Source organism: Esox lucius, chromosome 19, assembly GCF_011004845.1.
Source record: "Esox lucius isolate fEsoLuc1 chromosome 19, fEsoLuc1.pri, whole genome shotgun sequence".
NCBI classification, from domain to species: domain Eukaryota; kingdom Metazoa; phylum Chordata; class Actinopteri; order Esociformes; family Esocidae; genus Esox; species Esox lucius.
Genome location: NC_047587.1, coordinates 24756262 through 24817209, shown reverse-complemented (window position 1 = coordinate 24817209; position 60948 = coordinate 24756262). Strand labels below are relative to the sequence as shown.

The 60948-nt window shown below is 39.7% G+C and overlaps 2 protein-coding genes across 9 annotated transcripts; one reads left to right on the top strand and one right to left on the bottom strand.

Moving 5' to 3' along the window:
* The first annotated feature begins 2188 nt into the window (after positions 1 to 2188).
* synm (synemin, intermediate filament protein) lies at positions 2189 to 14643 on the top strand. Its single transcript, XM_010892699.4, has 4 exons — positions 2189 to 3099; positions 6289 to 6413; positions 9557 to 9612; positions 9779 to 14643. The coding sequence occupies exons 1-4, from the start codon at positions 2308 to 2310 to the stop codon at positions 11875 to 11877; spliced, it is 3072 nt and encodes a 1023-aa protein (XP_010891001.2). The 5' UTR covers positions 2189 to 2307; the 3' UTR covers positions 11878 to 14643.
* Positions 14644 to 14716: 73 nt separating this feature from the next.
* Positions 14717 to 43415, bottom strand: ttc23 (tetratricopeptide repeat domain 23). 8 transcript variants are annotated; one of them, XM_020040379.3, is made up of 12 exons: positions 35393 to 35641; positions 32396 to 32468; positions 32103 to 32262; positions 31678 to 31801; positions 30974 to 31130; positions 30635 to 30760; positions 19411 to 19582; positions 18728 to 18833; positions 18032 to 18159; positions 17538 to 17687; positions 15243 to 15325; positions 14717 to 14980 (listed from the first exon to the last, which is right to left on the bottom strand). In XM_020040379.3, exons 3-12 carry the CDS (start codon positions 32187 to 32189, stop codon positions 14833 to 14835), a joined length of 1281 nt encoding a protein of 426 aa, XP_019895938.3. In that variant the 5' UTR covers positions 32190 to 32262; positions 32396 to 32468; positions 35393 to 35641; the 3' UTR covers positions 14717 to 14832. The 8 variants fall into 8 exon arrangements, with proteins under 8 accessions (XP_019895938.3, XP_010891002.4, XP_019895937.3 ...); XM_010892700.5 differs by lacking the exons at positions 32396 to 32468; positions 35393 to 35641 and adding an exon at positions 43138 to 43415; XM_020040378.3 differs by lacking the exons at positions 32396 to 32468; positions 35393 to 35641 and adding an exon at positions 43138 to 43408 and having other exon boundaries at positions 32103 to 32202.
* Positions 43416 to 60948: the final 17533 nt, after the last annotated feature.

Sequence of the window (60948 nt, the reverse complement as noted above, 5' to 3'; positions counted from 1 at the left end):
TAAAAACTAAAACCCTTGTTTTACCAGCGTAAAATACAGGATATTTATTTCCATTGGCTGAGATAATGAAGGGGCTGGACATGCTGACATATTGAGTTCTGATTGGTCTATCAAGTAACCGGCTTTTGTCAACAACACGACTGCTTGGTCAGTAAATCATTGTGATCCCCAGATTTTCAAAAATGGACAACTACGATCGCATTGCTACAGCTGTGAATCACATCTATGGAGTTAGATATCTGCCAAAATGTTAAGAGTACGTATTGTTAGGATAGTAAGAAAATAAATTTGTAAATTGGTATAATCGTAAGAAAAGTCAGATGTAAAACATGAAAACATGTAAGCGTGAAATTTAATCTGTAAACATACAAACACCCTTTAACGACTTTTCACACGTTAAATTCTTGCTGTACATTGCCATTTATATGTTTACAAAACATATAAATGTTTTTCTACTTACAAACTTTTGTCAGTAATCTGAATTTTTCTGGTGTTATCAACAAATCTGAAGTCACATACTGCTTTCTGGAGTACAATGATGCCATGACTTGGAAGATTAATCGGACTACATGAGGAAATACCAGACTTTGATACTGTTCAAAACGTTCAGGCAAAATATTGGCATTTCATTGCAGTGCCAATGGTGGAAAGAAAACGCTAGCTCCTCTTGTACAAAACAACTGTCCACGGATTATATTTACAAGAAAATGAAAGATGCATAGATTCTTGGAATATTGAATGCGTTGAGTGTGATCAGTAGCGAAAAGACGCATTGTAAACGAGGTCAACAGGCTAAATGCAAACAACCAAGGATTTGTATGTAATCAGAGGATAAATATTTTTTTCAGTCTGCCATTCCTACATGTATACGGGTAAGTGTAATGTTTGCTAACTAGTTACAGATAATTTCTTTTTAAACAGTTGTCGAAGTTGTTTGTATTGCTAGTTATCTAGCTATAGCTACTGACTTCACTGTTAACGTTAGCTAGCTAGGTAATCCTCAGTGGTTGTCCACCTGCACTCAAACTGTGTGCACTTACACTGCTGCTACTATTTATTATGAAACCTGCTGCTAAGCTACTTTAACTTTAACGTTTATACCTGATATATCAGTCCATGTGAATTTTTTTAATTTTTATTTTATTTAGTTTGATATAGTATGTGTTTATTAGAGACCAACCAGACCAGTCTGGCCAGAGTGTTCCCATTGGAATACTTAAAGAGCTGGGTGGGGTTAAGGCCTTAAGAGGGTGTGAACTAAGCTGAATGGGCGTAAACAAAGACCAGCTCTCTGGAATGTGTGAATCTTTCAAGGCTTTTTTCTCAGAACTAAGTAGAGCAGATTATCAACTTTTAAAGCAGCATATCTTTCTCATAACTTCATCAAACGTTATTGTTTTATATACCAGAACGAAGCTCTGAATCTGGACCTTTATAAAATGTAATAAAAGCAAAACTCTAATTTTGCAATAAGCCCCCGTTCAGTATTTCTGTAATCCCACTAAAACGAGTTCGAAAAAATCTATTTAATTCCTTTACCATGGAGTCCCCTCTGAGTCCGTTCTATAGGAACCTATCATTTCAGTTGCGCCAAGTTGAGAAAAACATATTTTAAACATAGGCTACCTTTCTGATTATTATTCAAAAATACTTCACATAACAGCCATGGAGGAACTCTCCTCCCCTGGGCCGTCTGACCTGCTGGTTTAAAAAAATCTAAACATTTGATTGTTTTTAAGACGTTATTTCTAACGTTAGGAACACATGCCCTTTTTATTAAGTTATTTTAACATTATTACTCTAATGACATTAGTAACATTATTACTCTGTTTACTACCTATAACCTTATCCGTCAAATTACGTGCAGGTCCCATTAGGTACCGGATAAGATTCGCCAAATCCCGGATCTGGATCCGGAGGTCCCGAATATGTCTGGATCCGGCACAAATTACGCACTGATTACAGTAAAATGGTGGAATCCTCCCTTGACAACATCCATGCAATAACAGGTTATTTCCAAAGAACTCTCCGTTTCTATGGGTGCGCCGTTGCGTCTTACATTTCTCTCCATTCAGTGGCGCTATAGCCCACCATAGCAAAAGACAAGGACTACAAGCCAGGATAACGGACGCTTGAACCCATAATTAAGCCCCCGCCCACCTTCTGCACTTCAGGCTACTTGACAAGTCAAGCCTTCATTATTACACAGTTGCATCACTGCTCTGTTCACCCACGTATGAACAAATAGGGCTTGAACATTATTTACTAAAATAAAAAGAAGCAAAGGAGTAACTTATCGATAACACAATGTTACAATTCAGGAGAAGCTTTGAAGCCGAAAAATATCAATTACAAGAGCTCAACAACCGCCTGGGCCAATACCTATCCAGAACAAAGCAGTTGGAGCATGAAAATTCGATCCTCATATCTGAAATAAATAAGATAAGACAAGAAAAAGCAGTAGAATGGAACAGCAAATATATGAACGACATGCGGGATTTGAGAAGGATGGTTGGACAACTATCCTTTGAAAAGTCCCGAGCTGAGATGGAACGAGAAAAGCTTTGGCAAGAGTTTCAGATGTTGCAGTCGATGTGTTGTGAGGAGCAGGTAATATGCAAAGACATAGGTGGAGAACTAAAAGGCAGTGAAAAGGAGCTTCATAAAGCGCAACAGACCAATAGGGCGCTTGAAGAACGTCTGTTCCAGCTTGAGAATGAGTACAAACGTATTGAGGATTCGCACAGACAAGAAATTACCAATCTCCGAAACCAGGCTTATTCTCGACCTATTTTTACCCAAAGGTACCATGGCCCTCCGGCGGTTTCGATGGAAGACATACAAGAGTGCGCCCTTAGCCTGTCGGAAGGATGGATGGACACGTTCGAGATGTATCGGAGGAAGGTCGAAGATATGGAGGAATCCATCAAAGCGGACCAAATGAGGTTGGATGATATCCAACGGGAAAAGATGCATTATGTCTCTGAGCTTGACCAATTACGGCAAGAGGCTGAAAAACAAGCTCAGATTCAAATAAACCTAGAGGAACAGCTCATACACATGCAGGATAACTTCCATTGCGACATTACACAGTATCAGGTGAGAAAATCGAGTTCGCAATGCATCAAATATTAGTTTATCCAGCTCTGTGATTACGCTGTAATTTTAAAATGATAGAAATATATTCGCAAATGTTAGTGTTATGTTTGTATCTGCCATGGATTATAGGAGGCTTTTCTTCAACGTGATGGATGTCGCGTACAAAAATAGTTCAGCCTCTTCGTATTCCAAGTGCCACACCCTCTGAGGAGAACGAGTTTTTTATTTGGCCTACGTCAACATTAACAATAGTTATGTTTTACATGAATATTAATATATCGTGAATGAATATGCCTGAAAGTTGATGAGATATTTAATAGCATACATTATAATGTTTAAAATATAATTCTAAAGTTTTAAAATACAGCAAACATACTTTAGTTAAATAGCACAAAAGCGGATGCGCATGCACTTCAATCACAAATTATATTGTCCCACATACATTTAAAGAGCAGCAAAGGTTTTGCCAGAACTATGGAATTTACATGTGAATCTTGAATGACATCCTATTTTATGGGGCCTTGTAGTTCCTTTTTGAAGAGAATGACAGGATGGGGATTATCCATGTAGATTCGCAAGGAACTTCTGGAGGTCCTCAAGGAACCATTTGTAGTCAGTGTTTTATATTTGCACCTTTTGTTAATTGAGGGGATCTTGGAGAAACCTTTTATGTTGCAGTGTAGCAAAGGACTGTACTGGAGGCATGGCTTAGTACGGGCATGTTTTTTTTATAGATCTTTTTAGCCCACTATTAGGACTAAATGTAATTCCTTTTATTCTGGGCTGTAATGTTGTCATCAAACAAACATGTTAAAGATGCACTAGATTGTTTTTGTATTGAAACAGTGCAAAACAGTATTGAAAGTCAGGCTCATGAGCATAAATATCTCTCTGTTTTTTGTATAATACATTTTTCAACAGTTTACTACACAATCTGTATGTTATTACCTGTAATGAAGTTAAACGAATATCACATTATTATCATATTATACGAATTATACAGAGCTTAAGAACCTGGAATGCAACTTTAAGATTGAACCCTGACTTTCAGAGGTCTATGATTTCCTTACCAAATCCCAAAATTGCAATATTGAACATTATTGTAATAAGCATTAGGAATAGGATTACAGTTATATTAAAATATGTAATATGCATGAATAATCAAGGACTGTTTACATTTACATATTTTAGATATAAGCAAGTCTTAATGTGCACAATTACTTCAAACCGTCATCAAGCACCTGTTCCTTGACCAGCCTGTTGGGAACACAGTGAGGAGTGACATTCTGTTATAGCACACAATAAAAAAAACATGATTCCAAAAGAGTTCTTCAGCTGTCCCTGTAGGATGTCTCTTTTTTGTTACAGGGCCTTTGGTTCCAGGTAGAACCGTTTTGTGTTTCATATGGTATCTACACCATCTACCTGGAACTGAATGATTTATGCTTGTAACCAAGTGTTCAGCTACAAGCACAGCCATACAATCTTTTTGGGTTATGTTGTTTATGAGGGTGCATCCTCTGGGATCAGACTCGTATAAATGATGTCACCGCACATTTTTGTAAGGCAATTTCTTGAAATAATGGAACAGTTTTTATTTATAGGCCCATTAAAATGGCCCAATCAGGAAGGTGGCAGCTTAACACTCATTACTACAGCAGAAAGTGCATGCTGCACTTGTTAATTGTTACCGTGCAGACTGAAAGGACTGAATATCCAAACATAGCACAGCTGTTAGCTGCACCAGCCACTTAAACCAATTAGCTGTTGCATAGACTATTCTTTAGTGCCCCACTAACTATGGTGCTACACTATACCGGTCTATCATTTCACCTGTGTACATACAACTAACTGAATTGATTATAATTTACAAATTTGATTTGAATGTACATCATGGATATAACTGTCTTAAACTATCAAGTGATGTCTTATTTTTCAAATTCCTGGACATTTATTTGGAATTGAGCCTGACACTCATCCACTGGGGCACCGTATGTCACTCTACTGTTACATTCATAGCCAAGTGGGAGGCGAAAGAATACCAGTCATACATCCCATTTAGATACATTTGCATGCTTTGAACTCTAGGAAAGCTACTTGGCTAATTTTCTACCATAAGTTAAAAATACATCTATCGTGCTTTAAAAAAAATGCTATAATGGAGAAAATGTCATTAGTAGATCACACGTGAGGTCACATTGAGGAACAATTGTGGGTTCTTCTTTACAAACACATAATCAGAATGTGACCCAACAGACTAGACTTACAGGGAGGGTTGTTAACCTGATTAGTCTGATCTGTTAGTGGGATCACGCGCGATTCTGCCAATCCATTTGCCTTCTTCAAATGAGATGTGACAGTGAACCAGGGAATGTCTCAGTGGCCTTGACACAGGTGTACAACACAAACAGTCCTGCCAGGAACTCAAACAGATCGGTTGAGATGAGAAAAACTTTATTTTCTAGCATTGCCTTTGCTGATAGTTACTTCATTAAAACAACTGTTCTTCAAATACGGTGTTGTTTGGTTGTCCCATCTTGCTATCTTAAGATGAATGCACTGATTGTGCAAAATGTAAGTGTGAACAGTAACAGTGTGGCCATAAACATCTGTTAATATTGTAGTTAGGATGTACCATTTGCATCCTTAAATGACACTAACATTTGTGCCTGGAATTTTGGAGTGAAAAACGTATTTTTTATTGTTTATATTTTGAAATGTGTGTGCATACATTACATTTTCCCATAGTCAATGAAATAGTTGGTAGCTTAATGTCTTAAATAATTATGTCTTTAAGTAATTGTTACTATGTGACCTCAATAGGAGTAGACCAATAAGACATCTGAAAAGGATTTCTCACTGTCTACCCATGCCATACTAAAATCTATAGTTGTCAATCCAGATAATTTTTTTGACCAAAGTGAAATGATTAATGATTAAGGTTAATTCTCTTGATTTAAATTGATTTAAACCATGTGACACTTTCAAGTTAGACACACCAAACCTTCAATGGAATCCATACATTCATGACATACTAAAAGGAAGTGATTAGGTAATAAGTGTATTGGTTATAAACCATCTATTAATGTAATGTAATGTCATGTAATCTATACACACACATGTAAATATGTAGGACAGGCTAGAAAAGAGTGTATGAAATCACAGTTACATTCCATTCCGTGTTTTCAGGTGATAATTGAGGAGTTGGAGCGAGAGCGAGAAATGTTGGCCAACAATATGGCAGAGAAGGTCAGAGACCACCAGGAGCTACTGCAGGTCAAGATGGACCTGGGCATGGAAGTTGCTTACTACAGGTAGGTGTTTTTGCTATGGCTAGTCCTTGCATACATTTTTAATCTCCACTTTTAGAGGAGAGAACTTTTTGCTACTGTACCAACAGTAAATAAAACCTTACCTCCCACAGGATCTAAGAAAGGTTAAATATTTTCTGTGACATTAGCTCTGCCTCATGAGTTACAATGTATGAAGAGCTCCCTTTTAATATCTTTGGTAATGAGAGGAGCTGAGAGGATTCTGATAAAAACTAAATATCATATTTAATATTGCTGTTTATATTATCAGGAATTGACACTGCTGGCATTTTTTGTAATATAATGTCAACTTCTTGTTGAGGTTGGTTCTGCCTCTGCGATCAGAGACCCTTTAGTTGTACAGTGTTGTTGGTCTTGGAATGTATTTATAGGGATTTCACTAAGCAACTGCTCTGCTGTCCTGCATTTGGCAAGGGCACTTAGCATTCCTACACCCAGTCTTCACTAATATTGACATCTAATGGATACTAATCAACATGAGATTGATGTTCTCCTGAGGAAGATGAAGCCCTCCACCTGTGAACTGGACCGTTTTCCCTCAATTTTAATTAAAAGTCACTCTTCTGTGTTAAGTCCCATGATCACCAAGATCATTAATCAGTCTCTTCGGTCTGGCCAAGTCCCTGCATCTTTGAAAACTGCGGTCATCAAACCTCTGCTCAAAAAGCCCAGCCTTGACCCCGAAGTATTTGACAACTACCGACCCATCTCCAACCTCCCTTTTTTGTCAAAGGTGTTGGAAAAGGTAGTTTCTGCGCAACTTCACAATCACCTCAGTACAAACAGTCTTTATGAGAAGTTCCAGTCTGGCTTTCGCTCTGGCCACAGTACAGAAACTGCCTTGGTCAGGGTCACCAACGACCTGTTGATGGCGGCTGATGCTGGATCTCCATCACTTCTCATCCTTCTAGATCTCACTGCAGCATTTGACACTGTGGACCACCATATCCTTTTAAACCGCCTTCACTCTTCCATTGGACTTTCTGACACTACTCTGGCTTGGTTTACTTCATATCTCACGGACAGAACAGAATATGTATCTTTGGGTGGTGCTAAATCGGACACACACTCTGTCACTTGTGGTGTCCCTCAAGGATCAGTCCTTGGCCCCACCCTTTTTACACTGTATATGCTCCCCCTGGGTCATGTCATTAGCCGGCATGGAATATCTTTCCATTGCTACGCTGATGACACGCAACTGTACATCAAAACAAACCCAACCCCGGCTACAGCTCTCTCCACACTTTCCATCTGCTTGGAGGAGATAGAGACATGGATGGCGGATAATTTTCTGCAACTAAACAGTTCAAAAACGGAAGCCATTCTTGTTGGCACTCCACACCAAACCCGGTCATCTACCATCACCAGCATCACCTTCTCTGGTCACGATATCCACCTCTCATCCTCAGTCACAAACCTCGGTGTTAGAATGGATCCCCATTTGACTTATGACGCCCATATTAAACATCTGTGCAAAACCTCCTTCTTTCACCTCAGGAACATTGCAAAACTCCGCCCTACACTTACTCTCCCAGATGCTGAGAAACTTGTGCATGCCTTTATCTCCTCCAGGTTGGACTACTGCAATTCAATCCTCATCGGGATCCCAAGCAAGAATATCCAGCCGTTGCAGTACGTTCAGAACTGTGCTGCTAGGACCCTGATGGGGGTGCGGAAGCACCACCACATCACTCCCATCCTTAAATCGCTTCACTGGCTTCCTGTCCAATACAGGATTGAATTCAAAGTTTCCCTTCTGTCCCATCAGTGTCTCTATGGCACTGCACCATTATACCTCAAACAAATCATCACTCCCCTTTCTGCCTCACGCCATCTCCGCTCTGGACAGGCTAACCTCCTACAGCCTATGAGGACAAGGCTGCGAACAATGGGTGACCGTGCCTTCTGCTCAGTTGCACCAGCTCTGTGGAATGCTCTTCCTGTTCATCTAAGGGCCCCACAGACTGTGGACTCTTTTAAAAAGGGCCTGAAAACCCATCTTTTTAGAAAAGCCTTTTTTGTTTAATTGTGTTATTTTAATGTCGCTGTTCTATGCTTTTAGGCTAGTGCATTGTAGCACTTTGAGGTCATTTAATTGATATAAAGTGCATTATAAATAACATTTATTATTATTATTATTAATGTTATCCACAGTGTGATATATCTAGGGATATATTTTTTTAATTTCTTTAATTTGGTCGTAGACCAGAAAGTGACCCCAAATAGATCAAATAGTCAGTATCAGGATATTTTAGTCAAAAACCTAGTTGCTTCTGCCGGGAGACTGAAATATTGCCCCAGGTGTATCAAGACAATAACCCCATGCACTTCAAAAATCACAAAGAAATATTTATGCGCACAAAGTCTACATTTCAATGACCATCAGTCTCCAGACTTAAACCCCATTCAAAACATGTCATTGAAGTTGAAGATGGCAGTCCATCTTAGCCAAATGGGCACTGCCATCTTGCCAAAGGTTTGTAATTATTCATGTAATATTTGCTTATATTTCTCAAATGGTATCTTTAATTTCAAATTGTGTGTAAAATATTTATTGAACAATAAATTGAACATTTTACAAACATTTTCCAGATCAGATAGCAGGATTGTGTTGGTTAGTGTGTATGCCAGGTTACACATTAAGCTTCATGGTGAAGAGCGGTCAGCAGTGCATTGTAGCTATTATTGTTTGGTTAGTGTAGTACACAGAGGACTTCAACAGGGGTTATAACTTCAGAAAAGGGACCTACCGTAACGTTGGTTTTCTAATTCTTCCAGATTTTTTGCTTTGCCGAAGTAGGTGAGCTGGTTAACCTTCATGTACAGTATGTTGTTTGTTAAAAGTCTTTGAATCTGTTTTGCTAACGTGTTGTTGTTGGACTCAGTATATGACCTGGTCTATGAGTTGTGTTCATCATCTGGTAGACTACGTCTGTGTTTATTAATGGGAGGTGTGAGATGGCAGGAAAGGATGATCAGCATTCTCCTCCAAGTTGATTGTAACTGAAAACAAACCAGTGCTTCATTGAAAAATAAGCGATATTGACCTAAGAATGCACATGCAATTGTAGCATTACCATGTATTTACTCTTAGTTATAATGTCTGTTTGTTTTTTTGTTTTTAGGGCGCTTATTGAAGGAGAGCACCAACATCATCGTCAGTCAAGAGAAAGAGTCATAGGTATTATACATGTTTTCAAAATAATGCTTACGCTTCCATCGTATTGGCAACACTGAACATTCATTTGTATTATTAAATGATACACTTTGTAGTGATTGACATTTCCCAGTTTTGTGATGTAAAGGATTTTTAATAACAGAATGTGGCGCTTCACACTCTACTTCAGATATTACAATTCCTCCACAATGCTACAATCCAAGAGTTTCCATGTCAACCAGACAGGATAAAAGAAAACATCTGGATGTGAAATACATGGAGCCTACCTCAAACTTGAGAAGACCACCTGTACCACCTCAATATGGTCCCACCAGTCCTTCCAGAGTCATCCCTATCTCAGTTACAGGCAGCAGCTACAACAGGAATCAGAGTCCAGCCGCCAGGAGGGACATGGTTTCATTCACAAAATCCCAGTCTGTATCTTCCAGCTCCTCATCCATTAACATTAAACCTGTGTCTGGAAGTTCAGACCAAACAAATCTAGATTCTGAAAGAAAAGTTGTGGAGGAGAGGAGTGTGAGAATCAAAGAGCTGTCACAGCACTCAACTAAAGATTCTCTTGACCGTCCTCGAGGCGCAGCCAAAATATCAAGCCACATTTCCTCACCCACTGCTGACATTAAAACAGTGAAAATAGTGTCACCACCAATGATGAGTCTCAGCAAAAACACAGAAGAGGCAGAAGAGAGCACACAGAAAACAGAGAAGCAGGTTGAAGTAGAAGGGAAAGGAGATGTATTTCATATTCAGAATGTCAAGATGCACGGCAAAGAGGGCAGCCCTATAGGCACCACGGCAAGTGATAAGATGGTCTTAGACTCCTTATCTATGGAGGAACTAATGGAGGTCATGAAACCTGTTGGTTTGGACCGGAAGGTCTACAGCTCATCTCCAGATGCCAAGGTCACTTACCACGTTGAGAAAACGGAACAGGAGGATGGGTCAACAAAGACACAAATAATTCTGGAGTCCAAGGTGGAGGAAGAGCTGGATATGTCAGAAGACTCTGCATTGGAGGAACTAATGAGTAAGGGAGTGAAACACATGACACTGGAGGATATAAAGGGCACTGCAACAGGAAACATGATTGAGAACCTACTCAGTCTTGGATTGCATGGAGATGAGGACATACAAAACAAATCTGTCAATGTGGAGATCATTGAGGAGCCTGTGGAGGGATACAGCGATGAGGAGATTGAGTTTGTGAAGTCAGAGGCCAAGTTTTCCCAGCCTTCTTCAATGTACTTCCAGATTGAGGAACTGGAGAATGACCCACCTGACAGCAAATACCATGAGGGCAGTGCTGAAGTAATGAAAACCTCTGTAACAACGGCATACTATGGCAGGAATGATGGGTCTGTGAAGGTCCAGGAAGATTCAAGAGATAATGAATCTCCATACTACAGGCACCACCAAGAGTTGCAAGAGTATTTTGTCTCCACACCTGATGAAAATCTGTCAGAGCCAGAGGAGAGTGGTGGTATTGCGTCATATGGACATTATGGAGTGGTGGATGACCTTTCCGATGAAAGGTACTATCAAGATGGCGGTCTATCAAAGGACAAAATGTTTGGGGAGGCAGGTGACAGACCTGCATCAGAAAGCCAGTACCTGAAGGGTGACCATTCCTTGGCCCAAGAGAGTTTCCCAGAAAGCATAATTGAAGAGGAAAACATCCATATAGTGACCGTCTCCCCAACAGTGCAGGAGTCAGTGCTTGGATACCTGAGCAAGGCAGCTGCTGACACCAAAGAGCAGCAGGGGCCAACCCTAGAGCAGCTTCAAAGCACAGTGTCAGAGAACCTGAAAGAAGAAGAGTCGGCCCTCTTCACAAGAGGCAGCAGTGACCATCCTCAGAACTTGTCTGTGGACATCAAGAAAGTACATCTGTCCTCAGACAATGGAACAACGACTGTCATGGCACAGCTCAAGAGCACAACTACTCTGGAGGACTCTGGGCTGCTGTGGGCGCAGGGGGAGGATGTATCCAAGGAGCAGTCCATGACGGCTTTACACTTTTGCAACCCTGAGGTTGGAGCAGAGGGAGGATACAACTTGGGGACAAATGAGATGCGCTGGGTGACTGACAGAAAGGACCTAGGAGAAGAGTCAGTGACAGAAGTCACTGAGACGCACATCAAATTAGGGCCATCAGAGAAGATCACCTTCCAGATGGATGTGAATAATGGCCAAGAACAGGACCCCCCACTCATTCATGAGAAAAGAATTGCCACTGTCTATCTTGACTCTGACCAAAATATGTTCTGATTTCAAATGAAATCTTTAACTGCCCAATGTTCCAAATTTAAAAAACAAGTAATTACTAATTGTTAGGTTTTTTTTGACATATCAACACATTTTTCTTAGTGTTGGTATGGGTGGCCAGGCCATTGTTTTCCTAGATCACTGTTTTAGTTTAAGGTGAGACTTTTGAAGTGTCCTTTCTCCAATTCATGCTTTAGCCACAAATATGAATGGAGTCACCAACATTATTTGGGTATGATTTAAACAGAATATAACTGTTTATAGTTAGCTTTTGTATGGGCAGTTACAATACTCCCCTACTAATCAGTGGCAAAAACCTAAGGTGACGCAATTTGTTGGGATTCATGAATTGCTATATCAACAATCATGAGAGAACACGTTATAACCACCAGTATAAAAAAAAATATATAGACGTTTGTAAATTCACAACTCTTCCTGCTTGTCTTTGAGACTGTTATAATTTCCTATTATATTTTCTTTTGGTACTAACAAGTTGTAATACCATGACTTGTACACAGCTTTCTCCATTGTTATGGTAATGTTACGGTCTTAAACATTTTCATTATGTACGTAGAAATAAAGTAGCATTACATCTATTATTTTCTTTGATACTATTTGTTACCACATTGAAGAACTGGTGATTTGTAGCTGAGGGACAACCTATGGTTAATAAATGGAACCCTCCAATACAGTAGTAGTGATGGATGAATTAGAATGTGTTTAGGACAGCACGTACAAGTAAGTGATCCATGTCTTGTCAAATTAAACATACTCTATTAATAATTTCAACAGGAAATATTAAAAAATATATATCAACTGCAACTTGTAAAATCTGATGAGTTGTCTAGTTTTGAAAATGGTCAAATGTGGAATTCTGTATTTCTCTACATTTGATGTTACTCATAGGTTACAGTATGGTACCCTTAGAAGTGCTTTATGATGCGTCCTTCCATGTCTCTCAAAACCATTCTTTAATCAAACAATTTAAGAGGGGTGAGAAGTAACCTGGACAAATTTTATTTGACTGAAGAGTTTTTCACTACTTGTAGATTCAGTAGCTATGGGACGCTCTTAGGTCCTCCTAGCCCCCAGGTGCTAATTGAAGTGCAAAAAACAATCAAAATATGCAAATAGACAGACAGACAGACTGTAAACAAGGTGGAGTGAACTTGAGAGATTAAGACAGAACTCGAAAAGAATGAGGAAAATAAGCAGACGGTTTGTGTCTGAGATTAAATCTGTACATCCATTTTCAGTGAAGCATAGGGAAAATCTAACACAGTTGTCCATTGGTTTGGTGATTTATTGATTTTGTGTCTTTACATCCTGGAGTTAATATTTGGTGGCGGTATCTTTGGTACTTGTGAATCTTAATGTGAAATGAATACAATGCTGTTGATCTCTTTCTCATTATATTAATCTGTTGACATGTTATTGGTATGCCTGTCATCAACAGGCACTAAGGCACTAACTTATTTTTATTAAAACTAAATAGAGGGAAGGAAAAGGAAATGAGCAAAGCCCTTGTAAAAAGATTTAGGACAACCTACCTAACCCTGGGATGGAATTAAATGTATTTTCCAACTTATCAGAAAACACCAGAATGACTTTCCAGGACATCTTTTGCTGCCATTAACTCCCAAACAAATTGACTGAGCGTTTTTAACAAAGGTCAGTGGTGCAAGAATATTATTTCCCATTGATTCACAGGTATAATGGTTGTGTGTACATGAAGTGCACCTTCACCAAGGAATTCTGGAGCGTAAAGACATACAATAAATATATAATAATTTTGTATTTCCTAGTCATTTTTAAAATGTTTAGTAACATTTTATTCACTTGTGGTGAGGGTTGCTGATATCCGGAGTGGAAAAAATATAATCCCTTTTTGGATTTACTTTTTAGGTAGCAAAATGATAATACTGCACGTGATGTGTAGACTTTTAGTAGTGGCTGTATGAATTCCTTGGCTTGAGGCCATGTGTTCACACAACTGGGTTGAGCCAGTGTCAGAATTCACTTTGGCTCATAGGTAAGTTATGTGTATACCACCGTGGCTATTTTAGGACCAGATCACCAGTTTAGTACTTAGCACTGCTTGCTAAGTGTGGTGTGTTGCTGTGGAAGTGGAAGTTGCTGTGTTACAGTGTGCGTTTGTGTGAAAGTACCTTCAATATCTCTTCACTCACGAGCCCCTTTCGGTCTTCCTTAATAAGCTGCTTTAGAGTTCTCCTATGCAACAGTGTAGAAACACCTTCACATTGTGCTTAAGTAGCACAGAGTTGTTATCACAGAGCATAAGTGTGAAAATTCAATGTATTAGTTTGACTAATATTACTGTGACAAACCTGAATGCAAATTACCAAATAGTACACTTAAGTTCAAAGATGTTGACATTATTTTCTTTGCACTCAAGTGCCCAGATATATTTGAAAACAGATTTTGCCTTTAAATTTCCTTAGTTTGATCATGAAACTTTAGGTTAAATAACTTGTCAACGAGGCAATTTATTTGAAACATTACATTGTATGTAATATTACATCTCTTATCTATCCAATACGCTGTTGTTAAAGGCATTGCCCATTGTTATTATACCTCACCTTTGAATGTTTCAAAAGGTGTGTGCTACCCTCATGACTCTTGGTGTAATTCACATTTAAGTATAAAGATAACATTAATTATGCTAATTTCACCAACTGAATGTATGCTTTCAACCATCATTTGGACACCAGTTCATAGTGCAAAAAACTATTAAATTACTAGAGTGTATTTTTTGAGTTTGTGTCTTTATTAAAAAGCCTGATGTCATTTATTTTACTATGGGACAGATAAGTACAACATCAACATTGCATGAAATCCCTTTATTGTTTGAGAGACCACATCTGAGGAGTTCATTTCTCAGGGAATGTCCAATGAAAACAGGAGGCTCTATTTTCTTATTAAGACAATTCAACTAGCTTAGCCCTGATGAAATGTTAGGATATGTTGCCATTTCCTCCTGCCCTGCGATAGGAAGGTAGAACTGCACAGAAAGGAGGTCTTGTTTTCAGGTTGCGATCCCTCTGTTTCCCAGCAACTTCTGGTGCCCTGGAAAAAACATACAGAACTGTGACAATAATGATTTATGACATCAAACTGCACCATTACACCCACTTATATTTGCCAAAACCTTGGATTTTGTGGAAATTGTTATTTTTCAAATATGTGTAAAGTATTATACTTGTTATACACCCGGAATAGATTAAATAGCACATTTCTGTTGATCTCTAAGTAATTATGCATCAGATATATGCATTAGATTTAAACTAGTATTCTACTGTAGGTCAATGTTGTATGCCATTATGGGTTTGTTCAGGCTACAGACTTACTGGGCCAGCATGTCCACTGTGTTCTGAGTGGCTCTGGTCTTCTTATGCTGGGGGCCGTACAGAATGCACTGAATATCCAGACACTGAAACAGAAACAACGATGGGCTAGGTTCACTGTGGAGTACGACTATGTTATAAATAGTAAAGGATAAGGACATACTTCTGGGTCATTTACCAGTCAGATTAAAGGCTAAGAGATTTCAAAGCACTCTGAACACAGTGTTCTTATGAATGTATTACAAAAGGTAGGGAGGCCAATGTCTCGTTGTCTACAAACAATGTGAGAAGTTAGAACTACACAGGCAGCTGAGCAGTATGAAAACACTTGAAGATAAAAAGAGTAGATAGCACCTCCCCTCCAGAAATAACCTGTAGCAACCAGGGAGTAGAAAGACACAGACCAGCACAGACCAGCTAGGATACTTCGGTTTGTGGTTAAAAGGCTTGATGAATTTTTTTCATTCCTAAATATATTGCTTTAATCATTGGAAATTAGTCACTTGATGTCAACAAAAATATGATGAAAATACTGTCCAGTATAACCATAAAACACAGTCACGTTTATATCAAACACTGGTATGCACACACGCAGTACGTACGAAGAAACAATGACAAGGATTGTCCATTTCCACAATCAAAGCATCACAGGATGTCAACACAACTACAGAAACCAAGGAAAGAGAGTGCTCAGTGTTTCCTGCCTGGCAATGGAAGAGGGAGACTGAAGAGCTCAGGGAAACTCAGATTAGCCTTGATGGATGTTTTCATCAGCTCTCCCTTCTGCATTATGTAATGGAAGGACTTCTACTTAAACAGAAAGAGACAAATCTACAGTGTGTAAGCCATACTTTTTCCACTTTCATCATCTTTGAATGTCAGGTTTCCTCTACAGTCTCATGGAGGAAAAACTTCAGGATAAGTACAACTCTCTCATTGTAAGCTTACAAGCATTTTTCTTCTGAGATATCCTCTTGGATTCTCTCCACATTTCTAAATTAAACACTGTGGCTCCGTAGAGCAGCTGTTGTCATGATTAAGGGAGAAAGAACATGATATTACAGCAGCATTATCTGTCAGGGGTTATTTGGAAAGGTTAACCGTCCTATCCGGGTAGAGAAGCAGAGTATCGGAGCACTGATTCACTCTGGGACCCCCTTTGCTGCCAGATACAATAACAAGACAACATAGCAACAAGGGTTCCTCATTTACAGGCTTACATGTTATTAGTAGTATGCAGAGATTCATCTGAGTTGGGCTATTTCAGTGTATTTCTGGGGGTGCCAGGGCAGAGAACCTGTGTCAATGTGTATGTGTGGCACACTTAGTATACACTGTAGATATTTGTAATGGGTTTGAAGCATTTACTGTGTCTTTTAGAAACCAAACAGCATTGTTGAAAACTTCTTGGCAACTTGTTGTCATCCGTTTTCTGAGTGAATATAAGAAAACTATGTTGTACAGAGCAGTGGGCCAATGGTTACATTCTTGGCTCCATACATGGGTCACCTTTGTACACCAGGATTCAATACCATCTACACCCTGTTTTACCATCTCCAAATCTGTCTCCCTATGTTTCCTACATTCAATAAACATTTTCTTTGCAAAATAAGCAAGGAGAGTGTCCTGTCTGCTTCATGAAATAAAATACAGTATTTTGTCTATATAATTTTCATGGACAAATGTTTAATTTGGGCCTATGGCCCTTTAATTAACAGTGGTCAGGAAAGTTCCCCTCTCTGTCCAACCTCCCCACACCCATCTTACCTATGTCCAACATGAGAAAGCAGCACAATAGAACCGAATATAATTATTTATACTGGACAGTGGCATGCTGTTCAGTGTACACAGCCAACAGTACATTCTCATTATATTCTGACCCTTGAAAGACCATGGTGGAAACAGCCGCTTGCTCTGAGAGGGACTGAACATACTCTGAGAATGAGCTTCATACCCTAACTTCTCAGTGATTTATTAATGTTGGGAAGCCATTCCTGTGACTCCTGGCCTTTAGCAGTGCCCTCTTAAAATAGTTTGGCAATTGGAAAGGTCAATATTCTTACAGAGGTATATGTGGATGAGAGAGGTCACAATAACCCCACGTAAACACATTACTCCTTCTCATCAAGCTCAACATATATTTCCTACAGTATCTCCTGTTTTATCCAATTAAGTAGCACAGAAGATGGCAATATAAAATGATAATTACTTATTTGTCTAATTAACAGAATATTGTATCCTGCCTTAAATCACTGTTAGGAAACCAAAGACAATTTTAGGTATAATGTTAGTGTTTACCTTTGTCATGGTGACGTGGGCCTGTTTTACCTGGCCCTGGGTCATCTCAACTCCTCCAATTAGCTGCAGGGTGTCAGCTACCTCAGGACTGAGGTCACCAAATGTCTCTCTCTTCAGGTGCAGGGACTCCCTCTGGATCTCTACAAACCTCTGATGAAGTACATACACAACGACAATGGTTACTGACTGCTTGTAGCATTTAGCTTCCAATTGTGCCTTCACCTTTACATTCCTACTGATCAGATGACCAGTGAATTTGAAGATTACTGTGGAAGACTCCTCTGTCTCATAAATACCGGTCACCCTAGGCTAACCAAATAGAGGATTAACAATCCCTGACAGGACATCACAATCAGCAAGGCAGCCTCCCACAGTGCCATTAGAGATGTTTTTGTTATTTTTTTCTATATCTATAAGGACAGAACAGATGTGCTGCTGTAAAAACCTGGAAGACATTATATTAGTGTGGTTAGGTCTACGGGTGTACGTCTGACCTCTTGCTGCCCAGTGAGGAGGAGGAAGTGACAGTAGTCATCCTGAACGTTGAGTGTGACAGCGTCCTGTGGGCCCAGAGAACTCCTGTATGCACGCAGGCTCTCCTCAAAGTATTGTGCTGCTGTTTCTACTCACAGATAGAAGATCACAATCACTTACGCTCCTCATACTGTACCTACTATTTGTTTGCTAATTACTTCTGCTTGAATTTCTTTTGTCCAACAGTCCACGGTATGCACATTTCTGAAGTTGATTCTTGAGTTTAGCACTCATTGAGCAGCACTAACTCAACAAGATAGGGCATAGACTGTAGTGGATAACAGCTCAGTGAAGGGCCTGGGGACTAAGCAGGTAGCAACCCCCCTAGAAATAGTGGAGTCTATCTAGCAAAAGGTTGTGGTCAACTGAGTCAATGGCCTTCGATAAATCAACAAGCAATGAAGCACAATGTTAATCTATCAAGTGCATTTATGAAGTCATTTGACACTAGGATTGCTGCAGTTATGTTCCTCAACCTGAAACCAGGATATAAGAATGTATTTACATAAGCTTCAGAGGAGGGTAAACCTGCCCTTCCGACACAACTGCAGTATGGCTGTCTTTAAACATACGAACTTCACAAGCTTGACATAAACAGATTTTTTTAAAAAGAAGAATTCCCCCATAGTGCATCAGGGCAGTATGAATAGACTCACCATTGTGGAGGGGCTCTGCTACAGTTGAGTAAGCCAGGGCCAGGCAGTGAGCAATGTGAGCCCCATCCAAACCCCTGGGGCTCTGACTCAGAGCTATTGCATGAGCCTGTCCCAGAAATCACATGAAATAACAGATCACATATCCCACTCAAAGGGCCAAGGAGAACTTTACCTAGCAACAAGTCAAACATCCCTGATCTCATATCTGCAACGCTTTTCTCAATGCATTAGTAGTAAGGCTAATCTTCCTTCTCACTGAATTCAATGTTATTTACTGAGTGTAATATCTTATCTGCAAGCTGACAAGAGCTTGTGAAGTTCCATGGGCGATGTGTAAAAATTACAAAATATATTTTGGAAGCTGTTGGAAGCAGTTGAATTGAGACAAAGCCACAGATATAAAAGAATGGGAAAGGGTTAAGAAGGGTATTAAAAAAGTTGCAGCTATCATTCCAAAAGCTCAGGGGCATCACTTCAGGTCCCATGTGTAGTGGCTTAATGAGAGTCAATGTATGTCCCTAGACTTTTTTAACATGTTATTTTTTTAAATATTTCCTATCAACAAAATGCATGTTCATAGTGCAATGTCTGAATGCTTGAATTATTTCAGTAGACAAATGTTCCCAGTCAGTTAGCCAAGAAGAGCACCCTGACCTGACAATCAGAAACATCATGTCCTATACCTTAGACAGAGGTTCTATGGCTTTGTCTGCTCTGCCTTGGGCCTGTTCAATGGAAGCCATGTCCTGATATATGGAGCAGGCCTGGCCTGGCCTCTCCAAAACCTCCAGTAGTTCTAGACACCTGTTACACTGTCTCAGGGCTTCCTCTGATTGACCTTGCTGCTGATACACCCTGCAAAAGAGGAGGGAAGGAGGAGGGATGGAGGTAGAGAGAAGGAGGAGGGATGGAGGTAGAGAGGAGGAGGAGGGGTGGAGGTAGGGAGAAGGAGGAGGGATGGAGGTAGAGAGGAGGAGGAGGGGTGGAGGTAGAGAGGAGGAGGAGGGGTGGAGGTAGGGATAAGGAGGAGGGGTGGAGGTAGGGAGAAGGAGGAGGGGTGGAGGTAGAGAGAAGGAGGAGGGGTGGAGGTAGAGAGGAGGAGGAGGGGTGGAGGTAGGGAGAAGGAGGAGGGGTGGAGGTAGGGAGAAGGAGGAGGGGTGGAGGTAGGGAAGAAGAGACAGAAATTAAAGAACATTAGCAGCCTTGTGATTTTTTCTGAACCTAATGCACTGTTGAGAGCTAAGTACAGTTTAGTTGGGCAGTGTGCTGCCTTAAGATGAACATCAGCCTAGCACTGGCTGGGTCTGGCAGACTAGTGGCTCTTCCTGGTGGAGACTATAATAGGGAATTCACATACAAAGCACTGTTTACTCAGTCTGTGGCTGTGTTCTTTTAGAAGGTCTTTAATGGTCTCTCTTTTTGGCACACCAAGGGGTGTGTTGCTATTACAGCCACATTATAAATAAAGACTTACTGACACTGCCAAAGAAGTCCAGCAACTCACTGAGACACTATACAAAATTCTATGAGTTCTCCCTACCAGGACGTCTAAATTTGGTTTGTCCTTGTAGTCACAGAACTATTTTAGAACTGTATTGGCATTTAGCTAAGGCATTTACTTAATTTAAATAACTAGTCACACTTTGGATTCATAAATCATATTAACAATGTTGCAATACTGACCCTCCCCGATTCCAGTTTGCCACTGGAGGAGATGCTCATGGGCCTTTTTATAATGAATGATTTTTAAGGCAGGGTAACACTTTATTTGGATAGTCAATCAGCACATGCTATACTAATGATCTACAGACTATCCATAACATTTCAGTTAAGTTTCTACTAACACTAACCCCAACCTTAAACCTCATCCTATCTCTAACCATAACCCTATCCCTAACACTTATACGAAACGTAACCCTAAATTTTACCTTAGCTAGCAGGTGTAACCAAAATATAGAGATATGCAATTAAACTAATTGCATTCAAAACTGAAGATCATGTATTCTGGGGCAAACATATAACATCAATTAAGCCTGAGAGAATTGGAGTTGCCCATAATATTTTATTAATCACTAAAATGCTGTTTAGTATGGGAAAAATACTAAATTTCCCAGAGATAGTATGGAAATAGTACTTAGGTTAAAGAGTATGCTGTGGGAAAAATTTCACAAAATAATATGTTCTTTAGTAACTACAAGTATAGTAACTCATGTTTTATGATGAGTAGAATTTTTTAAATTGCAACTATTTAATATTCTACTTCATGTTACAAGAATTAAGTATCCTTTCTGGTGATTAATTACATTTGAAGTTGAATTTGTGAATTGAATGGAACTCAATACCAGAACTCTGAATTAAGCACAAATCTCAGCTATAAAAAATGCAACCCAAAAAATATGCAAAAAGCAGAAAGACCCGTCAAAACAGCTGAGTTCCAGCTACACCAGTAAAGGTAATTAGAGTAATTCCGTAAAAGTTAATCTGAAATCCGCTCTGCTCCTTGACCCAGAACGGTTAAGGAGGATGTCAATTAATTTGTAGGCTAGGGAAACATACTCTTCTTCCTTGGTGACCAACTTGGTTCAAATCATGAACCAACAAAACATTGTGTTATTAAACTTAACTTAAAATTAACAAAATCTAATTAAACTTCATTATCTTAATATTTCTTATATTAACCTAACATTTATTTATCAACCGATAGTAATACTATCAACACATTTTTAATAAACTATCTATAGAACACCTAGAGATGGAAATGCAACTCTCAAAATAAAGTCTAACTGTGAAATTTGTGCCAATCAATTGAAAATAAAACATTTTATATTTCATGAAATACATATGTGTTCAGTACTGTTTAGAAGCTCCTTTTTCAACAATCCCGGCTTTGAGTAGTCTTCTTGGGTATATATAGTTTTGAACACATGGATTTGGGCAGTTTCTCTCATTCTTCATTGTAGATCCTATCAAGCTCTGTTAGATTGGATGGGAAGTGTTGGTGAACTGCGATATTCAGGTCTCCCCACAGATGTTGTATGGGCTTTGGCTGGATTTAAGGCAATTTACAGACTTGTCCCGAATCCACTCTAGTATTGACTTGGCTGTGTGATCTGGATGATCTGTATTTTGCTTGATTCATCCCATACTCAATCCTGACCAGTCTGCCAGTCCCTGACAGTGAGAAAAATGCCCAACGCCACGCTTTACCGTAGGAAAAGTATTAGCCAGTTGATTAGTGGTACCTTGTTTTTGGCCAGATGTAGCACTTGGCATTCAGGCCAAATTGTTCAGGCCTACAAACTTGGCCAACATGGCAGGTCAGGAAGGAAGATGCCTCTGTTCTCAAGAATATCCTGACAAGACAGAAATTTGCCAGGTGACACCTGAGTAAAGACACAAATAACTAGAAAAATTTACTCTGCTAGGCTCTATGTTTGGCGAAAAAGAAAAACTGCATTTGAAAAGAAAAAACCTCATACCAACTGTAAAGTATGGAGGTGGTGGCATTATGATTTGGGGCCGCATTGCTGCCTCACAGCCTGGCCAACTTGCTATCGTAGAGTCAACCATGAAATCTATATTTTACCAAATAATAATTTGGAAGAAGAATGTGAGGCCATCTGTCCAGTATCTGAAGATGAACCGAACAATAATCTTGCAACAGTACAATAATCCAACACACATGAGAAAACACTACAGCAGAATGGATCAAATTAAGAAATTGTCCAGGGTCTCCCACAGATAGGGCCATAGCATCACTGGAACCCCGTCTCAGCTCCAAGGTTTTACGCTGCTATATTATTGTACCGGGGGGAGTACAGTCAGTTCTCCTTCTCCATTGTAAATCCTTGTTAATCTAAGGAATGTGCTCTCAAAATGTTCCTGGTTTCCTGCTCCGTTTAAACTAAGGTGGACATGAGGTCTTGGACCACACCTCAAGAGTACCAGGCTCAAAAGGCTCGTAGCTGTCCCTGTCCAAAGTCCTCCTGGTTGTGTTGCAGATCAAGATGATACCTGATGATTCCACCTACTACTCTGCTGACCATTCCTCGCCCCAGATTGTCCCTGTCCTTGTCAATCTAGGGGTGTACATATTATTTCTGCACTATGAAATTGCATTTTAGTTGGATTTTGATTAATAAATGACTGTATAATCTTCAGTGTCATTTGTTAAATTAGGTTACCTTTATATCTGTTAATGGTAACTTTCCAGGGAGTCTACTTTTCACATGACTGAATTTTGCCATGGAAAAATATACACAATATCAGATCAGCTCTTGATCTCTGTACAATAGGCTTTCCGTCTCCGGCCTCACACCCTCCCTCACCATTCTGGGGCTGTAGCTAGTCAGGCTCCATCAATCAAGCCTACGAACAGCCTCAACCAAATTCAGATCCTCTAATAGATTCAAAATTAAATTCAAGTCCATGGCCTACTACATGGCCTTCCTCAAAAAGTATCCTGCTAGCATCAATAAAATGGTAAAGGACTTGTAATGCAGCAAGAAAAACTCCCATCTTTAACCAAACCCTTACAGACATTGCACAATAAAGCAGGTACTTTGATCTTATAGTAATCTCCAATTATTTACCTCATAAATACTGAAGAAATCAAAACATCCATGTGCACCATTAAGGCAGTGAAATGGATGTGGTTGAGGTTAGTAATAAAGGAATTGCTCTGAGCTTTCCCATGGATCCCAGATTATCAAAACAAGCCTTGACGGGAGCTGGCCTCCATAGGCCAGGGGGGTGGTCCACCCCTCTTCTGGGAATCAGAAATACCAGAGCCCAGCAAAGCCTTTTAGGGCAGCTTGGATGGCTGGCTGCAAATGCAACAGAAGCAGCTCTGTTCACCCATTGCCCAGGCCAGCGTTCTGCCTTCCTGGCCATATTGACAAATGTGAACAATGCCAGTGTTTTCAATTGATACACAGATGCCACCCTCCAAGCTTCCTGTTTCTGGAAAAAAAGGAAGTAGGTCTTCTGCAGCACAAATCAAATTCACTGTACATAGAGCGGAGTGATAATGTAATTAGGACATTAACTATTAAGCAGCCCACACAGCTCTTTTCAATCATGCATACCAGACCAATACTGACTAATGATGTGCCTTGAAAGCTCTTTATACTGGGAAAATGATGCAGTGTACACAATGCCACTCAATGATCTATTAAAGTAGATATATAGAGCAAAATGAATAAAGTGGGTTGGGTCTGTTGAACTGTTGTGCCTTTTTGGCTAGTGAGACCTTTTTCTGGTGTCTTGTGCAGGCTGACATTGCTTTTTCTAGTTTAAGGCATAGCAGGATACTTCAACTAATTTGGTTTTGACTATACTCTGTATCTACTCTCAAACAATGACGGATTTGAAATAGACAACGAGTACATTGTTATTGGGTAACTTGAAGACAAATGCAAAGAGCATTTTCCAAATTCAAACAAACATTATTTTACACTCTTTAAAGAGAAAACATTTATTTAAAAAAGTGATATTTTTTCTCATAATATTTAATAGATGTCCAAATTATTGGCATCCCTAAGGATTCTTATGAAATACATTTTGAATTAATATTCTGTACTGTGCCTAATTGAATGACAAATCATTAGCTGAAACATGTAGTATATGAGACTGTGTACCAGGGGTATGACATCCCTTTTTACAGTTATAATTGTGTTGGTAACCTTCTGAGAACAGAGCTTAGCCTTGGTACATTAGCCATATACAGTGGGGCAAAAAAGTATTTAGTCAGCCACCAATTGTGCAAGTTCTCCCACTTAAAAAGATGAGCGAGGCCTGTAATTTTCACCACAGGTACACTTCAAATATGAGAGACAAAATGAAAAAAAATAATCCAGAAAATTACATTGTAGGATTTTTATGAATTAATTGGTAAATTCCTCTGTAGAATACGTATTTGGTCACCTACAAACAAGCAAGATTTCACCCCGTGGGGTCAAAATGAACACAAGAACGGCAAGCAAAAATCCCATAACCACACGGGGGGACCTAGTGAATGACCTGCAGAGAGCTGGGACCAAAGTAACAAAGGTTACCATAAGTAACACACTACGCCGCCAGGGACTCAAATCCTGCAGTGCCAGAAGAGTCGCCCTGCTTAAGCCAGTACATGTCCAGGTCCGTCTGAGGTTTGCTAGAGAGCATTTGGATGGTCCAGAAGAGGATTGGGAGAATGTCATATGGTCAAATGAAACCAAAATAGAACCTTTTGGTAAAAACTCAACTCGTCGTGTTTGGAGGAGAAAGAATGCTGATTTGCATCCAAAGAACACCATACCTACTGTGAAGCATGGGGGTGGAAACATCATGCTTTGGGTCTGTTTTTCTGCAAAGGGACCAGGACGACTGATCCGTATAAAGGAAAGAATGAATGGGGCCATGTATCGTGAGATTTTGTGTGAAAATCTCCTTCCATTAGCAAGGGCATTGAAGATGAAACGTGGCTGGGTCTTTCAGCATGACAATGATCCCAAACACACCGCCCGGGCAACGAAAGAGTGGCTTCGTTAGAAGCATTTCAAGGTCCTGGAGTGGCCTAGCCAGTCACCAGATCTCAACCCCATAGAAAATCTTTGGAGGGAGTTGAAAGTCTGTGTTGCCCAGCGACAGCCCCAAAACATCACTGCTCTAGAGGAGATCTGCATGGAAGAATGGGCCAAAATACCAGCAACAGTGTGTGAAAACGTTGTGAAGACTTACAGAAAACATTTGACCTCTGTCATTGCCAACAAAGGGTATATAACAAAGTATTGAGATTAACTTTTGTTATTGACCAAATACTTATTTTCCACCATAATTTACCAATAAATTCATAAAATATCCTACAATGTGATTTTCTGGATTTTCTTTCTCATTTTGTCTTTCATAGTTGAAGTGTACCTATGATGAAAATTACAGGCCTCTCTCATCTTTTTAAGTGGGAGAACTTGCACAATTGATGGCTGACTAAATACTTTTTTGCGCCACTGTAACACACCCCTCGTGACTCATTGCTTTAAAAATCACTATTAGGTCAATAACTAAAAAGTTCAAAACCAGAAGTAAATCAGCCTGGCAATTAAATATTTTCTCCACACATAGTAAGAATGATTGTTTGGGAGGAAAAGAAGAATCCAGGGGATTTATATTTACACAAGGGTAACACTTGGTTAAATAACTTGGTTGCATCTTGTCAGCAACTTGAGAAATACCAACAAAAGTTTGGTAAACTGCATTCTGACTTGGACTAGAACCAGGTGCTATGACTAGAAACAGGTACTAACCAGGTACTATGACTATAAACAGGTACTAACCAGGTACATATATTAAACTAAAGTAGAGCTCGGTGGTGGGTTTAGCTAAAGAAGAATAAAAAAGACAAATAATAAAAGGGAAAATGTGTATCATTTCAGAAATGTGAAATTTGGGTTGATTCCTCTGGATCATAAATTAAATACAATATATCTGTTCGAAATTTATAATGTTGGCCCATTAACATCTCAGTAACGGTTTCATTTGAAATCCAAACTGCTGGAGTACAGAAGCAAAAAAATGTACTTGTGTCACTGTCCAAACACATGTGGACTGCACTGTACCTCTACAATTAAACTGAATGTTTCTACCTCTAAATGTTTTGGTAGGGACATGAAACTGATCACAACACTAATGTCCTGTTGACTAGGATGTTATAGAAGCCGGCCAAGTTCAGTTAACCTCGAACAAAAGAGCTTAAAACATCAGCAAACGTCTGCACATTTTTTCATTTTCACAAATTGTGTAAACAAACGGTCTGTTATAAACTGAACCTAAAAGGATGACCTCACACCAAAATACTTTCTACCTTAGCTCACTGGAAGTTTAAAAAACTATAATGCAACCAGTATTTTAATCTGAGTATATTCAGAATGACTAGGAGCATATGTTTTATTTGTAAATTAGTAGAAAATGTTTTCCATAGCCATATCATGTCATCAATATCAACTTATAAAGGAAACATTATGAAAAACAAATATATAATTATTGTTGTTTGTAGAAACCCATAACATTGAAGTGAATACACCTCTGAAAAAGGATTTTTTAGATGTGCACGCAGTGGTAACATGTGCTGAATGTATCCACACTAATCCCTCAACGCCTTTATCCTTCCCTGAGCCAATTACTTCTAAACTCTATCAGTACCATGCTGGCGGGAAGACCCCAACATGCTGTAGCTACTGTACTAATGTGTTAACCTACAAGTGAATACAAGAATCAACTGCAGTTTTGGGCAAAAAGCCTCCTCACAATTACAGTAGTTCATCGAGCCAGCAGTGAGAAGAATAATGCATTTTTGATTAAAGGGCAAGGACTATGTTGTCCTCCCTGCCCACATATCAGCGCCCCAGTGGAATCAGTGTGGGATGTGCACTGACCTCTACCACAGCTGGTCTGCTGCTATGTACTCCAGCTCACACCTAATGGAGCTTAAGAACAGGCCTGGTAAACACCTATACAATACATTTTGAAGGTAATTAACTCTTGCTTGCTTTTTGTGGCTTCAGGTTGGGCATCTGTAAAGGCACATTGTGACAAATGCTGATGTAAAGGGCATTAGAAAATAGTCTTGATAGATAATGTAGGCACCTCTAATATGAGGAACGTGTTAAGACTATTCTGAGACTTTACACTACAGGCCTAAAACAGCAGCAGAAAATGCCACAATGTTTGAACAATGTAAATATCATATTGCTCAGTGTAAATGTTAGACATTGTCTCCATCTTCTGGCCTAAAGAACAACTGTTTTCTTTGTCAGTGGACAACAGTACTGATGATAAGCTGTTATAGTGTGTCCAAGGTAAGAAGTTGAATGTGGACATCAGAATGTTAACATCTTAACATATAGTTAGATGTACACTCACCTAAAGGATTATTAGGAACACCTGTTCAATTTCTCATTAATGCAATTATCTAATCAACCAATCACATGGCAGTTGCTTCAATGCATTTAGGGGTGTGGTCCATCTCCTGAACTCCAAACTGAATGTCAGAATGGGAAAGAAAGGTGATTTAAGCAATTTTGAGCGTGGCATGGTTGTTGGTGCCAGAAGGGCCGGTCTGAGTATTTCACAATCTGCTCAGTTACTGGGATTTTCACGCACAACCATTTCTAGGGTTTACAAAGAATGGTGTGAAAAGGGAAAAACATCCAGTATGCGGCAGTCCTGTGGGCGAAAATGCCTTGTTGATGCTAGAGGTCAGAGGAGAATGGGCAGACTGATTCAAGCTGATAGAAGAGCAACTTTGACTGAAATAACCACTCGTTACAACCGAGGTATGCAGCAAAGCATTTGTGAAGCCACAACACGCACAACCTTGAGGCGGATGGGCTACAACAGCAGAAGACCCCACCGGGTACAACTCATCTCCACTACAAATAGGAAAAAGAGGCTATAATTTGCACGAGCTCACCAAAATTGGACAGTTGAAGACTGGAAGAATGTTGCCTGGTTTGGTGAGTCTCGATTTCTGTTGAGACATTCAGATGGTAGAGTCAGATTTGGGCGTAAACAGAATGAGAACATGGATCCATCATGCCTTGTTACCACTGTGCAGGCTGGTGGTGGTGGTGTAATGGTGTGGGGGATGTTTTCTTGGCACACTTTAGGCCCCTTAGTGCCAATTGGGCATCGTTTAAATGCCACGGCCTACCTGAGCATTGTTTCTGACCATGTCCATCCCTTTATGACCACCATGTACCCATCCTCTGATGGCTACTTCCAGCAGGATAATGCACCATGTCACAAAGCTCGAATAATTTCAAATTGGTTTCCTGAACATGACAATGAGTTCACTGTACTGAAATGGCCCCCACAGTCACCAGATCTCAACCCAATAGAGCATCTTTGGGATGTGGTGGAACGGGAGCTTCGTGCCCTGGATGTGCATCCCACAAATCTCCATCAACTGCAAGATGCTATCCTTTCAATATGGGCCAACATTTCTAAAGAATGCTTTCAGCACCTTGTTGAATCAATGCCACGTAGAATTAAGGCAGTTCTGAAGGCGAAAGGGGGTCAAACACAGTATTAGTACGGTGTTCCTAATAATCCAGGCCAAAAGTTTGGACACACCTTCTCATTCAATGCGTTTTCTTTATTTTCATGACTATTTACATTGTAGATTCTCACTGAAGGCATCAAAACTATGAATGAACACATATGGAATTATGTACTTAACAATTGATAGCGCTGCAAACCCATGCTGTTCTCTCAATGAGCTTCATGAGTTAGTCACCTGAAATGGTTTTCACTTCACAGGTGTGCCTTGTCAGGGTTAATTAGTGGATTTTTTCCCCTTATTAATGGGGTTGGGACCATCAGTTGTGCAGAAGTCAGGTTGATACACAGCCGACAGTCCTATTGGACAACTGTTAGAATTCATATTATGGCAAGAACCAATCAGCTAAGTACAGAGAAACAAGTGGCCATCATTACTTTAACAAATGGAGGTCAGTCAGTCCGGAAAATTGCGAAAACTTTGAATGTGTCCCAAAGTGCAGTCGCAAAAACCATCAAGCGCTACAACAAAACTGGCTCACATGAGGACCGCCCCAGGAAAGGAAGACCAAGAGTCACCTCTGCTGCTGAGGATAAGTTCATCCGAGTCACCAGCCTCAGAAATCGGAGGTAAACAGCAGCTCAGATTAGAGACCAGTTGAATGCCACACAGAGTTCTAGCAGCAGACACATCTCTAGAATGCGGAGGTGTCACCAGCAAAGCACCCCCACACCATCACACCTCCTCCTCCATGCTTCACGGTGGGAACCAGGCATGTCGAATCTATCCGTTCACCTTTTCTGCGTTGAACAAAGACACGGCGGTTGGAACCAAAGATCTCAAATTTTGACTCATCAGACCAAACCACAGATTTCCACTGGTCTAATGTCCATTCCTTGTGTTTCTTGGCCCAAACAAATTTCAATCTTGATGATTATGGCCTACAGCTCGTGGAAATCAAAAATCCACTATCTCAGAATATTAGAATAAAAATATTATAATACAGAAATGTTAACCTGAGTGCTCAGATCTTAGAGTTTATGTATTAGACTAGCATGTACCTTGTGGACCAATTGATTCTAAGGACTCCTGTCTTGTATAATTATAAGCTCCCAGTGATTATTTCAGTCATACCAACTGTTTGGATGGATCACACATTTCTTGCAGTAGAAACATTTGTTTCAGGTTTATCCATCTGATGATATTATTGTATTTCTTATCTTCAATGTATTTTTTATGGGATCCTTAAGTAAAAAAACAATTGTGTCCATTGCACACATTTATGAATGGTACATAAAAAAGAGCTTTGATAGGAAAGAGAAAAGTGCTGTCCCCCTTGCTGTTCCTTAAACAAGCACCATAGTTTGTAGTCAATCAATCAAATTTATTTATAAAGCCCTTTTTACAACAGCAGTTGTCACAAAGTGCTTTACAGAGACACCCGGCCTTAAACCCCAAGGAGCAAACAACAGTAGTGTTGGATTTCAGTGGCTAAGAAAAACTCCCTAAGAAGGCCAAATTTTAAGAAGAAACCTAGAGAGGACCCAGGCTCAGAGGGGTGACCAGTCCTCTTCTGGCTGTGCCGGGTGAGTGGATACAAGCTTTACCTGGAAGACAGCAGACCATGCAGAAGGTTGAATGTTTGAAAGTTGAAGGTTTTATGGCACAAGCAGGAAGCCCTAACCACAGTGAGTTGTAGTATTCCATGAGACGCCTGGATTAGGACTCTCGAGTTGTCAACCATGATTTGATGATTTACTGATTATTTCATGATTTACTTCACATGGGGTGCAGTACAAAAAAGAAAAATGGCCCATTACTATGTATTTGCAAAAGTGTGTCCATTTCAGTTTCAGTTTACTCTATCATACCTGGACAGAGAAGTGGATATCTCAACTTCAGTCTTCATTTTCTGCTCTTCGCTGATGCCTCCTAGCTGATGAAGTTCTCCCACAATTTTCTCTGCTTTTAAATGATTTGATGCTGATTCCTCAAGAGTTGAAATGGATAAGGAGTACTGCAAAGTCAACATTAAAACAGTACTACACCAACTTAGCCCGGGAAATGTAACCAGTCAGTTCTTTGAATTCAGATTGAATGTTTTTGTGAAATTTGTGAAATTTTTATTTCCTAAAAATACAATCATTCTCCACATGATTGTCACGTTCCAGCGTATTTCCTTAAGGCAGAGAAACATGGGAAAAGGATATTTGGCCAACAACAAAGAGGAACCTCCCTGTGTTAGGTATATGTCGAGAACACAGGTGAGGACATGCACCCTGTCCTCCTGGCTGGTGGAGCTGGGTGGGCCAAGCGACAGCAGGTCACTGGCTCTGGCTGAGTGTTCCAGGGCCTGCATCGGCCAACCTGTGGAGTGAGGGACACATGGGTTTTTCAAAGATTTTATGTACAGTTCCAATTGCAACTTCAGCGAAAACTCTCTCCTCTATCTTTCCCTTCTTACCTGTCAAAATGCTAGAAAAATATCTTAAAACAAAATAACTAATTTACAGTAATGGTACTCAGTTTACCTTTAGATCAATCGAAAAGCTTGTGGGTGTTCTACAGTAAAATCACAAAGATTGTTGTGTTCCAGAGCTTCTGAAGAGTGTATATTTGAGTCGGTAGGTCATACCGTTTGGTCCAAATGATGTAATAGAACTAACCTAACCAGAAAGAACTGTCAAACCCACTGTCCCAATACATTTGATGTCACAAAGTAGGATGATTTTATATGAAAGAATGTTTTTATAATGTCCCAATAATTGAGGAGGGCACTGCAAATAGGTAATCTTTGGAGAAATGTATCTAAATGTTTTCGCGTTTAGATCCCAAACAATCTCTCTGGGCACTTAAAAATCTAAAGAAGTGCCATCAACAGGTTATTAAATGGTTCATCAATTATATAATTCACCTTTAAACTGTAGGTATGCTTTAGCCAGTCTGACATGAGCTTGGGCTAGTTTCAGATGACCATCTCCATATACCAGTCTTGAAAGAGCCACACAGCGGACTAGGTCCTCGATGCAAGCATCAAACTGTGGAGAAAAATCTTTCATTACTGTTAAAGTGTAGTTTCCTACTAACAGCCTCCCATGCTGTGCAATAGGCAATATGCATTCAACATTATACATGTGATATGTTTTTATCCTTATCTTAACATATTTTAGTAACTATTGCAGCTGCAACACATCAAAGTCACACTGCTGTCATTGTCCTGGTTAGTATCAAACTCCCCCTTGTATGCAGATGTAATCACAGAAGTAATTTCCCCAGACACTTCCACCCAAATGCACGATAGTCTGTGGACAAGTTTTAAAAAAGCAACCGCAAATGTACCTGTTGAGTATCCACAAAGGTTTGGGCTCTGCTGTCATACTGGGTAAGTTTTTCCTCAGGTGTCATCATTGACGTCGGCTTTTGCATGTCATCCGTTCCTCTTTGAAAGACACTTGTCAGTCCTTTATGAGCATATCCACTGAAGTACTTACTGATGCTCCTGGTAATTTTAACAACAACCATTAAAAATAATCAACATTTAATCATAGACATTGGTAATTCACACTGATTATTTTGCTACATTCATAACCCAGGGGAAGATATAAAATGATCAGTTGTAAAGTGGTAAATACCAGGTGGATTCACATGCTTTGAGCTTGAGAAATGCTGATTGGCAAATGACCAACAGACAGCGTCAACCATAATCTGAAAATACAGTTATCATCCTAGTAAACAAATGATTGTGTTCAAGCCCCATATTAAAGGATGCCTTTCAATGATGAACATTTCACCGCAGAAAATGTGGTTATCAAGGTAATTTCCATAATAGATGGCATCAGTGGTCACCATGTGGGGAAGGTTGAATATCAGGGATGATAGACAGATAACAGTTACCTGTAATTATGATAAAAATAACACACAAATAGGGGATTACACTCCCTTTTTGTTAGAAATGCACTATAATGTGTAAATTAATAAATTTGAAAGGAATGCATTATATTCTCCAAGAGTGTATGGACTAGGACATTTTCTCAGACCTCTTAAAGCTAGACTTACTAAAATAATATTTACAAATATTCCACCAGCCATTACGACCATTGGAACTTGTGAATCATTGATAGCAAAGTTCAATAAACCTTCCAAAACGCAAGAAGTGGTTTTAGATTTCCATCACCATGAAGCTAGTGATGGGCAAACAGGATTAAATAGAACCCTTTTGGCTTGTGTCAAAACACTTTAATTCCTCTAAGCTTTAACAGTGTACAGTGTGCATCTGTTAGTAAGAAATAAATATTGGATCCATTATATTATTTGGGGATTCCTTTTTTTAGAGTGGTTTCAAAAACAACAGCAAAACATATTTTCCTAAAATTTGACAGGATTTAATCGTTCAGTTGCATGGTACCTAGTCCCCAAAACAAACACCTGTTGCACCTCTGCTAGTCATATTGCCAAAAGTGATTGTACCTAAACTGGTAAATAAGTCCTGTAGAGGTATGTGTTTGTATGCAACTCTTCATCAATGGCAGAATTGAAAGCGTGCATTTTGTAACAGGGTTTGATCAAGGGTGTGAAAAAAGCTTTGGACATTATCATAATAAATATTGTTTTTTAATTAAGCAGGCAAAGTGAAGGTTCAATCAGTACTAAGTGAATGACACACACCTGGCATTGTCAGATTGCCTATTTAAATTAAGTTAAGTATATAGGCTTTTGAATAGCAGGTCCTGCATAATGGATAACACTGTGGCTCACAATGCTTAAGGTTGTGTGTTCTTGTCCCAGAGCGGATGTTTTTAAACACTGTTTTTCCATGTTTAGTTTGGACATCGGACAATGGCCATTAAAATATGTCAGGTACAGTGGGGAGAACAAGTATTTGATACACTGCCGATTTTGGCTAGGCCACACCAGGACCTTGAGATGCTTCTTACGGAGCCACTCCTTAGTTGCCCTGGCTGTGTGTTTCGGGCCGTTGTCATGCTGGAAGACCCAGCCACGACCCATCTTCAATGCTCTTACTGAGGGAAGGAGGTTGTTGGCCAAGATCTCGCGATACACGGCCCCATCCATCCTCCCCTCAATACGGTGCAGTCGTCTTGTCCCCTTTGCAGAAAAGCATCCCAAAAGAATGATGTTTCTACCTCCATGCTTCACGGTTGGGATGGTGTTCTTGGGGTTGTACTCATCCTTCTTCTTCCTCCAGACACGACGAGTGGAGTTAGACCAAAAAGCTCTATTTTTGTCTCATCAGACCACATGACCTTCTCTCATTCCTCCTCTGGATCATCCAGATGGTCATTGGCAAACTTCAGACGGGCAGAGACAACAGGTCTGTGAAAGCCGGAATTCTTACTGGTTGGTAGGTGATCAAATACTTATGTCATGCAATAAAAGGCAAATTAATTATTTAAAAAAATCATACAATGTGATTTTCTGGATTTTTGTTTTAGATTCCGTCTCTCACAGTTGAAGTGTACCTATGATAAAAATGACAGACCTCTACATGCTTTGTAAGTAGGAAAACCTGCAAAATCGGCAGTGTATCAAATACTTGTTCTCCCCACTGTAGTTCCACTTTACTACATATTTGTTTAAATAGATTTCTGTTCCTTTAATTCAATACAGAAAAAACAGCTGTTAATATGGGAATATTAATTACTAAGTAATTTTGTCAGTCTACTTGGAATTAACTTTATTGGTTCGATTATAATGTGTATATAACAAAATTTTATAATACCCTTCCAGTTTGAAAAAAACTAACAATAAAAGCTATTTTAGATCTTATGTAGGGATTGGTCTGTAGTTGAAAATTTAAGAAAATTCACTTGAGCACCACAATTCCACACTTCACCCATGATTTACCAAGTTATTTCAGCAAACACCTTTTACTTACACAGTTGGTCAGTTTAGTGGTGGGGGGGATATCGATACAGTTCTGTATGCTGATTTTGTCTTTAAGGATAATTGCATAATGGATAATACAACAATTTATATTTGCTCTGTTTAGCAGTCTCTGAACCAAAACCGGTTCTTCATCTTTTTTTAAATAACAGATATATATATTTGTCCCATTACTGATTCCCAAATCCAAGACATATGCCTATCGTTATTGTCCCAAATTTTGTTTTCATGTTTTTAATAGAAATGTACGTTACAAGACAAAAAAACACAATCAAGTATGATGGTCTTCAAATCTTGTTTTCAATTAGTTTGAAGTAGAAAAAAACATATTACTACGTAACTCAAAGCTTTGTTGGAAAACTATGGTAAAGAGTGAAATATAATTATGTAACTATGCTCGTGATTTTCCGTTTAAAACTATTGACCAATTCATATAGCCTTACATTATTTTAAAAAAAGAATACATAGTTGAACGCATACCAGCTTATTTGAATTATATTGCACTTTCCTATGGACAGTTTTTTCCCTACCGTCAAATTGGACCAACATAATTAACAACCGGTAGTTAAAATGCAATTTGTTTCAACATTCTGCCTTGTGCTGTAGCCTAATCGTAACTTTATCGATGATAGTAAATTTGCGTTTCGTTTAATTCAACATCGGGTTTACAAACTACCGTACAGCAATGCAGTCACAAACAACACAACTTACGATTCTCCACTTACAGTTTAACCAAGTTGTTGTTTGGACCGTGTGTTTTTCATGTCGTAGATAACTGAATATTAATTGACAGAAACCTTTTGCTGAATCATTTCATGCCATGTTTAATTTCTCCTCCCGCCGGTTGTCGTGGACACGCTTGTGAGTGCTTTGCCTGACGACCAAAAGTGAAATCTGTCGCTGTGAAGAAACTACGTCTGTGGACATGCGGTAGCGTTTGGGCGGAGCAAGGAGGTAGACAGGCTAGTGAGTAAACGTCTGACATCGTTCAGTTTACGTATAACATGTTAGAACAGCTTGCGATTCTATTAATTGACAGAAAAAAATGAACTCTGATACGCAAAACAAAAAAGTATATTTTGAAGAGGGACAAGTTGTAGCCTAAACACTATTCACTTAAAAGAGTAATCCAGACAAAATCACACGTTTCAAGTTTCAAGGTTTATTTGTCAAATACACCGAACAACACAGCGTCATCCTGCACAATGCAATGCTTGTGACATGGCACCAGACAACTACGTAGTGGCACATTCCTATTATTACGTTTTTCAAATAATGCAAATAATTGACAACTATAATGCTCAATGTGAACGTAATAATGATGAAACACATTTCAAAGTGAACTGCTAGCTTTCACTAGTACTTTCGCTTTTAATTACTTATACAAACTTTTTATATTCTTTATACAACGCTGTGGCATCGTAAATCCACACTGTCAATCCTAGACTGACATCTAGTGGTACAACTTAATAACTGTATTCTAACTGATAGGACATATATATGGATAATTGATAGGACATATCAATACAAGAACAATGTACGTTATGACTTTTTTCCCCTGCATTTCATAGTTACATTTGCAACCAACTGAGAACAAAAGGTGGAGCAAGTAAATGAAAGTTCACTGGTTCTAATCCCAGCAAAACCATAATTTCTCCTGGGTTGCTGCTGTAAATAACAAGGAGTTCTTAGTATACCAACCTGGTAAAATATTTATTTTATGTTTTGTTGAAGGAATGTATAGCCCTGAGATGACTACAAAACCGAAATATTTTCCTAAGTGGCCAGAAAACATATCTACACAATAACACCAAAGCGATAACCAGCAGATGAAGTAGTACATTTTTCTAATAAAACAACATGAGAATGATGCCCTGCCCTATTTCAGCCAACTCAAGTAAAATCCCAGTTTTATGACAGTGAAAAATAATGAATGTATGAGTTTAGAATGTTTGATATACTTCATAATCTTTGTTGTTTTTGTTGTCTGAGACACTCATCACAATATCACAAGTCACAAATCCCTCTCTTTTTCTCAGAGATTGAAAAGGTATTCAGAACAATTACCGCAATCCATCATCAGTCCACCTTCATGGAGATGCTGGCCCATTACACCCCAATAATGTTGTGCTTGTTCATGTTGAGAGGAGGTGCTGTTTAGGGCATCCTAGAAGTGCTGTACATGCTGCATGATTCAGTCACATTACAGTCACTAATAACAGTATATTATCATTTGGTTAACCATATTTCTTAATTCCTTCTTCCATCTAAATTCATTCTCATGTCAATGCAGCTCTGCTGAGTGGAAAAGGTTGTTGGTGTGGCTTGATTGCATACTTCAGTGAAAGGGTGAAGGATATCAAAGACTACCAGGTACACAATATGGTTTAAAATATTGTTTTCGTTTTATTTTCCATATTTCTCTCTCTCCCCCTTTCTCCTTTTTATCTTATAATTCCCCGCCCTCTCTTCTCTTCCTCTCTCATCTCACCCTCCATCTCCTTTCCCTTTCTTCTTGCTCTCTTTCATTACTGTTATTCTTTCCATTCTTCACATTTCTGTCTCTTTCCACTCACACATCTCTGTACTGTGCATATTCTTACTTCAGATCTTTGTACACTCAAGGATGTTTTTATCACGGCTGAGCCCTCTTGTGTACAAATGCTTCAATGAAGTCACTGGTGTTCAAGCCCTCTTTCTGAAGCACACATTTATGTTCAGAGTGAGTGGTTTTGATGTGTTCATCAGCATTGATCTTTTTCTTTCATGTAATCCAGAGAGACTTACTGTTGTTAGCACAAACATTTATATTTCTACTGTGTATACAGCCCATTGTGGCTAGTGGTTTTCCAAAGTTACTAGCCACTTAGCATTTTCACTAGCCACCATTTTGTTGTTGGGTTTTATTTGTTTATCAGTGATATTTGTTTATCAGTGCTACATCGTAGCCTGTCTAGTTCACACTGTTGGTCACTGGCGTGCAAGGGAATAGGCCTAACATAAATGGACCAGAATCCAACACTGTATGTAGGTAGTGCTCATTGGAGTTGTAGGGTCGTAGGTTGTAATGTCACTCTCATTGCAATGAGACTACAGTTTAAAAAAATATGTGTGTGTGTTTGTGTGTATATATATACACACACACACAGGTTTTCCTGGCTCAAAATTAGGCAAAGGTGGTACCCAAACCCCCGCACTCAACCGAAATAATTTATACAATATGTGTCTACACACTTGAAAAACTATTAAATCTGCCCTGTTGTCCATGTCCACGTGAGCAGCTAATGCAGGCTGCAATGACCTCCCTAATATTAACCAAAATATATAAGCAATATATTTATTCTTGACATAGACCTATTAGCATGTTATTTAAAAATAAATATGAAATCACTCATCAGCTATATATCAGCCAATATTATTGTTGTCTATTTTCATTGTTATGCTATATTCTTGTTAATATAGGCTTGCATAAAACGAAACAGAGCTGTTGATAATACATCCTTGCCTTGATGCCATATCGTTAATCTCCCTCTCTCGACCTCCTTCATCTGTACTAGGCTCTGCTGCTGTCGCTGATCCAAAGTCTTCTTCACGTTCATATATTTATATTCTTAAATATGTTACTTGTATATTTTTTTTCACTGTATATTGCATTTTATTGCATGACATAAGTATTTGATACATCTGAAAAGCAGAACTTAATATTTGGTACAGAAACCTTTGTTTGCAATTACAGAGATCATACGTTTCTTGTAGTTCTTGACCAGGTTTGCACACACTGCAGCAGGGATTTTGACCCACTCCTCCATACAGACCTTCTCCAGATCCTTCAGGTTTTGGGGCTGTCGTTGGGCAATACAGACTTTCAGCTCCCTCCAAAGATTTTCTATTGGGTTCAGGTCTGGAGACTGGCTAGGCCACTCCAGGACCTTGAGATGCTTTTTACAGGGCCATTCCTTAGTTGCCCTGGCTATGTGTTTCGGGTCGTTGTCATGCTGGAAGACCCAGCCACGACCCATCTTCAATGCTCTTACTGAGGGAAGGAGGTTGTTGGCCAAGATCTTGCGATTACATGGCCCCATCCATCCTCCCCTCAATACGGTGCAGTCGACCTGTCCCCTTTGCAGAAAAGCATCCCCAAAGAATGATGTTTTTACCTCCATGCTTCATGGTAGGGATGGTGTTCTAGGGGTTGTACTCATCCTTCTTCTTCCTCCAAACACGGCGAGTGGAGTTTAGACCAAAAAGCTCTATTTTTGTCTCATCAGACCACATGACCTTCTCCCATTCCTCCTCTGGATCATCCAGATGGTCATTGGCAAACTTCAGACTGGCCTGGACATGCGCTGGCTTGAGCAGGGGGACCTTGCGTGCGCTGCAGGATTTTAATCCATGACGGCGTAATGTGTTACTAATGGTTTTCTTTGAGACTGTGGTCCCAGCTCTCTTCAGGTCATTGACCAGATCCTGCCATGTAGTTCTGGGGCTGATCCCTCACCTTCCTCATGGAGCCCCAGACCGATGGAAGATTGACCGTCATCTTGAACCTCTTCCATTTTCTAATAATTGCGCCAACAGTTGTTGCCTTCTCACCAAGCTGCTTGCCTATTGTCCTGTAGCCCATCCCAGCCTTGTGCAGGTCTACAATTTTATCCCTGATGTCCTTACACAGCTCTCTGGTCTTGGCCATTGTGGAGAGGTTGTAGTCTGTTTGATTGAGTGTGTGGACAGGTGTCTTTTATACAGGTAACAAGTTCAAACAGGTGCAGTTAATACAGGTAATGAGTGGAGAACAGGAGGGCTTCTTAAAGAAAAACTAACAGGTCTATGAGAGCCGGAAAATGCTCTTGCTGAGGGAAGGAGGTTGTTGGCCAAGATCTCGCGATACATGGCCCCATCCATCCTCCCCTCAATACGGTGCAGTCGTCCTGTCCCCTTTGCAGAAAAGCATCCCAAAAGAATGATGTTTCTACCTCCATGCTTCACGGTTGGGATGGTGTTCTTGGGGTTGTACTCATCCTTCTTCTTCCTCCAAACACGAAGAGTGGAGTTAGACCAAAAAGCTCTATTTTTGTCTCATCAGACCACATGACCTTCTCCCATTCCTCCTCTGGATCATCCAGATGGTCATTGGCAAACTTCAGACTGGCCTGGACATGCGCTGGCTTGAGCAGGGGGACCTTGCGTGCGCTGCAGGATTTTAATCCATGACGGCGTAATGTGTTACTAATGGTTTTCTTTGAGACTGTGGTCCCAGCTCTCTTCAGGTCATTGACCAGATCCTGCCATGTAGTTCTGGGGCTGATCCCTCACCTTCCTCATGGAGCCCCAGACCGATGGAAGATTGACCGTCATCTTGAACCTCTTCCATTTTCTAATAATTGCGCCAACAGTTGTTGCCTTCTCACCAAGCTGCTTGCCTATTGTCCTGTAGCCCATCCAAGCCTTGTGCAGGTCTACAATTTTATCCCTGATGTCCTTACACAACTCTCTGGTCTTGTCCATTGTGGAGAGGTTGTAGTCTGTTTGATTGAGTGTGTGGACAGGTGTCTCTTATACAGGTAACAAGTTCAAACAGGTGCAGTTAATACAGGTAATGAGTGGAGAACAGGAGGGCTTCTTAAAGAAAAACTAACAGGTCTATGAGAGCCGGAAAATGCTCTTACTGAGGGAAGGAGGTTGTTGGCCAAGATCTCGCGATACATGGCCCCATCCATCCTCCCCTCAATACGGTGCAGTCATCCTGTCCCCTTTGCAGAAAAGCATCCCAAAAGAATGATGTTTCCACCTCCATGCTTCACGGTTGGGATGGTGTTCTTGGGGTTGTACTCATCCTTCTTCTTCCTCCAAACACGACGAGTGGAGTTAGACCAAAAAGCTCTATTTTTGTCTCATCAGACCACATGACCTTCTCCCATTCCTCCTCTGGATCATCCAGATGGTCATTGGCAAACTTCAGACGGGCAGAGACAACAGGTCTGTGAGAGCCGGAATTCTTACAGGTTGGTAGGTGATCAAATACTTATGTCATGCAATAAAATGCAAATAAATTATTTAAAAAAATCATACAATGTGATTTTCTGGATTTCTGTTTTAGATTCCGTCTCTCACAGTTGAAGTGTACCTATGATAAAAATTACAGACCTCTACATGCTTTGTAAGTAGGAAAGCCTGCAAAATCGGCAGTGTATCAAATACTTGTTCTCCCCACTGTATAGTTTATTAGAGGTTATTACGTTTTATTGAAATATTTTGACATGCTTGGGTGTATAAGAATGACAAAATGGCTATTCTCCTGCACAAAATCATGTTTTACCATGCCTACACACATAGGCTTTGCAAGATTTTGGTTTGAGTTTTGAAAGCTGGAAAAACCCTGTGTATAGATATAGAATGCCACCCGTCATAGTGGCTAGTAAAAGTGACTGCGGTACCCGCCACAGCCGAATTCCACCCGCATTTGGCAGGTGACAATGTCAAGCCTTGTGGTTCACATCCAAATATTGCACTTTCTCTGGTTAACTAACAACAGAAATAGAATTTCATAGAATGTATTGGTAAAAATATGTATTATGTGCCAGGATATTGTGAGTATAAAATTTTTTCTTTTTCCCCCTGAAAGATTTCTGTTTGTTTTTCAATTGAATTGTTTCATTATAGGTCACATTAAAGGTGGAAAAAGTTCTGACATGATTTATCTTTGTCTCATTATTTTACATCACAAGAACCTGGCATTTTAACAGGGGTGTGCAGACTTTTTATATCCACTGTATGCTCAGGGAACGGTTTGTTGGTAGCTGTGAAAAGGTTGGCCGTGATTTCAATGAATTCTAAACTGACAGCAGTGTCTGTGGTTGCTCTAGGTTATCAACAGCGCATCCTGGAGGCTAATCTCAGTTATTTATTCAACGTTTATGACCATCATATTTCATTTAAATTGGAATGCCATAATACATTTTATGACAATGTCAGGAAACATATTCACCATCTTGTGCATTTTCTTATAATTACTTAATACACTTTATGGCAGTGCAATTAATATTATAACCATTCTGTGTCACTTTACTTTTATACACAAACATATAATTGTTTTGCTATTTGTAGGTGCAATTAGAGGCAGGAATGTGGGAGCCATTTATCCAATGATCATCTGTTCTGCCCCCCACCCGATTCAGAGTTTCTCCCCCATCGATTATACCGAATATGGCTGCCAGGTGTTGTTAATATGTTATTAATAATAACATTATACTAGTGTGGCAGAGAGCACAGACACTTTGGAAAAAATTATAGTCCTTTTGTTAATGACATCTAAACGATGAATATAGGAAGTTGGAAAATAAATGGATGAATGTGAATTGATGCGTCACTGGCTTCCCCTCTTGTATTGTGTACATTGGAATTATCTACAGTTCACTTGCAGGTGATATCCCTAACCTTTTTGGTATTTGCACTACTTAAGCATATACATAACTGATTTTCAAATAATAAAGTTTTTACTTCATTAGGATTGCTTTTAAAGCAGTGAATAATACACACAATTGTGCCAAAATATCACTCTTTTGAGTAGGCTTGTTAATTATTTCAAACACCACTAGAGTTGCGAATGCCTTCTGATGAGTGCACTTTAGAATCTGTTAGTGTTACGCAGTTACATTCTGATAAAGTAAATTATGACACAAATCTCAAGCTAATGCATTTAATGGGTGATGCATTAGTCCTTCTGTAGTGGTGGTCTTTTGGGGCCTTAAAATGTTGCACAACTGGAGAAGTAAAGTTCTTTAATAATCCAGTTGATGTCACTAAAGTACCAGCCATCCCTTTTAGTGTGCTTTCATGATGAATTCACACTATTTGAAATAGTTTTCATACAATGACTGTAGACATATTGCATTGACTGGGACTTTGATTTTAAATGAGCAATCTGGAATTTCTATAACTGTTTTTGGAACTATAATTATACTAATCCATTGATTAACTAAGATGAAGGGATTTAGTTGCTCTGCATAAGGACGTTTGTTAAATCAAAAAAATATATATTATCCTAATGAATGTTATAAAAGACTGTTCACAAATACACCTTGAAATATTAGCTCCTCAGATGTAAACTTTTTTTGTCTGAGCATGTCCTGCAGGTCAGTCAGGCAACAAAATGCCTGGAGAAGCCTTCAGTTTATACACTGCTTCAGCATACCAAAATCTAGGGTGGCATTTTATTCATGTCCTATTCAATACTTAAAGAGTAGAATTTATGCCAACTGAATGAGGAATGAGGAAATGTAAATTTCCTTTTATAAATATCTATCTAAACATCCCTGCCTTAAAACCATGCCCAACTAACAAGAAGTTATGTTTCTGTGGCTGCCTTAAGAAATTGGTCTCTAGAGACAGTCTGTAGGTTAATTTATTCTCTATCAGTTCAGTTTGGCAGTGTGTGTGCTGTCACCAGGTCTAAACCTGCTGCAGTACTCACCTTGTTTGTAGAAATGCCCAAGATAACTTATAGTAGCTCCTTAGGGTGGCTGCTGCCGGTTGACTCTGGCAGTGCATAAGAAAAACAGTTTATTTGTTTGTTTGTCCCACAAGTTTTTGGCTGGAGCATCCTGGATTCTGTTTGGCCCAGGTCCCTGTTGGGCATCTATTTCTGAAACCCAAGTGGCTCTTAATGAACGTGGCAGGGCTGGCCCTCAGCAAACCAAGGCCTGAGCAGACCCTTCTTCTTCTGCCTTGGCAGACACCCTCACTTTGCTCTCTCTTTGGCTTCCTAATTTAGTAACGGCGGGTAAAAATATGCGCTAACGAACAAGGTCTGGTATGTCAGGCTGGCGTCCAGCGGGGAGAGAGAGTGGAAGCGAGAAAGGGAGAGGAGGGGGGCGTTGTTTTCACAGCAGGCACCCAGTGACAGAGGAGTGAAGCCACGGCACAGACGTCTCCTACATCTGTGTGTGTGCTCTCAGTTTCTTCCCCCAGCCATTTAAGCTCCCTCCATCTCTCTCCCCATACCCTTTAAATCATCACACCGTTGGTAGCTTACATAAGAAACCTCCACAGTGAGTGCTGTTGCAATGAGTCTGCAGTGAGTTGGAGCTCTAGGCTTTTAACAATGTCTTGTGTGAAAATGCAGGGCTGGCTGCCTTTGACCTCTGACCTCTCTCTTCCTGGGCACCTTTTCGAAGCCACAGTTTGATTATTACTCAGAAATGTTAATATATTCTTGTATGGAAATGATCAGTTAGGTTTCTAATAATAATATGTTATACATACTCCCTAGTTGTCTGCTGCTTATACTAAGATCATCACCTTTAGACACAGTGCCATGGCACATTTTCTTCCAGTTCACAGATCATGACAACTTAGCTGACTTCACTTCCCTGTCCCCAAGTTGCAGATGGAAACTGAAAACCCTGTGGTTTAAGCTGGCACTTTCAAAATAGACTTGAATTTTGATGTAGTGATCAAAACATAGCATTCTGTTCTTTGAACTGTAGGTAAATGGACTGACCCTGTGAGAGGTGATTTGTTGTAGACCAACCTATGCTGGACTTCTGTAGGAAAAGAAAGGTGAACAGGGGCTGATGGTGATTTCCCCTGGGCTGAACTGTAGGTATAATGTAGCACCTTGGTTTGGGATCGTGGGCCATTGTCATGTTGACAAACCACTCTGTCTGCATCTCCAATGATCCTATGACACTGTGCTCCTGGTGTGACTCACTGAGCTCTCTGCCACGTAGACAAACCACAGGGCCACTTGGTCCCTGCCATGTGGAAAAACAGCACCCTGAGGACCTGCAAGGTGAGTCATGTACCCGAGACAGATTCACAACATCTTCATGGTTCCCATTCAAAAATGAAAAGAACTTACATTTACATTTGAGTCACATAGCTGAGTCTGTTATTCAGAGCGACTTAATTGATTAATACACTGTGTGTCATTAGTACTTAACTTTTTTTGTTACAGGGTGAGGAGAGGGGATGAATAAGCAAAATGTTTTCAGGACACCCCTACTCATTCTTCACCAAAAATCTTATTTTTTGCCCTTTTCCAACCAGCTAGCCACATGAGCCAATTTGCATCTCCCACGGGCCTTACCAGGCACTCATCAGCCAACAACACAGTCAGAACACCCTTACTCCCATGTGAATTTGGGTCTTTCAGTGACTTAAGTTGATGCATCTTTCATCTATCTATTCATTTGTCTGTTTGGAAGGAACATGTGTTGTCCACAATGATCAATAACATACTGCAGTTTTTGCCTTTAACAGCTTTATTCATCTCTCTACAGGCGCTACAGTGTTAGAATATTCCATGGACATCCGTAGAGACTATCTACTATGGTCTCTTCTCCAGAGCACAGAACAGAGAAGTAAGCTATGCTGGTTGTAATATAATCTCTGGAGCATATGAAAGGGTCAATATGTAGAATTTATCATTGTAAAATCAGGGGTACATCTATACAGTTGTGCTCATAAGTTTGCAGAAATTGTGAAGTGTTGGCAATGATTTTGAAAATATGACTGATCATGCAAAAAATAAATAAAAAATAAGGATATTGATCATATCAAGCCATTTATTATCACATAGTTGTTTGGCTCCTTTTTAAATCATGATGATAAGAGAAATCATCCAAATGGCCCTAATCAAACTTTTATATACCCTTTAATGTTTGGCCTTGTTACAAACACACAAGGTGACACACAGGTGAAAATGGCAATTTAAGGTTAATTTCCCACACCTGTGGCTTTTTAAATTGCAATTAGTGTCTGTGTATAAATAGTCAATGAGTTTTTTTGCTCTCGTGTGGATGCACTGAGCAGGCTAGAAATTGAGCCATTGGGAGCAGAAAAGAACAGTCAAAAGACCTGCGTAGCAAGGTAATGGAAAGATATCCAAAGCCCTGCAAATGCAGTTGAATGTGAATCCCATAAGAAATAAAAGGCATGGGTTTTGCTTGCTGTTTTCTTTACAAATGGTACATATATTAACAATTCTCCAAGGGTATGTAAACTTTTGAGCAACTGTATGTATGTTATATATATGTTTTATATATATATACACACACACACTCACCTAAAGGATTATTAGGAACACCATACTAATACTGTGTTTGACCCCCTTTTGCCTTCAGAACTGCCGTGGCATTGATTCAACAAGGTGCTGAAAGCATTCTTTAGAAATGTTGGCCCATATTGATAGGATAGCATCTTGCAGTTGATGGAGATTTGTGGGATGCACATCCAGGGCACGAAGCTCCCGTTCCACCACATCCCAAAAGATGCTCTATTGGGTTGAGATCTGGTGACTGTGGGGGACATTTCAGTACAGTGAACTCATTGTCATGTTCAGGAAACCAATTTGAAATGATTCAAGCTTTGTGACATGGTGCATTATCCTGCTGGAAGTAGCCATCAGAGGATGGGTACATGGTGGTCATAAAGGGATGGACATGGTCAGAAACAATGCTCAGGTAGGCCGTGGCATTTAAACGATGGCACTAAGGGGCCTAAAGTGTGCCAAGAAAACATCCCCCACACCATTACACCACAACCACCAGCCTGCACAGTGGTAACAAGGCATGATGGATCCAAATGCAAATTGTAGCCTCTTTTTCCTATTTGTAGTGGAGATGAGTGGTACCCGGTGGGGTCTTCTGCTGTTGTAGCCCATCCGCCTCAAGGTTGTGCGTGTTGTGGCTTCACAAATGCTTTGCTGCATACCTCGGTTGTAACGAATGGTTATTTCAGTCAAAGTTGCTCTTCTATCAGCTTGAATCAGTCGGCCCATTCTCCTCTGACCTCTAGCATCAACAAGGCATTTTCGCCCACAGGACTGCCGCATACTGGATGTTTTTCCCTTTTCACACCATTCTTTGTAAACCCTAGAAATGGTTGTGCGTGAAAATCCCAGTAACTGAGCAGATTGTGAAATACTCAGACCGGCCCGTCTGGCACAAACAACCATGCCACGCTCAAATCACCTTTCTTTCCCATTCTGACATTCAGTTTGGAGTTCAGGAGATTGTCTTGACCAGGACCACACCCCTAAATGCATTGAAGCAACTGCCATGTGATCGGTTGATTAGATAATTGCATTAATGAGAAATTGAACAGGTGTTCCTAATAATCCTTTAGGTGAGTGTATATACCTTTCTATATATATATAGGTCCGGTTTGTTAGGTAGAATTAAGTTCTACCTTCCGCAACTACAAAGTACATCATACTTCGATTATTTTGGTTTAACTAGATACAGCATTTTTTACAGTCATGTTTGTCAATTCTCACTTTAATGTATTTCTAAATTCATTTTATATCCTTGCAATAACCATTCACAACCATGTGTTCTTGCTATTTCACAAAAAGACATCACAGAGCCTAACAGTGATGTTGTACCAAACTGTGCATGTGCAAGCCATCAAATCAGAACACCAAATAAAAAAAAAAGCATTTCCAATCCCATAGACATTGGGGTAATTCATAAGCAATTACTTGGAAAAAAATTATCTGCATCACTTTTGAGAAAGTGGAAGTTAATGTCCTGGAGTGGATAAGGCAAAGCCTGGACCTCAATATAATAAAAAATGTATGGAAAGAGTTGAAAATACACCCAAGTTGCCCATCCAACTTGATGGGGATTGAGACTTTTCCAAATAGACTCATGGCTGTAATTACGGCCAATGTAACTAAGTAACTTTCATTACAGCCATTAACTTGTGAAACCTCAAACCCTGTTCTGGTGTGTGAAGTCTGCTTCACAAGTATTCCCGGAAGTCTTGCAATGTTGCGCCTCTTGCTTTGAAACCTTTGTACTTGGGCAAATGAAAACAGAGTGTACCACTTTTTGTCCCCTACGCTTTTAGGAAAATACTAATTACTTCTTAAACACAATCCCTCAGTATTTTTTTTTTTAAGAGTAATATATATATATATATATATATATATATATTATATATATATATATATATGTGTGTGTGTTAATCGAAGGTGTACACACTTTCTCACCCCTATCATACTATAATCAGTTATTTCACCGACAAAATAGCACCACTCACTTTCAGTCATACAGATGTCTCCACTTCCTGTGTTTGTTTACCCACAAACATTGACTTCTCGGATTTTCTTTTGATTGGCAGCTCAACCTAAGCTCTTTAGGTTGTTCCAACGTGTTCGATGAATGTTACAGCTTTGTAATAATATGTAGTAACTTGATTTTTTTAAACTAAATTAGCTAACTAGTGTTAGTTTAGCTGGTATGTTGTTTCCCCCCAATTAGTTTCTGAAATGCCAAACAGCTCACTGTTTTACCTAAAAACAGAGATGGTAATTGCATTATTTTCTGTTTCTTTTAAAAATGTTATCCCTTTAAATTTCCCAACTTTCTCAACATGGCTGTTTAATGTAATAATGTATAATTTGTCCCCATATATGCATTATTAACTGTACCTGTCTTTAGTTATAACTATTGTAGATGTATTGATTGTATAAGTTAGTGAACTGTTGTAAGAAATGAAACAAAATATTAAGTGTTTGTAACTGTGTTGAAACTGAAGGTGCAAGTAGGAGAACAATAAATCCTCTTCAAACGGTTGCCGGGGAGAGAAAGATTTAGCATGTCTGTCTTTTGAGAAACAGGACACAGGTTAGAGGCACACACACATAGTCGGACAGACAACACAAACCACAAGGGGGGCAAGGGGATACTTGCAGTTATCCTTATAAGGAATAGAACTGGGATTGGGCCAATGGCACACTTGCTTTGTTAACTTAACGCCTCTATCTTTTGGGTGTAGTTGAAGTATAAAATGATGTTTTGACTGTTGATCCTTAGACATTGTGTGGCGACACTTGTCTCCAAAAGCTTTTGTAATAAACGTAATATTGACCTGACTCCTGGTGTTTTATTCTCCTTTCCAACAAACCAACTCGGGGAAGTGTTGACTTCAACACTATTCCCCATCAAACACATTAATTGCAGTTCATAATAACTAAGGCAGTCACACAGGTTTTATTGATTTGACTCTTGCTACTGAATAAGCGCAAAAGTAGTAAACAAAAGATCTTGGAGCAAGTGCAAAAAACAACAACACAAAAGCTAATAATGAAATACTTATGTCATGCAATAAAATGCTAATTAATTATTTAAAAATCATACAATGTGATTTTCTGGATTTTTGTTTTAGATTCCGTCTCTCACAGTTGAAGTGTACCTATGATAAAAATTAGACCTCTACATGCTTTGTAAGTAGGAAAACCTGCAAAATCGGCAGTGTATCAAATACTTGTTCTCCCCACTGTATAGGCAAGAGAGTAGGCGGCATGGAATACATAGGGTTGGTTGTAACCATAGACTGTATAAAAATATATGGCCGTAGTAACCGTGATGTCACCCATAGGTGTCTGAAGCATAGATAAAAGAACAGCTTTATATCTATGATCTGAAGATCAGTTTTGAAGCAAATTTTTGGCGGAGATGGCTGTCGCCAACTTGGCAGCGCATCACTTGGCCTAACTCCTGGGTAACCAAAAATGGACAAAGAGGTGGGGTGTGAGTGCAGCTGAGGTGCCTGGTTGCTAAAACAATTTATAGTTTTCACGTGACGTCACGGCATACTTGGCAGGAAAAACAAATGATCCTTCCACTGCCCTCCATCAACAACTCCACAACATTTATTAGTTATACTTTAAAATGACAGTTGAAGATCAGTTGGATGCGGTAACTGCATACATATTGTATTTGCAATCATATTTACATGAAATCATTGTGATGAATGACATGGTCTGTTTTTGTCTACACTGATGCAAACAACTCCAATGGCCTAGCTAACATTAGTGAGGCTAGCTAAACCTCTCTTGTTAAACATATAGCGTTTGCTAAGTTAATAACAAAGTTAATACAGGAGAAAATTGCACCAATCCAAACTTCTTCACAGCAACCCAGGCTGTCAAGGGTGGGTCATTTAAACAGTAGGAATGAAATATAGGAATATATGTTTCTGTGTTATACTGGCTGCACTACGCTACACTGGTTTGGACAGATAGCTGTCTGTACTTATGTACACTTCATTTTGGTAGCAGTTTAAGGGGATGGTTTCCAAAGTTCAGCTCCGGCAGGGATTTCACTGTTTTTAATATTGTAAATAACACAGCGGGTGGTCTATATGGGTCACATGTGCCTAAGACTTGCAGTGTGTTGTCATACATTTGTTTTTCATGTTTTGTGAGGTTATCTAAACACTCACGGGCTGTAGAAGTAGAACATTTGACTGGCTTGTGCAGTAACTCCATAGAATTCCCAGTGTTAGCCGCCATGTTTCAACAATGTTTTGCCTGCCCTGTCAGAGCAACCACGTGAATGAAAACTATGAATACCCACCAAGCGCGACAATAGTTAGCAGAAGCTAAGAAGCTAGGCTAAATGCTACCAGTATGTTATTCTGCGTTGCTAGTGGTTGCTAGCTGGCGGTTGGTAGACAGTCACCGTAACATAACCAGCTTACAAACGAGTTCACCTGAAACTTTACAAAAAAACGTATGCTTAAAATGCTTCATTTTTTTTTATATATATAAATGTGATACTTTTGCAACTCTAGAATTTATCAAGATGATGAGCATAGACTGTATGGTTACAAGTCGTTTATTTGGATGTCACTTGAATATAACGTAACTGGAGTTAGCTGAGGCGATAGCAGAAAGGACAAACCTCTAGGAGTGACACGAGTGACAGCGCCAGCACCACACCTGTCACACAGTAGGCCACACCCCTAATTATAAGACTTAATATAATTTCAACGGATGAGTTATAAAAAAAATGCCACACACGAGTTAACCCAAGTTGATCGCGTTCCAGACCAGAGTCCAAAATTGGAAAACAAGATGGATTGCCCCCGGAAAGCCAATGTTGTGCTTGCCCTTTCGACAACTACAGAACAACTTAAAAAACATAATGGAAGAAGATAGGAGACACAGAAGGTATGTCTGTTTTTCATCGTATTTCATTGTGTAGAAAAATGTTTTCACCACGTTTTAATTCCCTAACCAGTAGCCAAGCCTGTAACCTGGATGGGTGAGTGCTGTTCAGAATATTGTAACATTAACGTTAATTATAAACATAATTTTCCAATAAAATGTATAAGCCCAGTCTGCTAAATGGGATACATATAACGTCAGTTGTAAATACATGTGCTTAAGATTTCAAAGAGGATAAGAACTTCACTTATCATGAACGAACTTTGTCTAACCAGAGCTGCTCAAGTTAATTAGAAGAAACGATACAGTGATAGTAGATAGGACTTTAATATTTAATTGCCTGACATAGTTAAATACTGTTTTTCTCTGACTTAGGATACTGATATCCATTATGAAGTCAGCCCATCGAATCATCCTGAAGACTGGAACAGAATGGGAGGTCATGCTGAGCATGGGATACTACATTTTTGCACACCATTTCCGAGTCACCAAGCCACCGTTTGAATATCTCCTGATGAAGTGGCAGGAATATGGACTGCAAAATGTTCCTGCGGTACACGGCCAACCAGAACAGCTTTAGGGAGATGTCAGACAAGTTTGACGTATTGCAGTCATTCGCACACAGGATCATCCTAGAACTGCTCAACATCAACATACAAAAAAATCCCATTAAGATTGAATTTGGCTCAGAGCTTGTCCAACAACCTGGACATCAATGTAGAAACTGCATCACCTCATCATCCACCCTTTTGTGTTTCCGAGACGGCATCTGTGACCACATCAGTGTTGAAGATGGGCTGGATGTAGAGCTGCGTGCATTGCCAGCTAATGCAGTCACCTTGTTGGAATGGCCTTGCGTCTCAGGTCTGCGCACCTCTAGCCCCTCCAACAACATTGTGTTGCCCTCCCAGAAGGTCGTCCATTTCTGAGTAAAATTGGAAGCCCATGGCTCCCTTCCCTTTAGTTGTATTATTTTCTTTCACCTTCTTGTACCCATCAACAAGGGTGCTCCATTTCCTGGCCACCTTATAAGGGCAGAATGCATGAAATGGCTGCCCAACATCTCTGCTGTGTCCTTCCTAAGCTGTTTTTTGTTTGTCTTGGTGGATTTCAGTCAGGTGTTTAGGTCTTTCAGGGTTTTTGGGAGACCTTCCCCTTCAGCCTCTATGTGCTGCTGCATCAGGTCTAATAAAACAACGTTTGGTCCTTTTTGAAGCCCTCATTTTCTGGAATGGGTGATGGGATGGACTGGATGTTGATGAGCTGGACCCAGCCTCTGTGCTGCTGTCTAAAACACAATAAAAAGTCACAGGTTAGAAAGCCTCTCAAACTCTAGCCATATTGTTTTGTAATACAAACAGGTCTGGCAACCTTTTGTTGTTCTTATGATAACTAAGTTCCATTGACCCTTTGCCTGGGATGGTTGTCAGTGGCTTACCTCCATTCCCATGTTATAGCCATGTTTCCACCAAAAAATACCTGGAACTTTGAATCCCAGGAACTGCTATTCAAGGAACTGTGTGCGTTTCCACAGTGGTCTAAAGACCCGCGAAGATTAGGCAAATCAGTCCTCTGACGTATGCACCATACGCTACACAAAGCGACAGACAGGCTTCTTTATTATTTATGTGACACTGCAACATCACAGCAACCACGGAAGAGATTCAAGTTGTGTTGGTCATGATTTATTGGTTTGCAAATGTGGTCATTGAGTCAACAGTGGAAGAGACGAGCAGTAGTGGCAAATCGGATTCAAAATGGCCGAAATGCTAGACGAGTTGAAATACAAATGAAGTGAATGGATTTTACAAGTTATCGTGGAGATTGACCATGAGATGACAGACGGATTCGCGCCATCACGCACAAAGAACAACAATGGTAAGATTTCTTTAGGTAAATCACAGCTGGAAATTGTAAATTGCATCGACTTATTATTGGCACTTTTTTGTGTGTGTTTCAGATATGCGAGTACTACAGAATGCATTGTGTTTCTCCATCCGTTTGGTTACACAATATAAAAACGGAGTGGTGGGAAACCGTGGTTCCAACTGTCACAGAGGCCCAGTGGATAAAGAATTTCCGTATGTCTAAGGACATGTTTCTGTACCTGTGCTGTCAATTGCAACCAGAACTGGGTAGACATGACACCGCTAAAAAAAAAAGGATCGCCATTGCACTGTGGAAACCTGCAACCAACTCAGACTACAGGAGCATTTCTCATTTGGAGTTGGCATTACTATGGTGTGTCACAATTTACACAATTTCTGCACCAATTTCTGCAAACGTTGAGAACGGTTTTGGCAGATGGAGGTGCTGGTTAAAACAAAATGACTGCAACATACACAAGGTCAAATCCATGGTGATAGCATATTGTGTTCTTCATAACCTCTGTGCAATGAATGGTGATGGGTACAGAGAAGAATGCATTAAACCAGCCTGTATTAACCAGCCTTACAGGACACTGCCATCCACTGGAGAGGCCAATGGGCTAGACACACGTACAGGTCTGAAGTACATCATTAGACCTGTACGTGCGTCGAGCCCCTCGGCCACCTGGTTTTACATGTTTGTTCTTTATCTGTTGTGATGGAATAAATATTTCAAGCACTAAAAGCCCGACCCCAAAAGTTCTGCTACTCTGGGAATGTCCTACCTCCCAAGCAGGGAGTGTTTTGGGGGTAAAATGTAGTTCCTGGTTCTAGACCCTAGTTCCTGCGGTGGAAACGCAGTGAGTTACTGGATCGGTTCCTAGTTCCTGGGTATAGTTCCTGCAGTGGAAACGCGACTTATGATTGGTGGCTGTCCCTCACACTTCAGTTTGCTCCTAAGTTACTATTTGTAATGCCACATTTCCAGGGCTAAACCAGTGATTTATGCTAATGTTGGCTCCAGACTTTTTCCACTATACATTTGGTACCAAGGACATAAGGAAGGGCTCACGTGGGGAGGGAGGAGTAAATTATCAACGCAATTTGATTATCCGGTTACAACAAATAAAAAGTTTTCTGGTAGTAAAATAAACAATAATGCCATGCTCTTTGTTTAAAATACGGTGTTTGAACATAACTAATTAAACAAATTTCTTCCTCAAACTCCTGCGACCAGCTCCTTCTCCACCTACACTCGTGACATTGCAACTAAGCCAGTGTATTAATTGTTTAGTTTAATTAGTTTAAGTATTTTTTCAAAGCTATTTACTTTTAATAAAAGGATTTGGGAGAATTCTGAGGTTGTTATAGATTCTGCAGGCTACGTCTTAGTCTCAGCACACTGTTTTTCTATTGAGTCAATGGCATCGTATCACCTTCGGTCGTTCCAACTCTTTCCGAGTCTTTGCTTCCCTGTACTGTTGCTTCATTTTCTTTATTTTATCAGGGATCTGTTTGTTAGATTGGATGAAAACCATTACGAGAAGCTTAAAGCAAACAATACACATCGCCATTCGTATAGAACAACATGCCACGTTTTCACAGCACATAATGCGTAAAGTCCTAAAGTCCAGGGCTTGCCACCAAGTAAGAGCTGGGCTACTCAGCCATGGCCTAGTGGTCGACTGGCGCTGGGCGTGTCTATGGAATCAGAAACATATTGGGACTTTAGGGTAAAATGGCCCCAGTGGAAACGAGGCATAAGATTATCATGAGCCCATGTTTAGAGGTCACAGTGGCTGATTTGTCATGTTTCTTGTGTTCTCCAGCAGGATATATTGTCATTTCTTACACTAACCTGTTTCTCCAGTTTCAATCAGGTTGACCATAACTGTTAAATCCTCATTAAGGTAGTACATTGTAGGGTCTGGCGCTTTCTGAAATAATCGACTGGAGAATGGAGTGGTCCTCTGATCAGTCCATGTTCATATCCAAATAGACTAAAAAGAAAACACACATTGTTAACATCACACCATGATAGAGCTCTTATATTTCCATCATTCATTTACATACTCAGCCATAACATTATGACCACCTGCCTAATATTTTGTAGGTCCCACCTTTTGCCGCCAAAACAGCCCTGACCTGCAAGGCATGGAGTCCACTGGACCTCTGAAGGTGTGCTGTGCTATCTGTCACGAATACATTAGCAGCAGATCCTTTAAGTCCTGTGTAAGTTGCGAGGTTGGGGCCTCCACGGATTGGACCTGTTTGTCCACCACATCCCACAGATGCTCGATTGGATTGAGATCTGGGGAATTTGGAGGCCTAGTCAACACCTTGAACCATTTCTGAACAAGTTTTGCTTTGTGGCAGACACATTATCCTGCTGAAAGAGGCCAAAGTCATCAGGGAATACCGTTGCCATGAGAGGGTACACATGGTCTGCAACAATGCTCAGGTAGGTGGTACATGTCAAAGTAACATCCACATGAATGGCAGGACCCAAGGTTTCCCAGCAGAACATTGCCCAAAGCATCACACTGCCTCCACCGGCTTGCCTTCTTCACATAGTGCATCCTACTATTAGATTATTAAAAAGCTGGAAAATATGAAGTACTGTGTAAACATAGAAGATCTTCCAAGAAAAACATTGCAAGAAAACTATGGTGTAGCAAAAAAAACTACATTTATAGTAACATTTTTGTTAATTGCTTAGGCTTTGTGTTTGTATTGGTGCATGCAGTACTGCAATTATTTTCCTTGTATAGCCAAAGCACCTGTTAAATTCAGTTTGGAGATCATGACCCATGCTTACTGCTAATGCTCTGAACAGGAGTGACCAAATCAATAAAATGTAAATACAGTTCACTATCAGGTTAGAAAATTAATCTGAGGAGCCAAACCTTTCCCTACCTTTGAAGTAAAACAACGTTTGAGTGAGGAACATATTACTGTCTGTTAGAGAGGGGAAAACAGTTCCAACTTTCCTATATTGTGTCAATTTCATTGTGTTTACAATTCTATGCTCTATGTTGAGCAACACCTTATGATTATTTATAATGTACTGAAACCAAAAAATTATACAAAGCTAGAGCACATTCTTGGCTGTAAAATTGCAAAAGTGGTTTAACACTTCAACAAAGGTGTCTTATTCTAACTCACAGCAAGTATGCTAATGTCTTCACAGCTGCTGCACTTCAGATAAAGCTTGCTATTCACACACATAGTGAGTAATGTGTCCCAGTACTTTAATCAAAGTATTCGTGCAAGTAATGCAGCAGTTAAGGAGAAACAAAGCCAAAGACTTATGCTTGGCGCCCCTAGCTTTGAATTGGAGCAAGGCGGTCCATAGCAATAGCAGGATGCAGTTATGATAAGATGTGTTTCCATACAGCAAAGACATCATTCCATGCCTGGATTTTGGGTTTTACAATAGCTTCACGTTTGTATTGTTCTATGCTATGGCCAGTCTTAGAATGGCTTAGACTTTTGTTTATCCTCTCAAACCTTGGCCTAAATTTGAAGCGAATGCTGAGAACAAATATCCCATTGTTCAGAACTAAAGCCTCCACTCACACTCCTATTCGGTGTCAAAATCTAAGATTATGGAAAGCTTTGGAGGTGATACTGTCTCCCTTTGTTTACACAATGGCACAGTAAACCAATAACCATGTTTGCTGACAGTGTGTAAAATCCTTTGTAATTGCCGTTTTAGCAGTGTTGTGACAGGGAGATGCATGTATTGGAAAGAGAGCGACGGCTGTGTAACATACTCAGGGTTAGCAGAAATCTTAGACTCACACCGTGATGCTCCAGGAGTGCGATTAGGTGTTTATCTGTGTTGTGAGGCTCCCTGTGATCTGTGTAGCAGAACCCATCACTACAGGTTGAAATGGGGACTAGTATTCCCTTTTATCTCTGGAAACCCTGCTCATCCTCCAACTCAGCTCTGTCCAACCTAGTCTTAACCACAGGACAATGTGAGAGCTGCTCATTTGCTCACTTTGGGAAGTGGAATTCACAGTTTCTTGTGCTTATTCCACTGAGATGTCCAGCATCAACACACCATGAGACGGCCACATTTCCACTGATTATTTAAGTTGTGCAGAGGAATAGGGGTTATCCAGGAGAAATCTAATACTATTTCACTCAAAATATAATTCCTTTTCTACAGGTTTCTGCAGCTCAGAGTTTTCAATCACTTTATAACAGCATCTGAGTTGTTAGATTTCCAATGTCTCACAAGTTGCACGGCTGAAGGCACTGTTGCCAAGGAAATAAGACTCCCCTGTGCTTATGTAACCCCTGAATTACCTTGAAAAGTGATTTAAATATGCTCTTAGAATAAAGCTACATGTTCCTCAGCAAACAGCGTCAATTTCAGTGTTTCCCCTACTCTTTTTCCCCAACAGTGGGGGAGTTACGGCCTGGCATCAACAACACAAAAGGCTCCATGCTTGAAATGCTAAAACATTTTGCCTATCAACTTTATTTTCTTAACATTATTGGACAATACTGTCTTAACATCATTCCATAATAATAACCTAACTACTCCCAATTAATTAACTATTCTTTAAAACTGTTCATGAATCGCTTCCTAGACTCCTAATAAAAGCCACTAGCTACTAACTAATGAGGCAATATGAATTCCATGTACAGCATAGTGTGTTGCGTCAGATGGGTTAAAGAGAGGGTAGAAAATATAGTTTTGCTGAATGTACCACATGGTGCCCCATGATTTCACATGCTTTTTGTAAATTTAAACTCTCCTGAGTATTTTGTACAATACATTCATTGTGGCACTGAATAGTTTTTCTGCTAAATGTATCCCTTGTACTTCACAGTGGGGGGATGAAAAATATAGTGTGGCTGGATTTATAACACAATCCCTCTCCAAAGCTAATGGCCACAAGCAAATGAACAACAATAACATCAAAATAGGATTTTTTCTAAATATTAGATATGTTCTGTACATTACCTTACTTAAGCTCTAATCATTTCTCTGTGTGCTCCACCTCATAATAGTCTAACTTGTGTAAAGAATTATTTAAATTGTAATTTTGTTTGTTCTATTTTTCCCCACATAGTACATCCTTTGAAAATGTACACAATACACACTATAGAAACACAGCAGACTTTTACTTTGAAGGCAAAATACGAAAATCTGAAGTCTTATTGTGGCTACCAAATGTATAACATACCACAACAGACTTATTTTTAAGGTCTAATAAAAGCATAGGTCTTTTTGTTCTTTTTGTCCTTTCGAATCTCTAATATTTCCAGTGTGATGCTAATTGTTGCCGATTGTAGCTATCGAGTTGTGACAGTTAGTTAGCTAGCTTGCTTCTTACCTTTGGTTGTCACTCAGATGATGGCTACCTTTATATTAATGTCACAGACACTTACTGAGAGTGCTGTAGGCGCATCAATCAGTTGAAACGCGGAAGAGTACATATTCCTCAAAGCACCAAAAACGCTTGGATTCTCATTAGATGCTCTTTTACAACAGTACAAATTCTGTACACAATCAATGCTCTTTGATGAAATGTGCAGTGCCTTTAGAAAGTATTTGGACTCCTTCACTTTCTTCCCATTGTTGTGTCAGAGAAGACATTTATACTTGCCTAATAATTTTTGCTTATACCTAATAAGTGAAAAAGTAAAAAACATGTTTTTAGAAATTTGGACCAATTTATTAAAAATGAAAACCTAAATACAGTTATTGAGGTATTCAGACCCTCTGTCATTACACTCAAAATTGACCTCAGATACATCTTGTGCCTTTTAATAATCCTTGAGAAAAATTAAGAATTTAGCTGGATTCCAACGGTGGCCGATTCAGTTGATTGGAAATGATTTAGAAAGACACACACCTGTCTATATAAAGTCCCATACTTCAAAGTGCATGTGACAGAAAAAAATACATCTTCAAATCCCTAAAACTCTTCATAGACTTCAGAGATAAAATGCATTGATCTAGGAAAGGTTCTATATTTTATTTAAATCAATGAGTGCTGATTTCGGGGACACAGAATAAGTCTAGTCCAGGACAATTTTTTTTAACTCAATAGATATTTTTCATCAGTTATACACACCGGGAGCTCCCAGAGACAGGTGTATTCAATCTGAAATCATGTGAAACACCTTGACTGCACACAGGTGGTCTTGTGACTCTAGAAACAATTATTTCCGCCAGAGCTCATTCAGGTATGTCATAACAAAAGCGGTTTACAATCAATTTTCTATATTAGTAATTCATTTATAAAATAATTGCACTTTATATTTTTCACTTTTACATTATGGACGTTTTGTGTTGATCAGTTAAAAAAATTTAAATAATTAAATACACTTTGATTTAATGAACTGCCCAAGGGGGTGAATACTTTTGAGAGCCACTGGAATTAGGAACTTCCCTCGCTAGGTGAACATAGGCAGTACTTTTACTCTGCCTGTTTTACCTCTCTGACTGAGACAGGAATTTAATTCCAGTTTATGGTATATGTATAGACCACCAGAAAATGGGACCTCCACCAGTTCCTGTAATTTTGACCTCGGGTAAACTACTTTTAAAAAAGTGTTGTTGTTCAACTCAATTCTTTCCTCAGACTCTTCAGACCAATCAACAGTTTTGTAAATAGTAGTATCTAAGGGAGTGAACTACGTTGTGACTGAGAGAAGCTAAATGAGGGTCTGTTGTGCTCTGACCGACAGTATGTGGCGTCTGTGGTTGTTCATGGCAAATAGGTTTATAGTGATGCAGTGGTATCAATAATGGAGTAAAGGCACCCCCCTGCCACTGGCTGCTATTTGGGTCAGAGGAGACTCTCTGCGGACAGGCAAGATTGATGAAGCACTGGGGAGAGAGCTCCTAAACGTGTGTCTCAGCACTGCATGGTCCCAGCTTCTTCCTCTGCGCTCCTTCAGCCCTCATCCTGAGCAGCACAGCCTGACGCTCTTTAAACAACCTTCAAATTAGTCTTGTTTTTTAGGTCCTCAAACCCTTCAGGACCTTCCTGGTGAGATACTTGTTCTCTTGTTCAATCATCTCTCGTTTCCTTCTTGTTGTCACTGGACACATAGCACAATAGTGGGAGTCTGGTGTGTTGTGGAGGGAAGGGACGGTGTGGCAGATTGGTAGATCTGGCTGCTTTTGCAACTCCCAAAAGCTGGTAGCTATTTCTTATATTTACAACCAAGAGCTGCCTCTGATCAGAAACCTGGAGTAGATTTTCAGTAAGACAAACATAATCTAGTAAAGACAATGTCAAGGGCACTGTCTGCATTGTAATTGTAATGGGATTAGGAAAGGATTAGATCAAAAAAGGCCAGTAATATGATTTGTGAGGATTGTCAAGAAAGTAGCTAATCCAAGTTGTCAACTCAACGAGGAAGTCTCCAATCTCACTGTGTCAGCGACAGACAACAAAATTGTTAAGATTGAATGGACAACATTGAGAGTATGGAAATGAACCCATGACATACCAAAACCGGTGCACAACAAGAAACCTCAACCTGGAGAAATTAGTTGCTCTGTGCGACAACGATGATGTTTATCTTGGACTAAGGGAAAATAGTGAGATGAAGACAGAGCAGCTAGAGTGCCAATATTTTCTGGGGAAATCCATGTCTCAATTAGAATGAAATAGTCAGGTCCTGAAGGGAAACATCAACCAAGATGAAACTGGTCTTGCTGACAGTAAACACTGACGACGAGGAATTCCAAAGGTGTTGTATGACCAGGGCACACAAGATTAGAATGGTTGAGACTGGACAGCATCTGTAAAAACTATGTGGAGCTGAGTGAACAAGGGATAGAAAGCACACACATACTGTAGTTGGCTATTAAAATGGAAAAATGTGATACATCTTTTAAATTATATTAAGGAGGTGTAGGTAAGATACTTAAGTCATAAAGTGCTGTGGAGCCTTCCTCTCTTGTTCCTTTCTAACTATACAGAACAATTCAGAAGAACGGTCTTCATTTCAGCAGCAGCCTTAACATTGGGTGACACAATACCACTGCTTGAGGCTGCTGAAAAATATGGGGTTTTGTACTAATGCTAATTGATGACTGGTTAACAGAGGAGAAACATGTAATACATAAACAACCAAAACACTGACAAATTGTCCTGCCCTTAAACCCTGGTTGATCTGTCAAAACTGACCTAATAACAATTTATGACCACTCAGCAGTGCAAGCACTTGCACAGAACAACCTACCAAAATCTTATGCTAGACAAAACAATAGATTAGGACAAAAATATACTTATCACCTCTAAAAAGAGAAATTGAATTCCCACTACTGACATCATCAGTTAAACATTATAGTTAGGGTTGTGTAGACAAAGCACTAACCTAAATTATTGAGGTAATACGTTACAAAAGGGTGGCAGATATATCTCCAAAACAAAATGTATAATGAATAACGCTAACCTGTTAGAACAGTCTATTC

Excerpts from the sequence above, each read along its gene's own strand:
- ttc23 (XM_010892700.5), bottom strand. The coding sequence starts at position 43,214 with ATGCACTGCCAGAGTCAACCGGCAGCAGCCACCCTAAGGAGCTACTAT. Across the intron at positions 31,131-31,677 it reads AGCATACCTACAGTTTAAAG|GTTGGCCGATGCAGGCCCTG; the intron begins GTGAATTATATA and ends CTCACTCCACAG. Across the intron at positions 18,834-19,410 it reads CCATAGAACCTCTGTCTAAG|GCTCATGCAATAGCTCTGAG; the intron begins GTATAGGACATG and ends TTTCTGGGACAG.
- synm (XM_010892699.4), top strand. The coding sequence starts at position 2,308 with ATGTTACAATTCAGGAGAAGCTTTGAAGCCGAAAAATATCAATTACAA. Across the intron at positions 3,100-6,288 it reads GCGACATTACACAGTATCAG|GTGATAATTGAGGAGTTGGA; the intron begins GTGAGAAAATCG and ends CCGTGTTTTCAG. Across the intron at positions 6,414-9,556 it reads ATGGAAGTTGCTTACTACAG|GGCGCTTATTGAAGGAGAGC; the intron begins GTAGGTGTTTTT and ends TTTTGTTTTTAG.